This window comes from Pinus tabuliformis, chromosome 8, assembly GCF_031772625.1.
Source record: "Pinus tabuliformis cultivar Carrire ecotype Pingquan chromosome 8, CPIR1, whole genome shotgun sequence".
Classification (NCBI taxonomy): Eukaryota; Viridiplantae; Streptophyta; class Pinopsida; order Pinales; family Pinaceae; genus Pinus; species Pinus tabuliformis.
The window spans coordinates 2,062,537,712-2,062,609,800 of record NC_142294.1 but is presented as its reverse complement, the minus strand read 5'-3'; positions in this window follow the sequence as shown (position 1 = coordinate 2,062,609,800).

Genomic DNA, 72,089 nt, shown 5'->3' with positions numbered 1-72,089 from the left:
AACGCTGCACAATACATGTACGTACACTTGGCATACAACACAACACAATACATTTACTACACATAGTACAAAACAACGAGTACACATGTCACGATACCACAACTACACAATGCACATACATAGTACTACATACCCGCAACATCATGTATGACATGCACACAATATCACATGTACACCATTATCATATGTACAACATGTACATAGTACCACCTATACAAAGCACCACCTGCAAAACGTGTGAACAACACCACATGAACATGACACCACTTACACAATGTGTACACAACACCACATGTACATCGTATCACTTGTACAATGTGTACACAATGCCAAACATACACAACACCACATGCACAACATGTACATGAAATCACATGTACACAACACCATATACACGACATGTACACAACACCACCTACACGTAGCACCACATGTACAACATGTGCACAACATCACATGTACACAACACCACTTGTACAATCATGCACACAAAACCATATGTACATAGCACCACATGTACAACATGCACACAACACCATATTTAATTAGAACTGCATATACAACATGTACATAGCACTCTATGTACACAACACTGCATATCCAACATGTGCACATCTCCATATGCACACAACACCACATATCCATCATGCGCACAATACAATATGTACACAACACCGCATATCCGACATGTACATAGCACCATCTATATCCAGCACTACATATGCAATGTACACACAACACCATACATACAACATGCACACAACATCATATGTACACAATACTACAAATATTACATGTACACAACACCATAGATATAATCACTGAATATACAACATGCATAAAATATACACAACAATAGTACCGCACATCGAAAACTACATTGTCTCTACCAAGCAACCTTGCTTCTAGTGTCTCTCTACCGTCCATACTTATCCTAGCATGCCTCAGATCTCACTACTTTCTTTCAGCTGATGTATCCTTCATAGTTACCTGTCATAACATACACATATGCATAATACAAGCATACAATATCAATTCATATCCACACGATACTAACCTTGTATATTTGTCATGACTACTCTCTCCACTTGATTCCCCATAAGACCGGGAACCTCGTCATTCCATTCACTTGCATAAGCAATCATTCCTCCACGAGAATGATCCTTGACAACCCTGTCAGAAAGTGACATAGGTACATGGATACACACATACATATACATAAACATTAGCATAAAACAATCATGATCTTGCTATACAACGACATACATACACACATATATACATATAAACATTAGCATCAAACAACCATGATCCATGAAGACCCTGTCAAACACGACATACATACATACATACATACATACATACATACATACATACATGTATACATATATAAACATCAGCATAATCATGATCATAACATTACTTCCAGATAGCATAAGGTGAAGGTTAAGAGAACTCCCTTTATCTGTGCACACCATGCACAACATTGAGAAGAATCGTTCCAAACATAGCCAAGGTATCTGATGCCAAAGATCCATTTACTTCACCTTGCTTGTTACCTTTCTCATGATTGTCCTCCCATTTTCCATTTACCCCAATGGACCCAACCAATCCAATTGATTGTCATACTCTTGCCTTCAATTTCCCTTATACATGCACAAATATTCATTACATGTTGGGTTTCATTCATCTCTTCTTGAGCTCCATTAACTTTCCTCTTTTCCCAACTAGTTCCCAAGAATCAAAAAATAAAAGGCAAGGACAAGAAGCAAACAAGAGAAAACCATGAAAAACAATAGCAATACAACATCACAAACAAAGTGGCAAGACCTTGCACCAAATGCAATAAAAACCCATAAATCAAACTCAAACAAATAAAAAAATATTGAAGGCACAAAACTCCCAACAAACACCATGACTCAACCCCATGGGTTCCCAACATCTCCAAGGGAAATTCAACATAACAAATGCATATACAACCAACATGCATTCATGACAAACACGTCCCAACAACAACATCATCAACTCCTACATGGAAACACAACTTTAAAAATGACCACTACCATCCATACATCACAAGCACATATGCACCATACATGCATGAATGACAAACACATTCCGCCCATCCAATTTGCTTTGAACCATTCTTTGATACCACTCTGTAACATCCTCCTCCCACATCTACCCAAGTAACCAACCAATCGAGGGAAACATGTGATGACAAGTTACTATGATATTATTTGACTCCCTATGTCTCAGTTAAGGAAGTGGAATAGGTGTAACACAATTCTCAGAACTTCCACATCAGCAATAGAACTCTCAAGATCCATCCCAACCACTCAAGTAACCATCTCCAGAGTCCCACTGAAGTTTTAAACCATTAAACCTCCAGAATCTTCCTTGATATGGACAAGCATGCGGTGAGGAGGCTCCAAATGCTCCCACAACATGGGTATGCATGTGTCTAGGGACTTTTCTCCTCATACTTGTGCCTACGACTCTAGGATTTGTGCCACATTTTAAGGCCCAAAGCCCAGGTCACTACCCATAACTCAATGGCATCCTCAAAAACAAATTTTCACAACAGAAAAATGATATATATGCAACAATATTGACAAGGACTAAACTAGACCCCTACAAGCCATGACAAGCATTTCGTCAAACATGTCACAAATATGTAACCTACAGGTTTAAAAAACTAATCTGAGCATAGGGGTCTCATACTTATCTGAGAATCACTAAGAAGCATTGATGCCTCAACACATTAGTTGCAATTTCATCTATTAGGCCATAGATACATTGTTCTTTCATTTACAAGTAAAAACATTATGAGAGCCATACATTGCCATTGTCATAATACATGTTCATAACCAGCATAATAACAACAAAAATTCCAAGGAAACAACAACCATATAATCCACATATAAACCAGTACAATACTCGTGAAATAACAAGGAGAAATAGCCTCATATTAATGATGTAAAGTCCAACTAGGTTCAGGACTACCATGAACCACCCGACCATAGACATGGCTAAGCCAAATCTCTCTTCATCCAGTCACCCCAGTGCCATATTCCAAGCATGAATGTGGGATCTCATGGAATAACCCATTAAAATTGAACCAGGGCTTCCACAAGTCAACCGACCTCAACCCATCAAACAACGATTCCACCTCACTGTCTAACATCACAAACCATCACCAGATTGGTCTCTACCCAAGCCTTCCAGCGCTTCAGAGCGTTTGTTCCAACCCGGCTTCTAGGACTAGTAACTAAACCCACGACTGTTGTCGGGCTCCAGAGCGTTTTTCCAGCCAAGGCTCAAGGACTAGTAATTCAACCCACAACTGTTGTTGGTCTCTAGAGCATTTTTCCAACCAAGGCTCCAGGACTAGCGTTAAAATTGGAAACTAGGGCCAACTCCATGTGGGTCATCTTATCTATGGTAGTTGATAATTTTATTGGATCCCTCTCATCGAGAGGCATAGGATTGATCTAAAGATCATCTGATTCCGATAAGTATTTATGGAGATATGAATTTATTTTGATTATGGAATTATTATCAAGCCGACCAGCAACTTGAGTAGGCTCAGAAGCCCAATAGACGTGTCTATTCATCATCCATGTTTTAATATAAATTGGTGATGACTTGAAGTCATTTTGGACATGTATTCTTGAGGTGATCTCCTCCTCTCCACGTCTTGGGTTTTTGGTAAAGGAGAGAGACACCAAGGGTAATACGTTGGCCTACAAATGAAGCCCTAAATCACAGTCATTAAGACGTAGATGAAGGGAGATCCCAGCCGCAGTTAAGGGAGATACCATACCCTAACACACTATCTAAGAAGCCCTTATGCAGTCAAAGATGGAGACATTCATACGCAGTCTTGTAGACTCCTTATCCATAGTGAAAGGCAACTGGTGTAATAAAGAAAAGGCCACAATCAGGCAGCAGTTAGCCGCAGTCAAAAGAGGAAGAGCAATCGTAGTAAATCGTAGTCAATGTAGGTTAAGGAGCCGCAGATCAGTGGGCCGTAGTAGGGTTAAGGAGCCGCAAATCAGTGGGCCATAGAGAGCCAAGGTATATGAAGTTGCAGGGTATTTGGAACTGTTGTAAAGACAAGTAGCCAATGTTATCTGTTGTCATGAAGAGGAACCGAAGTTACACGCAGCCAATAAAGACATTCATACACAACCATGGAATCATTTATATGTTGGTCATATACTGTCATGATATGCATACGTAGTGATGGAAACTATACGCATAGTGTGGAAAGTCTATATGCTGTCACCTTATGCGCAACCTTATATGCATACGCAGTTATGTATGCACAGCACCTATACGCTGTCATGAAGACACGTTATACATATTCATGTAGATACGTTGTCATGAATTCATATCAGTCTCAGGCATAATTGTGAAGAAAAGAGTCTAGTGATACTCTTTGTCTCGGCCTACTCACTAGATACAGTCATAGTCCTGTCATAATTATGATGAGAAGGATTCCAGTGATCCCATAGAAATGTGCTTTCATGACCTCGACATAGTGATAAAGAATGACAAGAATGAACGGTCTCATATCATGATGCTACATAATCTATAGTAGGTGCAGCTGCAAGGCTTGAAGAATATGTAGAGACCATCTCTATAATGAACAACATGCTGATGTATGAGACAACATGATGATGCATGATGGGCACATTAGCAAGGGTAGCATGATGATGAATGAGACAGTGGGCATAATAAATAATGATCAGCATGATGATAAGAGTAGGAGCAGCTCAGTCATCAAGGTTCAACACATGTGACAGTACAACATGGTGTTATGTGCAGCAAATGGATGAAAGGCAGCACTATGATAAGTGAAGTCGTCACCTTGGAGAATCAGTTGAAGCAGAATGTCTTCAACTGATCTCATCATTATAAGATAAGTCAAAGTGTTGACTTCTATTGTAAAAGCAATATCTCTCTCACTTTCTCTGCTGAAATTTGAAGAACATAAAAGAAGACTTGATCAAGGGTTTCCCCACATTGGGGTTTGTCCCTGGGTAGCGCCACATCTTGTGTCCTGTTGTCTTGGCTTGTCTTCTGCGATTTATATTTATGATCTATTTGCAGTTTACTTTAATGTTGATGTGATTGTTAATATGGAAAAGATATTGAGCTCATTGTGAAAAATTAAATAAATTGCTCTAGCATAGAACATACCTAAAATTAACATGGTATCGGAGCTGAGGTGAAGACAATGCCCAAGCAAGAGTGAAAGAGCAATCACCAAAGACAGTCGGGATAGGACAAAAGGATCAATGGGATCATCTTCCTTCTTCTCATTCACTAAGGGTGAAATCAAAGCAGAGAATATTATCAGAATGGCTCAACGGAATATGGCCTACCTCAAGATCACTTCATTGGGAAGACCAGATCTCAAGGTGGAAGGAAAGGCAGATAACTAGTTCGGCCATTATGCGAAGGAGTGTCTGAATGACAGGGACACGTCACTTGCTAATGATAACAATCATTCCAGGGACATCTTCAATGTTCAAAGGAATGACAGGTAATGCAAGTCATCAAGGAAACAACCAAATCTTCAGAGAAAGCAAGGAACCCCAGTGCTTCAAGGCACTCCATTGAATAGATGGGTACACTCTTTAATTTGGTAGAGATGGAAACAATCATGGGATGATACTTGGAGCCGATACCACCTATCCTAAAAAGGGTGTAGGGAATGTTACCTCTCAATTGAATGAGGGTAACTCGATTCAATTACAAAATCTCTTTTTAGTACCTGATCGCAAGAAGAACCTGGTGTCCATTTCAGCAATGGAAGTCGAAGGTTTCAAGGTGGCACTTGTCGATGGAAAGGTACGTGTTTGAAAATAGAATTTTCAAAGATATTTTTGAGTTCAGGGTTGTATCAAGTTATAGGAAGTCCACTGGGAACCATGTCCATTGACACATAGCACAGGAGGTCTGTGAGTCATATGGTGACAAGGAAGCCCAAATTCAAAAAGAGCATGAAAGTACATGTCTGAGATGTACCGAAGGAAAATATTACAAGGGGAACATTCCACTCATGTAGCAGGTCCACAGTTGTGGAACAACCCTAGGGGTTTGGGATTGATAATCAGGAATCTTGGATATGCAGGTGGAAGAAATCCCTCTATGGCTTGAAGAAAATCACCCCCGAGCGTAGGATCGATAGCCGTCTGATGAAGCTGAGATTCACTAGGAGTGAAATCGATCCAAACCATCCGAAGGTTGTGGATGATAGACCTCTCATACCAACACCTTATGAGGACGACCTATTTCTAACAGGTGCTGACCCTCTCATTTGCAGAATTAAGAGGCAGTTGGATTCTGAATGTGGAATGATAAACTGCAAGCCTGTGACTACCTCGAGAATCTTAAGTTTCAGAAGTTATATGGTAGAAATGTCAAACCAGATTTGGGAAATGCCTCTGAGTTTCATAAACTCATTCGTGTTGATGTTCATGGTGAACTTCCGTCCAGACATATGTTTTACAGTTAGCATGATGAGCTCATATCTGGTTGAGCCTCACAGGATTGGTGCCAAGAATCTTCTGAGATATCTTCAGGGCACAATCTCTCATGGATTGAGATACACTGCCGGAAATATGAAACTACATGATTATTCAAATGCTAAATGGGCAGGCAGTGTGGAGGATCACTATAGCACTTCTCAGTGCTAGTTCTCTTTGGATTTTGCTTCGATATCCTGGATGAGCAAGAAGCAGAAGTCGGTGGCTCTCAGCACCACCAAGGCAGAATACATTGCTGCTAGCATGGCCTCCTGTGAGGCAGTCTGGTTGTGGAAGCTCCTCAGTGAACTGTTTGTACACATGATGAATACCACTGTGATTCTCTGTGACAACCAGAGGTGGGATTCGATTATAGAGGAATCTCGCATTCGATGATTGCTCCAGTCGATAAACATCAGATGCTACCTTATCTAGGATATGGTAAGTCGGTGAGCAAGGAGGCTCCATCACATTGAGACTGGTGTACAGGTCGCTGACATTTTGACAAAGCCCCGGGGAAAGATCAAATCTATGGTTTTCTGTACGACTTAGAGTTGTCGGGAGACCCTTGTAAAAGGGTCCTGCATGTTTCATACATTGAGCTCTAGGAGCTCTAGGGGCTTGTGATTCTTACTAGAACAACATATGACCACAGGGTGACTCACCCTCCCCTGGTGGTGCACACTGGGATAGGATGATTCGCTCTGCTGTGGATAGGATGATTCGCTCTCCTGTGGACAAGATGATTCACTCTCTTATGTAGCAGGATGATTAGTTCTCCTATGAGGTCTGGATGATGTGTTCTCCATGATGATTGTGTAGCGGGATGATTAGTTCTCCTGTGAGGACAGGATTGATTAGTTCTCCTGTCGAGGCATCCTACCCATGTAGTTTGGGACTCATGGGAAGTACCTCTCATCTGATTAATGAGCAGGGAAATGAGGATAGGTACCATAGTAGTATCAATGGATGCATCACTGCATCTACTGTACTCCCTATGCTAGGATGACCTTCATTGATCTGGGATCAATGATACTAGTCTGGGACTAGTGGTAGGAGTTGTACCCACTATGACGCTGACTTGGGGTCGGTTGAGACTGGTCTAGGACTAGTTGTACATACTCTGAGACTGACTTCGGGTCAGTCAAGGATTGGTCTGGGACCAGTTGTAGGAGTTGTACCCACTATGACACTGACTTTAGGTCGGTTGAGACTGGTCTGGGACCAATGGTACATACTTTGAGACTGACTTCAAGTCATTGGAGGACTGGTCTGGGACCAGTGAGAGTGGTACATACTATGACGCTAACTTCAGGTCGGTTGAGACTGGTCAAGGGACCAGTGGTACACCCTCTGAGATTGATGATATTGGTTTGGGACCAGTAGTAGGAGTGGTACCCACTATGACGCTGACTTTGGGTCGGTTGAGACTGGTCTAGGACTAGTGGTACACACTCTGAGACTGACTTCGAGTCAGTGGAGAATGGTATGACACATTCTCGATCAATTCTTCTTCTTCATGGTCCAGCAGAGCCGAGCCAGCAGAGTTGAGAAAAGCTGAGCAGAGTAGAGCAGAGCCAGCAGAGCTAAGCAAAGTAGAGCTAGCAGTGCTGAGAAAAGCAGAGCAGAGCCAATAGAGCTTAGAAGAGCAAAGCAGATCCAATAGATTTGAGCAAAGACTGAGCAGAGCAGATCAGAGCCAGCAGAGTTGAGCAGAGCTGAGCAAAGCAGTGCAGGGCACTGATGGCACAGATAGTACAGTCAGACAAATGGATCAGCGGATGGAGTTCTCCCTAGTTGAGAGGGAGTGTTAAAATTGGAAAATAGGGCCAAACTCCATGTGGGTCATCTTATTTATGGCAGCTGATATTTTTATTGGATCCCTCTCATCGAGAGGTGTAGGATTGATCTAAAGATCATCTGATTCCGATAAGTATTTATGGAGATATGCATTTATTTTAATTATGGAATTATTATCAAGTCGACCAGCAACTTGAGTAGGCTCAGAAGCCCAATAGACGTGTCTATTCATCATCCACATTTTAGTATAAATTGGTGAGGACTTGAAGTCACTTTGGACATGTATTCTTGAGGTGATCTCCTCCTCTCCACGTCTTGGTTTCTTGGTAAAGGAGAGAGACACCAAGGGTAATACGTTGGCCTACAAATGAAGCCCTAAATCATAGTCATTAAGACGCAGATGAAGGGATATCCCAGCTACAATTAAGGGAGATACCATACTGTAAAACGTTGTCTAAGAAGCCCTTATGCAGTCAAAGATGGAGACATTCATATGCAGTCTTGTAGACTCCTTATACACAGTGAAAGGCAGCCGCAGATGGTAGCCGCAGTAATAAAGAAAAGGTTGCAGTCAAGCCACAGTCAGCCGCAGTCATAAGAGGAAGAGCAGCCGCAATAAGCCGCAGTCAATGGAGGTTAAGGAGCCGCAGATCAGTGGGCCGCAGTAGGGTTAAGGAGCCGCAGATCAGTGGGCCGTAGAGAGCCAAGGTATATGAAGCCGTAGGGTATATGGAACCACTGTAAAGACAAGTAGCCACAGTTATCTGCTGTCATGAAGAGGAACCGAAGTTACACATAGTCAATAAAGACATTCATACGCAGCCATGGAAACATTTATAAGTTGGTCATATACTGTCATGATATGCATACACAGTTATGGAAACTATACGCACAGCGTGGACAGTCTATACGTTGTCACCTTATACGCAGCCTTATATGCATACGCAGTTATGTATGCACAACACCTATACGTTGTCATGAAGACACCTTATACACAGTCATGTAGATACGCTGTCATGAAGTCATATCAGTCTCAGGCATACTTGTGAAGACAAGAGTCTAGTAATACTCTTTGTCTCGACCTACTCACTAGATACAGTCATAGTCCCGTCATAATTATGATGAGAAGGATTCTAGTGATCCCACAGAAACGTGACATAGTGATAAAGAATGACAAGAATGAATAGTCTCATATCATGATGCTACATAATCTACAACAAGTGCAACTAAAAGGCTTGAAGAATATGTAGAGACCATCTCTGTAATGAATAGCATGCTGATGTATGAGATAGCATGATGATGCATGATGGGCACATTAGTAAGGGCAACATGATGATGAATGAGACAATGGGCATGATAAATAATGAGTAGCATGATGATAAGAGAAGGAGCAGCTCAGTCATCAAGGTTCAACACATGTGACAATACAGCATGGTGTTATGTGCAGCAAATGGATGAAAGACAACACCACAATAACTGAAGTCGTCACCTTGGAGAATCAGTTGAAGCATAATGTCTTCAACTGATATCATCATTATAAGATAAGTCAAAGTGTTGACTTCTGTTGTAAAAGTAATATCTCTCTCACTTTCTCTGCTGAACTTTGAAGAACATAAAAGAAGAATTGATCAAGGGTTTCCCCACATTGGGGTTTGTCCCTGGCTAGCACCACATCTTGTGTCCTCTTGTCTTGTCTTGTCTTCTACAATTTATATTTATGTTCTATCTGCAATTTACTTTAATGCTGATGTGATTGCTAATCTAGAAAAGGTATTGAGCTGATTGTGAAAATTTAAATAAATTGTTCTAACATAGAACATACCTAAAATTAACAACTAGTAACATAACCCACAAAGGGCTCCAGAGCATTTGTCCAACCAAGGCTTCCAGGACCAGTAACTCAACCCAAGTTGTTATAGAGCTTCTAGAGAATTTGTCCAACCAAGGCTCCAGGACTAGTAACTCAACCCAAGTTGTTACAGGCTTCGAGAGTGTTTTTCCAACCAAGACTCCAAGAACTAATAACTCATCCCAAGCTAAAGGAAACATGATAACCAACCAAAAAAACAAAGAAATAAACCCACAACAACATGGCTATTCTAATAATGGCAAGGCTAGGAAAATCAACTATCAATCTAGGCAATCCTCCATGCCAATGATAGATCATGACCAATAAACCACATGCATATGCCATGCATGCCAAAACTAGTGAGGAAAACATACATGCAACTCAGTACCTGCAAGAAAAACTTGTTGTAGATGTTGATCCTGATGTCCCCTTATGTTTTCCTCCTCTTTCTTTGCCTTGTTTCTCCAAACATACAAGTATGCCACACTCTCCAAGAGTTCTCCAAGAAAAATCTAAGTGTCCAAGAGTATGAGAGAAAAAGAGAATAGAAGAGATCTCCACCAAAACCTATCAAAAGCTTGCTAACTAATCCTAAGAAGCCTTTTTATCAATGAGGCCTCTATTTTCTTTATTTTTCCATTATTTTCCTTGATTTTCCTCCTCACATGCAACCAATGACCTTTCACCTCCCTTTTCTCCTAATTTCCATTATTTTCATAAATAAAATGCCAATTAATGCCTCTTGCCTTTCCAAAGCCTTTGCCATTGTCGTTGCCAATTTGATTAGCCATAATAAACTGAATGAACACCCACTAGGATGTTTTTCCCACCATTCAACTTGGAATATGTGTCCCATGACCGTGGTCTTAAATATTTTTACATGGATTTTTAACCAGGGTTGTTACATTCACCATCCCCACGAATATGCTCTTGCTCTACTTCACACATAGAGGCTTCACTGTTTTTCTCTGCAATCTTTGTTGTGCCTTCTTCATCCATATTCATGTATGCATAATGATTTTTACTTTTATAATCTTCTTGACCATCATCCACCTTTGAGTGAGATTCTCCAAGCTATGTTGTCCTCCCAAAGTCTTTCTCATCTACTCTCAGATATGCGGTCGAATTCTCTATTGATTCTTCAATAGATGTGGCATAACTTGTTGTTGCATGTCACTTTCCTTTGTACCAAATTCTACTTCTAGGATTTTCCATGCTTCCTTGCAAGATGTAGCTTTTGCTACCTTGCCCAAAAATTTCTCATCTAATACATGTTTTATAAAATCGAACCAAGGCATCACATACTCCATCATATGAGTTATTACATTGATACTCAATTAACTTTTTACCTCAAAGAAAAGTCTGCATTTTGACAACCCAAAAATCAAAATTTTTACTAGTAAACATATGATGTGGTAGCAGATCCATGCTATAATAATCAACCTCAATTTCTCTTGCATTTTCTGCTAGACTTCTTGGTTCCTCAACTGCAGCCTAAACCTCTCTAAACATGGGAATGATCTCTGCCTCTTCTTTTCGATTTTTTGTATTCTTGATTTGCATTGAGGCTTCCTTCCATATCCCCCCCCCAAAAAAATATTATTTTCAATATGTGCCCCTGTAAGACACAGTCTTCACCGGATTCATGTACCCTTAACACATAGAGAGATTTTTCCAAACCCAAAATATTGTCATACTTGAAAAAACAAGAAAATAAATTAGGAACCGAATTACCCTTTCAAGTCTCTAAACTCTCTTGCTAGTAAAACCACTTTCCTTTTTTTAACATAATGGAAAAAAAACAAACAAACAAACAAAAACTTATCTCCAAACATCTCAAACAAATCTCCCCACACAAAAAACTTTAATAATAATTTAAAAAACAACCTTTTCGAATAAATTCTTTCAAAAGCATTTAAAACATGATAACCCAACCTTTTACTTTTCAAACCACTTTTTTTTTTTTAATTCCACTTTGACCTTTTTAAAGCACCATCTCAATATATGACTTTATTTTCAAAGCTTTAAAAACTTTTGCAACACTTGAATAATTCTTTAACAAAACTCCTTTTCAAATAAAGTTATAAAACCTTTGACTCTGCACACTGTCTTTTTTTTTTGTGAGATGCATTGTTTCTTTCTGTTTATGCTTCAAACCTTCGAACCATCAATTTCATCCTACTTCGAAACCCTTCATCAAACTCTTCTAATGTGGTCCATGGACCAAACAAGGTCGGGTATGGTGGTTCGATCTGATTTCTTACTTTGGTGGCTCTCTTTGAATACGATGATGGTGGTTGAATACAGCTATGGTTGCTCCTTAGTCTTACGGCGACTTCCTTAGAACAGATGACCCTCAACTAATTTTATTTAAACTATATGCAGACCAACCGAGCTTGGCTGCAAAGACTCAAGATTTTGCAGTTCTTAATTTTCTTAGGTTTTCTAGTTCTGATACTAATTTGATGGAAAGGCAGAGGAGGAAAACACACAATTCACATAGACACTAATAAAATTATATTCATTAAACTTTCTCACATACATTCATAATTATTGAGTTACCTCTTTGGGTTCTTCTAGCCCTTATACATCTCACAATGACCCAACCACAGGTATATAAAGTCCTTACTTACCAAATAAAGAATCTTGCAAACTTCAACTAGACTTGACTCAATTCCTACTAACTTGTTCATGCAAACACACCCTAAATTAGACCTTTCCAAATATCGACCAAACTGAAACTAACTCGAACTCACTCAAATTAACTCACTCTTGATCTGAATGCGAGAGTAATTTACTATTTACAACACTTAGCTTTCCCTTTAGCAAGTTGCTTAACCCTGTTATAGACATATTTGGGCACTGCAACCCCAATCACATATGTCCATAAACCAAGGGCTTCTAAGTCCCTAAAATTTTGTTTCATACCCTAAAGGAGCAAGGTCAGCTGATTACATCATCTCCCAGAAGTTCTCCCTGAAAAACTACTCAGAACTGGTCAAAACTGGACCATACAGATTGCTCAATGCTAAGGGTGCGATGCATCTCACCTACCACATGCAAAAAGTGTGATGCATATTGAAAAGCCCTTATGTAGGGTGCGATGAGTGAGAGCAATCAAATGGCAGAGGCAGTTAGCTAGGTGGAAACCCAGAGAATCTTCTAGAAACTACCCATTTGACACTTGCCTCTCTGAATTCTCCCAGGGATGAGTAAGAGATCACGAATCTCCAAATGGAACCAAGAACTATCAGAGAGAGGACACTAATCAAAATCCCAGAAGCTGACTCACCCACCTGCAAACATCTATATATGGATCCCTCATCCTAGAGATCCAAAGGCTGGAATTTTGTAATTTTGTAAGGAAGTGTTGTTGGTTTCTCTGTGCAACATTGTTGGATGATCTAAGCTTTTCATGAGGTGAAGAGGGCTTTCATGCTGGGAGGATGGCGTTGGGTCAGACCAATGGGTTGTAATCCTCTCTTCTACTACTTCTATCAATAAAGCTATTTGAGTTTTCCTACATATGTTTGTGTATCTCTGAATCTTGTCTTGATATATGCATTTGTATGGTTAATATATATCTAATCCTATATTGTTTATGGTTATATATCTCTATGCTTTGATGGTATCATGCTGCATTGACTCCACAGGTGTCCTTTGAAGCGGGACAAGCGAGGAAAGAGTGGTGAATTTTTGTCAAAGGGGAAAGGAAACAAGCAAGGAGCCAAGCGAAAGACTGAGGTTGGTACTCTCTGCTTCTTTCTCATCTACCTCATAAAGGAAAACACAAGTGACTTTAGTTTGTTTGTTTCTAAGATAGCTACCCGTCTTAGTGGGACTAGCAGTTCTGAATGGACACTAGTTTTTCCGATAACAAAATGGCGACTCCACCGGGGAGTGAATAGCTTGTTTGCGTGCTTATATTTGTTTCCTTTATAAACTACAGACGAAGCCTGAAGTTAAGCCAGCTAGCCTTCGAACTACATTTGCTATGCAAGTGCAAAGTAGATCAATTCTTCTTCAGTCTATCTCCGGGTTTTGTTTATAAAATGAACAACCAACTTGAAAACATCCTAAGTGCCCTGGTGGTAGCTCAAGTAACCTCATTAGATCAGCCCCTATACTTTGCATTTACTGACTATCATTAGCTCAGCTTAAATCCCTGAACTAAGCTGCAAGCTGTGAGCAAAAAACCAAGCCCTGTCTCATCCCTAGACCATTGCACTGTCTCCTTTTGAAATTATGGATGCATCGCATCTCCCATGTGTTGTAGGTGAGATGCATCCCTGTTTCCCTGTGTTACAGGTGCGATGATCAGATAAGACTGTTTCTGCCTCCAGATTTTGGTTTTTTCTTCATTGTCTTCAGCTTTATTCAGGAGTTTTGTTGTCTGTGATCAGTATACCACTATGGAAACTCTCTTCCTTTGCATTATTCAGTCTCCATTTTACAAAGAATTGTGTATGTTTTTATGTATTTTTTGCCATTTACAGTTCTCCTTTACAAAAAAAGTAGCTTAATCGAATTGTCGTCTTTTGATTTGGAAGTGTCGCAAGTGTCATTTTAAGTCAAAGAAAAGAATCCTACTCTTTTTGATGGCCTATTACACTGTTACTCTTGTATTTGATTTGAATTAATAAGTATTTCAAGTTTCGAAAGCAGTTTTCAAATTGAAGTTGAAAGTGTCACTCTTAGCCTTCCTTTTGTTTTTTTAATTCAAAATCGCAAAGTGTCGTCTTAGCCTTCCTTTCGTTTTTTGAATTCGAAATGGCAAAGTAGTCTTCCTTTCATTTTTTGAATTCGAAATCGCAAGGTATCATCTTAGTCCTCCTTTCGTTTTTTGAATTTAAAATTGCAAAGTGTCGTCTTCGACTTCCTTTCGCCTTTTGAAGAGAAAATTGTTAGTACTGTCACTTTGAGAGAAAAGATAGTTCAAATTTGTACTTAGCATTCTTTTTGTCACTCACACATTAAGAAAGCGGAAAACAAATACATGCATGTGCATTTTCATTTACGCTGCTTGTTGATTTTGATTTAGGACAGTGCATCTAGCGTGTGCTCTCTGCTCTATGTTGAAAGAATTTCACTCCTCTTTCCTTAGCAGCTAGGATTTTCATTGCAAAAGAAGAGTAAACGACTGTTTATCATCTTAGATTGCCTATTTAGGAATTGTATATCTACATCACGCGGTGAACCTTAAATAAAAACTTCTTAAGAAAGATCAACTGTAAAATAAATTTAATGAACATAAAAACGCTTTGGAACCTAACACACAACATTTATAAGTCTAGGCTAGAGACGTATTCTGGCGTCGTAAAGCCTGGTAACTATCGCTTTCATCTTAGGTTGGGTGATTCCTCCTCTTTGAGATGACAAGTGCCAGTATGGACTTGTGCTCCCACGTACCATCGAGTATATATTGGGAGACCACAATAGGTTATATCCTTTATCCTTAGGAAGCCATGTCTACCGCCCTATCGATCGCAATGCACTGAACACAACATTCGGGAAGATTGACTGCCGTACTGTAAAAAGTATTCTGCAGTTTTGTGATTGGTTTGGTAATCCCTCTGTCTAGATTTCCAGAGTAGTCTCTTTCGTTCCTTTTCAGACTCCTTAAAAGAAAAGGTCCATCTGAGCACTTGTCACTTCAAGCTCATTAAAAATCGAAGGCGACTAGAGTCATTTTTAGCTTTTTCTCGACTCTTAAAAATTTAAAAAGCAAGTTGTGTCAAAGAGTCATAAAATTCATTTTAATTGGAATAACATCACTGTTCCCTCGTTGGTATTAGGTTGAGAAAAATGGAGTCCACCAATCAAGGGATTCCCCTTGGAGGGAATCCTAGCCCTTTCTTCTCTTGGGGAGATGTTGATGCACCTCATATGGCCACATTGTCCCTTCCAGGACTGACAATTGGCCTACCAATATGGCTCTTCTTGACTTCTGTCATTCAAAACACCATGATTCTTGAGCAATCAAATCAGCAACTGGATGATACTAGAGTTATCCCCCAACCTTCTACTTCGTTTGTTTCTCCCTCTCCTTGTTATGAAACGAGCTCAAGAAAAGATAGAAAAGATAGATCAATGCCTTAGAATTCAGCCTCTTCGAGGGGGCAACCTCCTTTACATTACATAAATGAACAATTCTTGGATGATACAAATGAAAAGACCTCCTTTCTATATATAGGAGTCTAAGGGGTCATAACATAATCAGAGCCGACATAACAATAATAATGTAAGGGCACAATAATAACAATAGTGGGCTTCTATGTGGCACAATAGTAACAATATGGGCACTACATGGGTACATCAATATAATAAGTGGGTTGTACTAATAACAATAAGGGGTTACACTAGTAGTATAGGGGCCTAACACTCCTTCTTCCTCTTTGCTTGGTGAAGCTAGAAAAACTAAAAACCAAGTTGAGAAGAAGAAGAAAGAGGAGGAGAAGAAGAAGAAGAAGCCAACGGCGAAAGGGGGCAACCAGGCATCGTCTAGCGAAAATCCACACATTGCACCGTCCAAACCTAAATCTCCATGTGTTATTTTCAAAGGGGACCACTATCATCGAGATTGTCCTTGCATCCCACGGATCTTAAGAGACTGGTCTCCCTACTTGCACAATCTGGTGTCCTCAACCTCTGACGATCATGTTGAAAGTACACCGTCAACTAGTGGAAACGAAGTCACTGGACAAAAAGGAATATCTAAAATTCCTTGTAGACTGTGTGAAGGCGATCATGCCATCCACTGTTGTCCCTTCCTAGACGAAGCTAAAAGAGTCTTGGATAACCGTCCTGCTTCACCGCTGCGGCTTCCTCCTGGATACAAGAAACTCTTGCCGAGTCCATCACTAGTTGAAAATCTGACTAACACACCTTTGTGGTCATTCGAAGCATATATCATTGAAGGTAAACCCTCTGAGTCCACATCGGACCAAAGTCAACAGGTCGAGACAGCAGTCGACCCCATCTTGTCTTCAGAGGATCCACCTTCAGATGATACCGTCACCAAAGAGAATGAGAACGACACCGTTCAAATTCTTTTCATAAACACAGACTCCGATGAACATGGGGGCAATCTACCCGTTCCTTTACTGCAGGAAGGAAGTTCGTCAGAGATTTATCCGGCCGTTTATTCGGTCCCACCTCCAAGCAACCTAGTCGTTTCCTTCGATTGGAATCTACTAGGCAGACCCCATCTACCATCTAATGTACCATTCCAAATCATAGTGCAAGCTTACATAATGATCATGGTTAGTACTATCATAGATGAAGGGGCTTCTATAAGTATCCTTTCCTCAACTACTTGGAAAGCGCTTGGTTCGACATTGCTTCTGCCTAAGATTCGAAATCTGACAAGCTTCGACAAAGGAACCAGTCGACCATTAGGGATCCTTCCAAATTTTCTTATAACTTTGAGAAGGAAAATCATTCATCTAAACGTGATGGTAGTCCAAGGACATTTAGATTACAATCTACTCCTTGGGCATGGCTATATTTATAGCATGGGAGCTATTGTTTCCTCACTCTTCCGAGTGATGTGTTTTCCACATGAGGCAGAGTGGTCCAGCTCATAGACCAGCTTTCATTCCCCGGTTCACACATAGATAATAGTCAAATGCCATCCCTAACTGGTCCTTTTGCACAAGGAATGTCTCATCAATATCCAGTCCGTCCACCTGATGAGCACAAGTGATTCGGTGATTGTGACTGAAACCCAGGGGGCATGCGCCCTAGTCTGCTTCAGCAGGAAAACCTCGGATATAAGGTAGGTTTCCGCGTAGGAATATTACTAGTCTGACTATCCTGTCCATTTAGGAAAATGGATCAAACTGGAAAAGGATTCCTCCGTTAGTAGGTATGTCTGTTCCCAACAGAGCCAAGGAAGTGTTTTGTCTGCAAATTGAATGATAACCTGGAAACTCTACTTCATTATACCTGGGGGCATGCAAACCTTTTGTATGTAAGTGAAAAGCAATTAGCATAACTTTAACCCCGTATTTTCTACTAACTTCAACTGCTTAAGTTAGGTGATTGGTCTGATCAACCATTCAACTTTACCGGGACCAACGGAAACGGCAAAGTAAAGGAGATGTTTCTCACCAGGAAGCTATCCTACCTAACCTTAGTATTTCTTTAACCATTGGGGCAGTAGTTGGTCATTCCTAGCTTGCATGCAAAAGGCTCCGGAGCAAAGTTTCGAATGGGCAAGCTCCCTAAAAAATGAAGCTATCGATGAGACATCCTTATTATACGACTGGCACGAGCAATTTTACGCGAAGTTCAAGCTCGTTAAAAAATAAACCTAGCAATGAGCATACGTTCCACCAGAGTTTAAGCTCATTAAAAAATGAACCCGCGTCTGGTAAATAACCATTGCAATTGCATTATTATCAGCTTTTGAGCCTTGGTCGTGTTCTTACCTCATCTCCACTCTTTTTTAGCCGATCATACGCCTCCATATGATTGTTTACCCCTTTTGAGAAACAGCTACGACGAGTGATCCTATTAGCCACCTTCTTTACACTGCCGTGATTGAAAAAGTTCCAAACATTACCTGGAACCAGCTGCTATCCGAAAAAATCACTCGTTCCTCAAAAAACGAGTCTCCTTTAAGCTCTTTTCATCTGACTCGTAAAATATGAAAAGATTGCCGAGAAATTGGCCTCTCTAGCTCGTTAAAGCGATCAGAAGTGCTATCCCTCCTCTAGATTTTAATCTTTTTGGACCTGAGGGATCATTACACAAAAAGATCGAGCGCTTGTCTTGTTCGGCTCATTAAAACTATCGAAACTTCATCCCTTTCGTATTATTTTACACTTTTTCAAACTTAAGGGATTACATTACAAAAAAGGAACACTGGAGTTTCCTTTCCGTCCTTTTTTAGACTCTCTAAAAATGAAAAGGATCGAGTTATCTTTGTCGTTAAACTCGTTAAAACAATAGCGACAAACTTGTCCATGCAGGCAAGGGCGAGTTTCACTGTCGCCAGGCTCGTTAAAACATAGCGACAGGTTTGCCCGAAGGGAAAATTATAGAACAAGCATATGTTATCCTCCTCAAACTTGACAAAAATAAAGAGGTACTGGTTAGAAATGACTGGGGAAAAATTGGGAAGAAAACTTGAAGAAACTTTATTGGTAGCAGGTCGCTCTTGAACATGACACTTTCACTCCATCACCCCTATTGAGTTAAGTTGGGTTATTCCGTTCACCGGTCATATCACCATTGGTCCACCGTACCATCCTTTTTTGGGGTTAATGCTACTAATCCATTTCAATGTTGCCAATATGTTCAAGAGAAGTTGCTCAGAGAATTCACCGACCCAGCTTGTGTCTCATCCACTGCAATACCTTTACGCTTCATTCATTCATGACCGCCACCCTGAACCTTGTATCATCAGATCGTTTTCACCTCCACAAAATCATTTTCTCTGTTCCGTGTTGTAGATGTGGGATTAATTAATGCCCTCCTACGACGGGTCACTTCTTGTCGACATCAGCTCATTATCCAAGAAGTTGACCTAGGAACAACCCTTTCAGTACTTTGAAGCTTGCATGCCTCAATGGAAATTTTCCCACTTCTGGCGACAGGTTTACATTAATGGCCTTTGACTGAAAGATTTTGAGTGGTGTTCGACATCGACTCATGTATTCACACCACGTGAATTGTACTGCAGTACCTTGAGGGTCATTATCATTATCGATGATTCCTCTCGCCCGTGTTAACAACTTACATCATTGGCTGGTGATCAGGCAATGTCTTTCCATGTTCGACAACAGAACATCTTTTCACATGGATCGACTTGTACTTCGGGCGAAGATTGAATGAGTTTTAAAGACCCCGGATCTAGTTTCATCCATCCGGGCTGCAATACATTCAGGAAAATAAAAACATCAAATGTACATCATTGCTACACAGATAATCATCCAAGCCAAAGGATGATGGCTCTACTAGAATCATCTATCTGCCACACAGACGATTGTCTATCCTATGTACATGAAAATGAATTTATAAAGCTGAGTATGGGAATGCCCGCCTCAGCTATATCATGAAAATATTATGAAGATAATGTATTGTATTGTATCTTATTACAGGTCACCTTCCAGTTCGAAAAACCTCAGATCCTCATGGTAAGGCATTTCACCCGACATCTGAAGATTTACGATCTCATGATTTAGGGGGCAACTGTTATAGACATATTTGGGCACTGCAACCCCAATCACATATGTCCATAAACCAAGGGCTTCTAAGCCCCTAAAAGTGTTGTTTCATACCCTAAAAGAGCAAGGTCAGCTGATTACATCATCTCCCAGAAGTTCTCCCTGAAAAACTACTCAGAACTGGTCAAAACTGGACCATACAGACTGCTCAGTGCTAAGGGTGCGATGCATCTCACCTGCCACATGCAAAAAGTGTGATGCATACTGAAAATCCCTTTTGTAGGGTGCGATGAGCGAGAGCAGACAAATGGCAGAGGCAGTTGGCTAGGTGGAAACCCAGAGAATCTTCTAGAAACTACCCATTTGACACTTGCCTCCCTAAATTCACCCAAGGATGAGTAAGAGATCATGAATCTCCAAGTGGAACCAAGAACTATCAGAGAGAGGACACTAATCAAAATCCCAGAAGTTGACTCACCCACCTGCAAACATCTATATATGGATCCCTCATCCTAGAGATCCAAAGGCTGGAATTCTGTATTTTTGTAAGAAGTGTTGTTGGTTTCTCTGTGCAACATTGTTGGGTGATCTAAGATTTTCATGAGGTGAAGAGGGCTTTCATGCTGGGAGGATGGCGCTGGGTCAAACCAATAGGTTGTAATCCTCTCTTCTACTACTATCAATAAAGCTATTTGAGTTTTCCTCCATATGTTTGTGTATCTCTGAATCTTGTCTTGATATATGCATTTGTATGGTTAATATATATCTGATCCTATATTGTTTATGGTTATAGATCTCTATGCTTTGATGGTATCATGCTGCTTTGACTCCACAGGTGTCCTTTGAAGCGGGACAAGCGAGGAAAGAGTGGTGAATTTCTGTCAAAGTGGAAAGGAAACAAGCAAGGAGCCAAGCGAAAGACTGAGGTTGGTACTCTCTGCTTCTTTCTCACCTATCTCTCATAAAGGAAAACACAAGTGATTTTAGTTTGTTTGTTTCTAAGATAGCTACCCGTCTTAGTGGGACTAGCAATTCTAAATGGACACTAGTTTTCCCGATAACAAACCCCAAACTCTATGTCTTCCAATGAAAAGATATCCTACTCCATAGAAGCATTCAAAATGGTGCCCATGGCATTAGGGGCTTCATGGAGTTTTTAAAGATAAATATTTCATTTCTTCAAAAGAATCAAATAATTTCCTTTAATCTTTTCTCCATAACATTCTAGAGTCAAACTTATGTAATAACTACTCTTTCTTTCTACTTATTTAGTATTACACTTATTTATTTTATTTAATTTTAAAGTTTAGTTTAAAACATCTTAATAGAATTTTATTTAGTAATTTTACTCTTATTATCTTACAAGAAAAAAAAAAAGAAATTTATTATTATTGTTTTTCAATTAGCCAATAGATTTATATAGCTCATATAACAATTTAAATGTCCAGAACAAATCTGTTATGTATTACTAGGGTTTGCAAATCATGAAAATTATTATTGCTTTTTTTATTGAAAAGTAAAGTGGGTCATCTTTATGTTGAAGATAGATATGATAAAACAAAGTTGGTGTAAAAATTATCTAGAGTATTTTAATTATTTGCATAAATTTAATTACCGCATAGCTGTAAAGTAAATGTGAAAAATTATTTTAAAACAAATTTTAACATAAAATATAGTTAAAATCAGTATACAACTACATTAGATTTCAGTTTCAAAATCTTTGTTGCAATACTAACTTTCATAGTCTTTTACATTGTCAAAATTACATTGAGCTCAGGAGGCTTCTCTCTAAGCTTTTTGAGAATAAGAATAAAATCTTAAATCAAACTAAATAATTCATTTCTTTAGTTCGATAGACCAAAGTTTGGTCTCAATGAACGTCCAATTTATATTAGAAAAAACACTAATTTCTTGCCTTTTTGGTGATGATATTGCTTCTCGTGGTTTCGGAAATTCTAGTGCTTTTTAAAAGGCCCGTAGCGCTGGTATTGGTATCTATGTATGGATATTAAGATATTTAAAAATGTCTACAACTTTTTCTCCCTAAATTTTAAGAGAATGATTTTTGAATTTTACATTCAGTTTGAATAACAAGAAAGAAAAATGCGTTAAAGACATTTTAACGGCATGGAAAGTGTATTGAATATCAATGCATGATAATATTGTGACACTTAAATATTTTCTTTTCGGAATTGAGGTAACAGAGGGTAGGTTTTTAATGAAAAGTTGACCTAGGTAGATTATTTTTGTGATTATTTTAAAATCTAAAATTTAGATTATAAGTAATGTGAATTTAAATATATAATTATTATTTAAAATATAAATATTGTATTTAACAAAATATTTTTTAATTTATTTGATTTTTAAAATTATATATTTAAATTAATAAAATCATGATGATGATAATTAACTTCACTTATTTAAATTAATAATAAGTGAAGTTGGAAGGTTAATATTCATGATATAGTGGAAGTGTGTAGTTTATATTTATCAATTTTTTTATTTTTTTTCACATATATATTTCAGTAAATTCCATCTAAAATAAAAAGAATTTGGGAGGATTTTAATATTTGAGTTATGGAGTTTATAGAATAAAAAGATTTTAGAAATTTTTCAGTTTATTTATTTAATTTTTATATTCAAAAATATATATTAAATAATAAAAAAGTTACAATCTCATTAGATCTTACCAAATTTTTATATTTAAAAAAATATATTAAATAATAAAAAATTACAATCTCACTAAACTTTACCAAATTTTAATAATAATAAAAAAACATAAAACAACTAAACTGCATCCTAATAAATATACGGTATTCAAAACTAATACTAAATAATCACACAATTAACTATATAAAAATAAAAATAAAAATAAAATATTTTAATCTCCGACTTGTATTGTAATTAATAATTATAATTACATATTAACCTTTGTTAAACAAGTGTTAAGTACGAGTTAAATAGCTGCCCTGGTTATGTGTCATATTCAACCAATTTAAGGGAAAATGCCATTCCGACGGAGTTGCAAAGCCCGTAATAACCCAGAGATCAATTAAACAAATCTGATCAATCCTTATTTTCTTGAAAAATATTACTATAAGATAACATTTACTCTTATTCAGAATTATTATAAAATATGCCACTTTACTCTGTGAAGGTTGACTTTGCCGAGATTGTACCGATAATACTTGAACGCCCTTGATGACTTGATGATGGGCAACTATCCCATAGCAATTTTTCTTAGTTAAAATGTGCAAAACGTTTAAATCCGTTATAAGCCAGATTTGAATATTAAAACATGTTTTTAGGTTAATCTTTTCATTTATTTAAAATTAAATATTAATAATTAAAATTATTATAAATTTAATTTTTTAATATATTTAATTTATAATGATGATGATGATAATGGCGGTGGTTAACGTCCGTTGAGACCAAACATTGGTTTATTGGACCTAAAGAAACAAATTATCCATTTTGATTTAAGATTTTATTCCTATGCTCAAAAAGTTTGGAGAAAAGCCTCCCGAGCTCGCTATAATTTTGACATTGTAAAAGGCTAGGAAGGTCAGTGTTGTAACAAAGATTGTGAAATTGAGATCTAATGTGGTTGTACGTGGGGCAGTCTAAGAGGAAGTGGTTTTCATCCTCGATGTTCCTATTCTCACATAGATCGTAGATCCTTTCCATCCATGGTGTTTTAGGAACTGCCCAACGACTTGTTTCACTATGGAGCTCATGAGAATTCATTCTAATCTTTGCTATATTAATTTTCTTCTTTGAGCTAGTTAAAATAGAGAGATACTTTTGATCTTCTAGGGTGGGGTTGATGACCTTCTTATAATAACTTAATTTTCTTTTAGCTGCTAAATCTTTCTCACACCACATTTTTTCTTTGAACTTAGAAGTAACAATATCTTTAATGTTATTAATGTTTTGCAACGCATCATTGTCATTGATCTCCCAATAGTTTAACCAGGCCCTTGTGTCTTTATGCCACCCCCGTTTGAGCCTTAGGTGGTTTTGGCTGGAATTTAATGCTAGCTTAGGAACTCTATGATCGCCTATGTTATTAAGTTTGTGCTTGTACAGTAGAAACCGATTCATAGCTAGGCTCTCAATAGGGGAAAGACCTGCTTCTATAAGGAGAATACGATAGGGTGTATTACTTTTAATTTTCAGGTTATACGTTATAAACCGCTTCTGGATTTGCTCAATCTTTCTCCATGATTCTCTAGAGATGCTGCAACCCCAAACCTCACAACCATATAAGATAACAGGAGTGACTAAAGTTTCGAAGAGGAACTTCTTTTTATCCCACATTACTAAGTTTGCAGTTTTATAATTATTTTCAAGACCAAAATAAGCTTTCCCCCCCCCATTAATCCTTTTCTCAATGCTATGGTTCCAGTTGAGCTTGTGATGAATATCAATTCCTAGGTACTTGTAAGAATACACTTCCTCCAAGTTATTATTGTCATACATAAAATTAGCGTAAGTGTCCTTCTTGGATTTGATAATTATAACTTTTGTTTTGTCAGTATTAATAGTCATACCCATGGTAGAGCAGAAATCCTTAAGAAGCCTGAGGTGCTTATCAAGATCAGATGGGCACCTTGCAAGAAGAAAAATATCGTCAACATAGAGAAGATGGATGATGACTATCCCAGCTAAGATTGTGTCATCACAGCCTGCTTCCTCTAGATAGCCTTCAAGCTTGTTGATGTAGATGCCAAATAGGGTAGGGGAGAGGGGGCAACCTTATTTAACTCCGATGTTACACTTAATATCTTTCGACCACCCCTCATTTCTCTTTAGCTTGGCAATTACATTCTCGTATAGCCTTATAGCAGCAGCTCTCAACTCGAGAGGAACCTTTAACTCTTCTAATCTATTCCAAAGGTTGTATCTAGGGACCGTATCGAAAACCTTTCTAAAGTCCACAAAGCAGCAAAATAAATTGGATTTATCATTACGACATTCCTCCACAATGATCCTAAGTGTAATGAGGTGGTCTATTGTTGAGTGATGCCTTCTGAAACTTGCTTGGCCTTTAGCCCGCTAACCTTCGCTTTCAAGCCATATGCTTAACTTCTTTTCGAGAATACTACCATATAACTTTGCTAAGAGAGGGTTAATCATAATTGTCCGATAATTAGAGGGGTTATTTGTATCCCCACTTTTCAAAATAGGGATAATGAGGCTCTCAGTCCAAGGTTTAGGGAACCTTTGCTTGACAGCTTGATTGAAAAGCTTGTGGATGTGGGGGATGAGGACAGGGCCACCAATTTTTAAGATTTCCACCTGGTAACCTTCAATGTCCTTAGCTTTCCCATTAGCCAGGCGATTAAACCCAAACTTAATGTCTTCTAAAGAGAAAACTTCTTTCGTTGTTGTTGTTGGGAAAAGTATCTATTCAGAATGCCCCTATCCCACTCTAAGGTGTGATAGTGCCTTAGCAACAAACAAGGAAACCTACTTGAGTATTCTTCTTTATGAAATGTAAATGAGGAGAAAGGATGTAACTAACCTGTGTCTTTCGCTAGTTTGTTGATCCAATCGCTCCTCTCTTCAATAGCTCCCAGCTCCCTGCTCCCTTACCGGCCCAGCTTCACCGAATTCCTGCAAGATCACAAGAGAGAGAAACTACACGAAGATATAGATATACATTCATAAAAAGCTCAGGATCAGATTAAGCTAAACATGCAAATATAACAAAACATCATTGATACACAGCATGTAGGAGAAACTCAAATAATCTTATTGATATGATAAGAAAGTCTAAGAGGAGATACAACCAAGTGAGTCCCGATCCAATATCTACCTCCCAGCAAAGGAATCCCTTCCTCTCCTCCAACAAAGCATAAATCACCCAATGTACTAATCTCAATCTCAAACCAACAGCAATTCTCTGCAAAGTACAAAATTCCAGCCTCCTGGATCTCTGGGATGAGGGATCCATATATAGATGTAAGCAGAGAGGATGAGTCAGCTTATGTTTTGACTTGTGGCTTCTCTCTGTCAGTTCTTGCTTCCACTTGGAGACTGAGAGCCTCTTACTCATCACTTGGTCGAATTCAGTGAGGCAAGTGTCATTGGAGAAGATTCTGGAAGCTTCCATGGTCTTTCCACCTCGTTGAATGACTCTGCCACTTGTCATTTCCCGCTCAATGCACCTGGGTAGTGCATTCAAGTGCGTTGCAACGCACCTAGCCAGTGTATTTGGGTGCTTTGCAACGCAGGCAGCTAGTGGAGCACTTGAATTGATCCTGAATTGACTGTTTCTGAGTGGTTTTTGGTGGAGAACTTCTGGGAGAAGCTGTTATTGGTTGACCTTGTTCCTTCAGGAGCTGTAACAACATCTTTAGGGACTTTGGATCCCTTGGATTATGGACATTTCATGCTCAAAGCTGTAAGGCACAAAAATGTCTATAACAGTTGCCCCCTAAAGTATGAGGCCGTTTATCGGGTGAAATGCTTTATTAGGAGGATCCGAAGTTCATTCAATGCTGGGAGGAGACCTGTAATAAGATACAATACAATACATTATTTTTCATACTGTTTTCATGATCTAGCTGAGGCGGGCATTCCCATGCTCAGCTTCATAAATTCATTTTATGTACGTAGGACAGACAATCGTCTGATGGTAAACTGATGATTTTGATGAAATCATCATCCTTTTGGTAGGATGATTATCTGTTCTGCAGTGCTGTACATGTCAATGTCTTTATTTTTCCTGAATATATATCGCAGCCCGGATGGATGAAACTAGATCCGGGGTCTTCAATCTCGTCCGATCTTCACTCTAAGTACGAGTCGATCCATGTGAGAAATGTTTTGGAGTCGAACATGGAAAGACATCGCTTGATTACCAGTCAATGATGTAAACTGTTAACAAGCGCGAGAGGAATCACCGATAATGATAATGACCCTCAAGGTACTGCAGTACAATTCACGTGGTGTGAATAAAGGACTTGGCGTCGAACACCACGCAAAATCTTTCGGTCGAAGGTCATTGTTGTATACCTGTCGCCGGAAGTAAGAAACTTGCCATTGAGGCATGCAAGCTTCAAAGTAGTGAAGGGGGTGTTCCTAGATCAACTTCTTGGATAATGAGCTGATGTCGACAAGAAGCGATCCGTCAAAGGAGGGCCTTAATGTATCCCACATCAGTGACACGGAACGGTGCAAATGATTTTGATGGAGGTGAAAACGATCTGATGATATATGGTTCAGGGTGGCGGTCATGAAAGAATGAAGTATAATGTATGGTAGTGGATGGGACACGGTTGACTTCTCTGGATGACTTCTCTGGAACATGTCGGCGACACTTATGTGATGGATTGGTAGCATTTACCCCAAAGGTGGATGGTATGGCGAGACCATGGTGATGTGACCGGTGAATGAAACAACCCAACCCGACTCAGGCACGGAGTGGAAGTGTCATGTTCAAGAGCGACTTGCTACCAATAAAGGTTGTTTGAGTTTCTTCCCAATTTTTCCCCAGTCATTGCTAACCAGTACCTCTTTATTTTTGTCAAGCTTGAGGAGGATAACATATGCTTGTTCTATAATTTGCCCTTCGGGCAAACCCATCGCTATGTTTTAACGAGCCTAGCGATAGTGAAACTCGTTCTCGTCTAAAGACAAGTTTGTCGCTATTAATCTTTTTAACGAGTCTAACGACAAAGATAACTCGGTCCTTTTCATTTTTAGAGAGTCTGAAAAGGTACGTAAATTTAACTCCAGAGTTCCTTTTTCGTCATCTAATCCCTTAAGTCCGAAAAAGTATAAAACAATACAGAAGGGATGAATTTTCGATAGTTTTAACGAGCCGAACAAAACAAGCGCTCGATCTTTTTGTGCAATAATCCCTCAGGTCCAAAAAGATTAAAATCTAGAGGAGGGATAGCTCTTCCTGTCGCTTTAACGAGCTGGAAGGCCAAAACTCGGCAATCTTTTCATATTTTACGAGTCAAATGAAAAGAGCTTAAAGAAGACTCGTCTTTTGAGGAACGAGTGATAAAATGGGTAGCAGCTGATTCCAGGTAAGGGTTGGAATTTTCCAAGCACGGCAGTGTCACAAAGATGGCTAGTGAAATCACTCTTCGCAGCTGTTCCTCAAAATGGGTAAACAATCATACGGAGGTGAATGATCGGCCAATGGAAAAGTGGAGGTGACGGTGCAAATACGACCAAGGCTTTAATGGCTGATAATGTTACATTCACGGTGGTTATTTACCGGAGGATAGTTCATTTTTTAACGAGCTTAAACGCGGGTTGAAACACTTGCTCGATCTTATGTTTATTTTTTAACGAGCATGAACTATGTGCTAAAACTGCTCGATAAGATGGTCTTGTTTTGATTTTTACCATAAATAGCTTTGCTTTTCAAAGATAGTACTGTATCTTCAATTGCTACATCAAACTAGTTAGAAATGGACAACATTTGCTTGGAAATGAGATTAAAATGCTAATATTTTACTTTGAACTATGTAAAAAGCAATTTAAAAAGTGTTTTTACCTCTCATTTTACCATTTCATTTGAACTTGGTTTGTTGGAGCTTTGGAGGTGCCTCTTCCCCCTTGATTTTCATCAGTTGATTTCGGGAGATTCTGTGGACGATTCTTGGCGCCGTCTGGACCAGGTAGGAGCTAAACCTGAGCTCTTTCATTTCATGGTTTCTTTTCTGCATTTTGTGCTTCAGTTCCTGCTTTTCTAAGCCCCTGGGGTTTGATGGGTGCGTTCTGCCATCAACGCACCCTAGGCCTATCGAAACCTGCGCTGATTGTGGGTCAGCATGAAGGTGACTTGACATTCAACGCACCCATAACACATGTGTAGGTGCGTTGGGTGCATAAAGGAAAGATGTAGCACAGTTTTTAATGAAATTTTTCCCTGTTTGTCATCAAAATTAGGATTTAATCTCCTCTCTTGTTTGTTTTTGCAGAGATATTGGAGCAAAATGACCCTTACATGGCGAGAACGAGAACATGAAGAAGAGGACATGATTGCCCTACATGATCCTGTTACAGTGAACGCGCTGCGGAACTGTGGTTTGCTGAAGTTCTTCCGCATCTCTAGCATGAGACAGCAGATCAACCTACTACAGTATTTGCTCGATGCTTGGGATCCTATCAACCAAGTTTTCCAGATTAGGGGCAAATCCATCCCCTTGACTGCAGTAGACATTTACTTCTTGACTGGCTTGTCGCGGCAGGGTGCCCCCATTTCTTTGTCAGGTTCGGCCCGAGGGAGTGACTCTGTGAGAGATTATGTCCTCCAGTATTGCAGGGAAGGATCTCAGCCGAGTAAAGACGGCAAGATCATCATCCGAGACGTCGCTGAAAGGTCCCTCAGGTCTATCCTGTTCACTTTTGGTAGGATGGCCGGGAGTGCATCTCTTCATGTAGCCAACAGGTCCTATATGCAGTATGCCTTGGAATTCCTTCAACCGAAAGTATTCAACTGGTGTGATGCAGTACTTCTAGTGATGAAGAGTCAGTTGACCAAGATAAAGGATGGGAGGCTGAAGAACTTTGGGTTTGGTTCTATTTTGACCGCCTTTGCCTTGGAGAAAATACCACTGATGCAGCCGCAGTACATTGCACTCGACATACCTCCTCCTACCGAACCACGTATGCAGAGATGGGTTGACCATATGTCTAGGCATGCTGGTCAATCTCAGATTTTGTTTTCCAATACCTTCTTCAGGTGGTTTGATCGGCAGGAGATGGCTTATGCCGAGTATCCATATGCTGGCATGGATTTTCGGGGTGATCCGGATCTAGTACTACCGGATGGCGAGCAGTGGGGCGCTATTGGTAAAATATTTGACCATATCACTGTTTACTGTTCTTATTTATAATGTCCTTGTGCTTTATTCTATCAAGACTTTTAATCAAACTCTTGTGTTCATGCAGATGTTGGTCCTGTTCGTCCAGTAGTCCGTTTGAGAGTGCCAGCCGCTGCCCCAGCAGGAGAGGCTGCCGGGAGGGTTATCCTTCGTGACCTTGATGTGGCCGAGACTCTCACAGCTGTGCAGGAGCAGGTTGAGAGCCTTACTCTCGGTATTCCCGATGTGAGGATCGACGAGCTACCTTTGCAGTTACAGCGACATACTACTGGTGTGCCTAGACGATGGACTCGTCTCTTACGCATGATCGCACAGGCTGTGACTTGCTATCACGAGCATCATTAGACTAGGGTGCCCCCTAGAATTTTGAGTTTTTGGGTCATGCGACCGATTTTGTCTTGGTTACAGAACATTATATGTAAACCGTAAACAGCTATATATATATTTTGATTTTCGGGTTTTATTCTGGTTGAGTTATATGATCCACATGTAAAACATTGATGATGTGTTTCTTTTTACAAATGTCGCAAATGCCTATCTAACACATAGTTTGCTAATGAGTCGGTTAATGTGTTTAAGTTTCTGGAAATATGTTGGTATTGAATAAAATCAAATTGTCTTTCCAAAATCTTAACCCTTAGGAACATGCAATAAATAGCTGGGTCTCGGACGGAATATATACCATTGAGTTGTAGTATTACGAGTTGTGAGTCTAGCCTGACAATTAGTCGGCGTATACCATGGGTGATGGCATCAGAGAGAAGTTCTATCAACGCGCTATACTCAGCGATATTATTCGTTGATTGACCGATACATACACCTCTGAAACTTACTAACTCGCCGCTTGGATCAAAAATGGCCCAGGCTGCGGAGGACAGGTTCCGCGAACTACGACTCGCTCCGTCGGCATATCCAACACATGTCTCCAAAAGGTTTGACATCTGCAATAAATGTAAAAAGGTGGATTACTCAACCAAAACGAACACTTTAGCGAAAACAAAATACAACAAAAGCATATTGGTTACTATTTAAGCATAGTAACGCTTGAGGTACAACCCATTACGAGGTTGCGCCAGTGGAATTCCGTCATAATCCATTAACTCGTAGGCTCCTTTTGCTAACACTCGTTTAACAATATAGGGGCCCATCCATAAAGAATTAAATTTACCTGCTCCCAATTTATCGGATTCTTGGTCATAAAGCAAGACCAAGTCACCTTCTGAGAAGACACGGGGTTTGACATTTTTGTCGAACTGCGCCTTGACTCTTTTCTTATGGGCTTCGTTAGCCAAAGCGGCATCACGACGGGTTTCATCCAATTGGATTAATTCCAAGAAACGGGCCTCTTCTTCTGAAGTTCCGGGGAGGAGATCGATTGCGAGTTTAAGAGACGAGATTTCACACTGGACTGGTAAGACTGCTTCCAGGCCATATACCAGTTGGAAGGGTGTGAACCCGGTCGCATTCCTTACCGATGTTCGGTAAGCCCACAAGGCTGAGTACAGGATTAGGTGCCATCTTCTTTTGTGAACTCCGATCATCCTTTGCAACATACGCTTCAGGACCTTGTTGATCGCTTCAACTTCTCCGTTGGCTTGCGGATAATACGGAGTAGAGCTGTCGTGAGACAATCCTAGCTTGGCAGCTAATTCAAGCATCATGTGATTGCGAAAGTGCGGTCCATGATCCGTGACTATAGCCTGTGGTACGCTGAATCTGGCGACTACATGATTGAAAAAGAAAAGGGCCGTTGTTTCACTAGTATTATCTAATGTAGGCATCGCCTCGGCCCATTTGGTAAAATAGTCAACTGCGACTATGATATACCCATGCCCCCGGGTCGAGGTGGGGTTACATGTCATGAAATCGATGCCCCATTTGGCGAACGGCCCAACAACAACTATTGGTTGTAGAGGTGCGGGTGGTCTTCTGGTTTTGCTATCAAAAATTTGACAAGCATGGCAACTTCTGACTGCGGTTATGCAATCTTTGAACATTGTTGGCCAGAGGTATCCTGCTCGTAAGATTTTTTGTGCTTTAGCATAACCAGATTGATGCCCCCCCACAAGCTCCTGAATGACACTCATTCAGGGCTTTCTCGGCCTCCTCATGGCTGAGGCACCTTCTCAGAACTGTATCGATACCACAACGGTAAAGTGTATCACCGACGATCATGTAGTCCTTTGCTTGGTATCGTATACGTTTCTGTTCGAAGTGAGAGGTGTTAGACCTAAACTTTTGGGTTTGGAGATAAATTATTATATCTCCATACCACTCATTGCTTGTAGATATCAGAAACAGATTCTCATCCACGATTGATTCTTCGGATGTTTCATCGTTGGACGACGATGGGAGATCGCATAATAATTCTGCAAAAACTAGAGCTTTCTTTGATTTGGATTTTACAAATTCCAGATCGAACTCTTGAAGGATCGCTATCCATTTTGAATATTTTCCCCCCAGTAACTGTCGCGACAATATATAAGTCATGGGGTTGCAATCAGACAGAATGGTAGTTTTCTGAAAGAGGACATAGTGTCGAAATCTTTGTATCGCTTGAACAGCTGCAAGCGCTAGTTTTTCAACATAAGAATATTTAATTTCTGTATCATTTAAGTTTTTACTTAAATAATATATAGGGTGTTCAATTCCATCGACTTCTTGAACTAAAACCATTGTGATGGTCGTATCTGCTGTAGCCAGATACAGGTTAAAATCTCTTTGATAATCGGGGGCGTACATTAATGATGCTTTCATCAAGGAATCTTTTAAAGCATCAAAGGAAGCTTGTGCGACCTGATCCCAGACGAAGGGTACCTCCTTTTTCAAAAGACGTGTATAACCTTTAGCAAGTTCGGCGTAATTTGGAATGAACCTCCTCAGAAAGTTTGCTTTCCCTTGGAGTTTCTGAATCTGAAGCAAATTTGAAGGTGGAGGCAAATTTATGATTGCCTGTACCTTACATGGGTCGAGACGAATCCCATCCTTGGAGACTACAAAGCCAAGTAAACGACCAGAACTGACGCAAAATACACATTTGTGTGGATTGAGTCGTATCTTGTAGTGTCGACAACGTAGAAATATCGCTCTTAAATGCTGCGGATGATCAGTCCGCTTTCGCGAATGAGCCGGAAGGTCGTCAAGATATTGTTGAACGATGTTTTTGATGTCATGGAAGGCATAATTCATTGCCCTCTGAAACGTCGCCCCTGCGTTCTTTAAACCAAAGGGTAATTTTTGATATGCGAATGTGCCCCACGGACAAATGAATGCAGTCTTTGACTGGTCCTGTGGGCGGATATTTATTTGATTATACCCGGAAAATCCTTCCATGAATGAAAAGATTTCGCATCCGGCGCATTCATCAATTATCTGGTCGATGAAGGGTGTAGGGTAGTTGTCTTTTGGACAAGCTTGATTTACATCCCTATAATCGACACACACTCTAATTGTCCCTTGTTTCTTCATAACAGGAACAATATTCGATACCCAATCGGTTAGAGGAACCGGGTAGATGAAACCAGCATGGAGAAGTTTTTCAACTTCTGCCTTAATGGCAGCGGCTTTCTTGGGGTGCACCTGCCTGAGCCGTTGTCGTACCGGTTTGACATCTGGATACATCTTAATCTCGTGTTCAACGATACTCGAGTCGATGCCTGGAATTTCACCATATGACCAAGCAAAGACATCTCTGAATTCGCAAAAAAGAGCGTTATATATTTCCAGTTCTGAAGGAGAACAACATTTGCCAACATAAATATTCTCTACAACATCTGTTTTAGTCGAGATATTTATGGCTATAGTCTCTTCAATGTTGGATAAGTTTCGCTCGGAATCCACCGTATTTACAGTATTTGAAAGGAATTCAAATACTGAAGGATGATACAGGTCATTTTGAGTATCTTCTTCACAATCTGGAAGAAGGGAACGATGGTGGCAATCATTCCATGGTGCCCCTTCAATCAACATTGATTGTACAATTCCTTCGTCGGTTCCATGCACTCGCGACCAAGGATCTGAAGGGGTACCATATTCTCTAGACCTATCTACCCAAACGCTTGATGAGCGTTGATTTGGGTTTGCCTCCCATGCTAGAAACATTGATTGCTACAATATTTCTATTGGGCTTGGGGGCAAAACCATTGCATGATCCATGTTGATATCGTTTTCTGAAATCTTTGTGGAAGATATCATATTGCAGGTTCCTATCGACGCTACTTCCTCCAGATTGATTGGAGGTGGAAGAGCGAAAGTTCCCATTAGTATAGGATCTTTTAATATGCCTACTCTGATATTCTAAAGCGAATGGGGGCTTCCATGGATCATGGGAATGCTTCCTGTAACTTGAGAACCATTAGGGAGGAAGTTTTGTTGATCGACGATTGTAATCCCTCCTTGGAAGGGGAATGCAATCTTTCTAAAATAGGTCGACACAACAGCTGCCATGGCATATATCCACGGTCTCCCTAGTAGGATGTTGTAATCAAGATTTCCATCGATGACTTCAACATCTATTTCTACTGTTTTTCCCTCTAGTTCAACCTTCAAGTTATTTAGGATACCATATGGGGTATATGACCTTCCGTCGAATGCTTTTAATGTCATCGAAGATCGCGACAAGGTTGGAGATCCTAAAGTTTTCCAGCAACTCATCGACATAATACATGTAGATGCCCCCTCATCAATAATTGTTTGATGAACAGTTTTGTTGAGGGCTTTCACTTGAATAAGGAAAGCTAGTTGAGCTGGTAACTGAGGATTGTATCCTTTGTGGTCGAAGGATACAAGATTGGAATCCTTAGGATCAACCCCACCAATGGCTGATAACAAAGCCTGCCTTTGGGATGGGCAATTTTGTAGCACCTCAAGAGTCGACATAGCGGATGGCGATTGGGCCAAATCTTCCACTATGTTATAATGCTGCGCTGCTCTAGTGCGAGGATTAAACGTCGACTTGTGTACTACTCCCTTTGGCGGTTTTATTGTTAATTCAGGAATGATGGGTGGTACAACTTCTGTCGAAGTTCTTGTCGAACTACTTGGTTGATCTTTTTCCTTGTCGTTCGACAGCTGCGGATTCCCGTAATCTTTGTTCCTTGTCGAAATCAAAGCATCATTTTGCTGCTTCGAAATCGACAACATTAGCACTTGAGACGGGGAAGCATTTCCACTATCAACCAGATTTGCTCCTGGATCTGGAAACGGATCAGTTAAGACAGCTGAGGTTTTCGAACTCTTAAAGAATCTTTTAAGCTCAGCTTTGTATGGACATTCTTTTGTCCAGTGATTCTCATCACATATCTGACACCCAAAGGGGGGTTTCCTATTTCCAGGAGGGTCTGAAGAAGTTTTTTCAGGAGATGACTCACCCTGTTTCTTCTTCTTCCCTTTACCTTGTTTCTTCTTGCTTCCTGGTTGTTTGGTTTCTTTGCCTTTATCTGCTGATACGGCATTTACTTCCGAAGCAAGAATTTCGTCTTTTGCATTTTGATCTGAAATCTTACGGGCTTTCTTGGACGTAGCCTTTGTCGATTTCGCGTTTGTCGTGCCAATCACGCCATCGCCGGCGTGAGAGTCATTGTTTGATTTAGGAGGAGGAGGAATTGAGAATTCCGGTCTAGGGGCGTCAGGTATTTTGTCGTAGAGCGCGCCAGACTGAGTGTAGACCAAGTCTAGATATTGCGCACGAGCGATAACTTTCTCTTCCGTTATGACTCCCCCCTTTGCCACATCTTCCGTTATGGCAGGAAGTAACGACTTGATAAACCATTCAGCTAATAGCTGATCGGGAACGTACGTTTTTACCATCCTACGATGACGTCGCCACTCATGTATATGATCAGATATGTGAGTGGTCGTTGTCTGTTTGAAGTTGGTTAGGATTTCTGTTCCCGTTCCATACCTTATTGGTAATTGAAAATGGGTTAAGAAAGTCGTGGCTAAGGTACTAAAGTTGTCGAACGAAGCTCTAGGTAATTCAATATACCATTTTGTCGCTGGACCCGTTAACGTCCTCTGAAAAAGGCGAAGCCTTATCGAATCATCGTTTAGGGTGTTTGATGAACACCATAGATGAAATGTCATCACGTGATCCAATGGATCTTCACCTGGATTTCCATTAAATTTAGGAATACCTGATGGAAGTTTGTGTGGAATCGCTGGCCACCAAGGGGCGTAAGCAATTGGATCATTTGTTAACCGGTGTAAATCAGGTAACTCTAAAGTTGCCACGAATGGTAACTGTTGATTCAGGTTGGGTGAAGCATACCCAGGATACGATGGAATCGCCTGAGCAGTCGGCCTTTGCATACCAGCATAATGTAGTTGATGCTGGTATGACTGATACAGTTGGTGGACATGACCATTGTAAAGTGGTTGATTTTGACCGTTTTGAATGTACGGCCTCCACTGTTCGCAAAGATCTGCTGCTCAGAACCTTGGTATACTTGCTGGAATTGTGGTTGTTGGTATTGCACCAGCCACGGTTGTGAAGCCATGTTCTGTTGCGCTATACTAACTGTTGGACCAAGGTGTGGGGTAATTGTACCCGTTTGGACCTACGTCGCCCCACCAGTCGGCGATTGTGGTTGAGTCACAGAGTCAAGGGGCTGTTGCAATACAACCTGAGAAATCTGAGGTTGACATACAACAGGCAACGTTTGAACTTGTGACACTGTCACAATAGCTGGCGTAGTCGGGATGTTCGACATAGGTACACATTGTTGCATAGAATACACAACTCTTGGTTGTTGGGGTAGTATAGGTACCCAACCACTTGATGTAACTCCAGTATAACCTGAATACTGTTGTGAACTCCCGTATGGATATCCTCCCGGAGGGGGTAATGAAAGGGCATACTGCCCCCCATACGGTGGCAATCCGGAACTCAAAGGGATTGTCTGCCCTTGGGGACTCGATTGCCCAAATTGACTCCAAATGGATCAATTTGGCGAGTCTCAACATAAGAGTTGCCAGATATTATTCCGGAGGAACAAACAGGAACGGACCATACTGTCGAAATAGCCCCTGGATGGACTCCTTCTAGCGGTTGTGAGCTAGTCGGGACAGATGGTACGCCGGCAAACGTTGTCGGAGTGACGCCAGGGAGTTCCGCTGTCGCTGTGTCAGCCGACACAGTCCTAGATGTTGACGGTTGTTCAGACATTTTGAGTCTATCCAAAAGATTACCTAGCGATTCTACAGGAACTTCCACTAGTGGTAGACTAACTTCTGATGTCGAAGGAAATAGAGTGACCTCGACTCCAAAATGTGTTGGAGTACTTGCTTGCGGATCTTCTACAATTTCCTCTATCACAATCAAACCAGGTGGAAGGGGAAGACCATCAGGTCCGTAAAATATTTCTGGTGCCGAAGAAGGGGTTGAATCGACAGCGACAGATGTTTGAAGAGCAAGACTCTCCGAACCGATTGCGGATGGAACTGGTTCAGTAACACAAGTGTTTGCTCTCAGACTAGGATCAGTATCACTGTCCCTCTGTGGCTGTTGAACTTCTTCTGTAGAAGCAGGGTTTCCAGAAATGTTTGGAGTAACCGGAATCTCGGATGTTGTTGGAACACTTGTTCTAACTTTAATAGGAGATTTCGAACCGGTTAAACGAGTTCGCTTTGTCCGTACTGTTTTCGATTCCGGAGACATAGACGGTTGACTCGTAAGCCTCCGCGAACGACGGAGTTTCAATTGACTTTCTTCCACTATTGCGGATTACTCGATCAACTAAAATACAAAAAGGGAAATGTGTTTCCAAATTAAATGAATTTTAGACGCTTTAGACACAACTTGCTTTTTCAATTTTAAAGAGTCGAGAAAAAGCAAAAGATGACTCTAGTCTCCTTCGATTTTTAATGAGCCTGAAGTGACAAGTGCTCAGATGGACCTTTTCCGTTAAGGAGTCTGAAAAGGAACGAAAGGGACTGCTCTGGAGTTCTAGGTAGAGGGTGTGCCAAACTTTTCGCAAAACCGCAGAATACTTTTTAAGGTACGGGCGGTCAATCTTCCCGAATGCTGTGTTCAGTGCATTGCGATCAGTAGGGCGGTCGACACGGCTTCCTATGGATAAAGGTTTTATGCCTATAGGGGTCTCCCAATATATACTCGACGGTATGTGGGAGCACAATCCGTACTGGCACTTGTTGTCTCTCATGAGGAATCACCCAACCATCAGTGAGGCAACAGTTACCAGGTTTTACGATGCCGGAACACGTCTCTAGCCTATACCTCTATGTTGTGCGTTAAGTTACAAAGCGTTGTTAAGTTCATTAAATTTATTTTAGGTTGATCTTTCTTAGAAGTTTTCCTTTTCGGATCACCACGAGATGTAGATACAATTCCTAAATGCAGTCTAAAGATGATAAGCAAGCTTTTATCTCTTTTCAACAATGAAAATCCTAGCTACAAGGGGAAAAGAAAGACACAATCTTTTCTCAAAGAGCAAAGAGCACACTGTAAATGCACTTTTCCTAAATCAAACCATACAAACTATCAAAATGCAAATGCACAAATGCATGTATTTGTTTTCACTTTCTTAATATTGATGCCTAAAAAGAAAGTTGTTGTACAAAATTTGAATTCGATTTCAAGTGAAAACACAAACAAGTTTCTTTTTGAAATAAAAAAGACGATTACGACACTTTATGATTTTGAAGTAAACACTTGTTTCGACACTTAGAAATTCATAAATCCAAACCAAAAGACAGAAGTAAAAGCGCAATCAACTGTCAACAGTAAACAAATTTACTCCTAAGATCAAAACGACGCTTACGACAGGTCTAGATCTAAAGGCGACAGTATGACTAGTTTACTTTTGTAATGGGAAACTGCAAATGATGTAACAAATACACAAAAACAAATACAGTTTCTTGTATACAACTGAGGCGGAATTAAGGCAGAGAAAAGGGGTTTTTCAGATAGGTACACACACTGATAACAAGCTGCAAAAAACAGAGATAAAACTGAACACAAGGATGCAAAGAACCACAGCTGCACAGGGCAAAGGCTGATCAACGCACCTGTTGCACAAAGAAACTGAATTGCAGCGCAGGTAGCCCTCTCGAGACCTGCGTTGAAATGCAGAGTCTCTTCACAGAGCCTGCGCTGAAGCAGAAACGAGAATTGTCTCTGGGTTCTGGGTCACGGTTTGCAGTTTGATCTGAGGTTTTTGGTCGGATAAAAGCTATCAATAAGGCACAATTAGAAGGATGATTTAAAGGAGGACTAAGAGCTATCACAAAGGGTAGTTAGAGCATTTGTGGATCAGCTTGTTCAGATCATAAACAAGCCCAGTGAGTGGACTAGAGTGGCAGATCTCTACTTTGCATTTGTAAATGGCAAATGCAGTTCGATTCTCCACTCCTAAGTTTATGAGAAGAACAACAATAGAAACACAAATGAACTAACTAGATATGATCCCCAGCGGAGTCGCCAATTTGTTGTTGGGAAAAGTATCTATTCAGAATGCCCCTATCCCACTCTAAGGTGTGTTAGTGCCTTAGCAACAAACAAGGAAAACTACTTGAGTATTCTTCTTTATGAAATGTAAATGAGGAGAAAGGATGTAACTAACCTGTGTCTTTTGCTAGTTTGTTGATCCAATCGCTCCTCTCTTCAATAGCTCCCAGCTCCCTGCTCCCTTACCGGCCCAGCTTCACCAAATTCCTGCAAGATAACAAGAGAGAGAAACTACACGAAGATATAGATATACATTCATAAAAAGCTCAGGATCAGATTAAGCTAAACATGCAAATATAACAAAACATCATTGATACACATCATGTAGGAGAAACTCAAATAATTTTATTGATATGATAAGAAAGTCTAAGAGGAGATACAACCAAGTGAGTCCCGATCCAGCATCTACCTCCCAGCAAAGGAATCCCTTCCTCTCCTCCAACAAAGCATAAATCACCCAATGTACTAATCTCAATCTCAAACCAACAGCAATTCTCTGCAAAGTACAAAATTCCAGCCTCCTGGATCTCTGGGATGAGAGATCCATATATAGATGTAAGCAGAGAGGATGAGTCAGCTTATGTTTTGACTTGTGGCTTCTCTCTGTCAGTTCTTGCTTCCACTTGGAGACTGAGAGCCTCTTACTCATCACTTGGTCGAATTCAGTGAGGCAAGTGTCATTGGAGAAGATTCTGGAAGCTTCCATGGTCTTTCCACCTCGTTGAATGACTTTGCCACTTGTCATTTCCCGTTCAACGCACCTGGGTAGTGCATTCAAGTGCGTTGCAACGCACCTAGCCAGTGTATTTGGGTGCTTTGCAACGCAGGCAGCTAGTGGAGCACTTGAATTGATCCTGAATTGACTGTTTCTGAGTGGTTTTTGGTGGAGAAATTCTGGGAGAAGCTGTCATTGGTTGACCTTGTTCCTTCAGGAGTTGTAACAACATCTTTAGGGACTTTAGATCCCTTGGATTATGGACATTTCATGCTCAAAGTTGTAAGGCACAAAAATGTCTATAACAGTTGTGAGCAGGATTTCCAAGTTATCCATGACATTTGGAGATTCATAAAACTTTTTAAGATAGGAATTCTAACCGTGAAGAGCAATTTTATTATTATCTTTAGTCTTCCTAGTTAGAATCTGCCTCCAAAATTTCTTAGGAGCTACTTTAGAGAGGCGTAGGAGATTCTCCTGTCTTTGATGAATGTACTACCTCTATTTTCTTTTAGTTAGGGCTTTGTATATTTTTATCTTGTCCATTTTAAGAGATTCATCAACAACTTCCTTAATTTCTCTCCTCACACTTTTACAATCTTTGTCATACCAAGGGTTGGTTTTGCTATTTCTTTTATTATTTGAAACATAATTTATATTTATAAAATATATTAGATTTTTTTCATATATATATAATTAAAGAAATTCTTACATATTAAAACATTATTCAAATATAAAATTCTAAGACATAATTATTATCGATATTTTAATTAATAATAATTATATTAAAAATAATTAATTCCTCCATTTAATAAATAATAATTATATTAATAATAAATAATTCATTCATATAATAAAAATTAATTAAAAATAAATAATAATTTATAAATACATTATATTATAAATTTATATACATTAAAATTCAGATGATAATATATAATAAGTGCATATAGAAAATAATTATTTTAAATAGAAATGATTTCATTTAAAATTTATTGACATTCATTTTATAAATATTAATAAAATTAGCATATAAAATATATGGTTCAACGTCGCATTGTGACAAAGATTGTTCAAATATGAAAATCAACCATGGTCTCCATCGTTGTTATGCAACCAACTCACAAAATAGAAGAAGAGATAAATCAATGACTTCAAAATTAGCTTCTTCGAGTGGGCAACCTCCTTTACATTACACAAATCAACAATTCTTGGATGATACAAATGACATGACCTCCTTTCTATATATAGGAGTCTAAGGGGTTACAATATAATCATAGCATACATAATAATAATATTGTAAGGGCACAATAATAACAATAGTGGGCTTCTATGGGGCACAATAATAATAATATGGGGACTACATCGGCACAACAATACAATAAGGGGGTTGCACTAATAACAATAAGGGGCTACACTAGTAGTATAGGGACCTAAATATCATCCAACGTCGCATTGTGACAAAGATGATTTCAATATGAAAATCAACCCTGGAAAACCATGGTCAACCATGTTTAATTAAGGGTTTACGATATCTATCTTAGGGTTTATATACCTTGGGTTTATATTATTCCTTTGAGTTTAATATTATTCTCTTGGGTTTATAATATCAATCATGGTCATCCATGGTCAACCATGGTCCAACGTCACATTGTGGTAAAGATTGTCTCAATATGAAAGTCAACCATGGTCAATCGTGGTCAACCATGTTCAATCATGTTCAACCATTGTTAACAATGTTCAACCATGGTCAACCATGGTCCAACATCGCATTGTGGCAAAAATTGTCTCAATATGAAAATCAATCATGGTCAATATGAAAATCAACCATGGTCAATCATGGTCAACCATGATCAACCATGGTCAATCATGGTCAATCATGGTTAATCATGGTCCACCATGGTCCACCATGGTCCAACATCGCATTGTGACAAACATTGTCTCAATATGAAATCAACCATGGTCATCTATAGTCAATCATCATCAGCCATGGTCAATAACCATAGTCACATTGTGACAAAAATTGTCTCATGATCCAATGTCATATTGTGACAACCATAATCATGCATGGTCAACCATGGTCCAAGGTCACATTGTGACAAAGATTGTCTCAGCATAAAAATCATCCATGGTCCAATGTCACACTGTGACAAAGATTCCCTCAATATGAAAATGAATCATGATCTACTGATTCGAATTGGATCCATGGAAATTATCGGAGTTCTATGACTGTATCAAATCATGACAGACTTCAAGAAACTTGTGGACAATGAGCTATCAGGAAGGACCTTTGGACAGTGACAGTTGGTAGCCAGCAAGGAACGACAAGGACCTTGGTCAAAGCACACTGACTGAGGCCCATGGAAATTGCGCAGGACGCAAACTAGAAGTTAGGAAGTCTGGATCAGAAAATGAAGGTTGTTTCTAATGCGTGATTAGTGCTAATCGCGCATCGCTGGGAGAAACCCCTCAAAATGGAAAGGCCCTGAGCGCTCGGTCACAAGGAAAGCTGAAAACCGTGGGAAAAGCGCTAAAGCGAAAGGCGGGTCCTGTGCGCCAAAACCAGCAGAATATTAGAGGCGTTTTGGGTGGTAAGCATAATTGTCAAGAGACCCAGTGATGCCATACAACGAACGATGCGTGTCCGGTAGATGAGAGATAAAACCGCCTCTCATCACGGGCTAACGTCCGAGCAAGTCAACTGCGTGATAAGAGCGAACACCGTAGGATCTGGGGGCTCCAGATCTAACGACGGAGATTGCACCCGATGGGAAACTGGATTCGGAAGGAGGAAATAAGCCATGGCGTATAAAGTTTGAAGTCCGATTTGACCAATGAGTTGGCGGATGAGTCATTTCACAACGTAACCAAAAATACTGAACCGTTTGAGGAAGAGCTAGTGCAATTCATAAGAGGACAAGTGACCACTTCCCTGTGAGACGTTACATAGTGGTGATCACGCAAAGGCAAGGAATTCCAAGCGAACAACAGTAGGCAATCCGAAGAGGCGGAAGAGGAAGCGAATAGTCATGAGACGTATTGGCTTTAAGCCATGAACGCACAAACGAAGAAAGGAAGGCAAGCAATGTAAGAAAGAAGAGGACAGTGAGAAAGGAAGAAGGATACGGAAGAGACAGAAGTAGACGCAGAGAGCCGAGCTGACCTGCAGAGCTAAGGCAGCATCGAGCAGACAGAAGGCTTGAGAGGTTCAAGCAATCCCTGTGAGGATATCTGTCGGGAACTGAGTACCAATTTGGACTCATCCCATCAAGACCAGTTGAGGTCGAGACTTGGTAAGGAAGAGTCTGTGCACTCTAGTGGCTTGGGGAATCCAAGTACCACCCTACTAAGCATTATCTATTTCAGGAGACTCAAATTGAACTCCCCATTGTAAAACTCTACTTTAAAGACACAATAAAAAGAAGGCCACCATTGAAAGCTATGCCGGAGACGTAGCCCAGGAGGATTGGGTGAACTCCTTATTAATTTGTTGTGTTCTTGCATTTTTCTTACTGTGTTTCTCTTACTGTTTTCCATTTTCCAGTGTCTGTGTATTTTGCAATCTTATCGATCTGTTGCCTAAGATAACATAGACACACACCAGCACATGAGTCTGTAATACCTTCATTCATTAATTCATTAACTGAGATCACACATAAGTGATTTTCAGATCAAGTGGTATCAGAGCTCTAGGCTATTAAGGTTAGACAAGCTTGTGTTGGATTTAGCTGTTGAATGCTAACTAGATCAAAGCTCAAATTAGGAGAAGGATAGTTCGTCGAAACTAATCCTGAAATTAGGAGAGTTTATCCTCAGAAGACAATGTCAGAGGAAGGTTCTATGGGGCTAGACCCTCAATTCATAGATAGTTTCCTAGCCATAAGGTCCATGGTAGAGGAAATGTATAAGGATTTTAGAAAACATAAGGATGAAGATTCATCAAGCTCCAAACAAGACAAAGGAGAAGATGAGTCTCTCTTTCATGACCACTCAAAAGGCAAAGGGAAAGAAGAAATCTTCCTCACACCTCCTAATAGCCTTGAACATAAAAAGAAGACATCTTTGATTAAACTAGATGTTAAATTTGATATGATGGAGAGTTGAATGCAAAAAAGCTAGACAATTGGATTAGACAAAGTGATGTTTATTGCAGAGTGCAGAGTATTGATTCAGAAAAGAGTAAGATTCAGCTGGCAAGCCTATGCCTTGGAGGCACTGCCTTGGTTTGGTGGGAAGGCAGGACCCAAGCTAACATGAAGAGACATGGTAAGACCATTTCTGTCTGGAGTGAATTTGTTTCTGCAATCAAAAATTAGTTCTATCCATTGGCCTACATTTAGCAATCCATGATGAGCTGGCAAACTCTTCGACAGTTGAAAGGGAAAAGTGTACAAGTATACACCCAAGAATTTAGGAAGAGAGCATTGATTCTAGGAATCTCATTAGACTCACCTGAGACTCTATTGAAGTACATTGGTGGTCTACACAGCTACATGAGGCACACTATCCTCATGTTTAATCCCACCAGTATAGATGAGGTATATGTACAAGCTACTCATCTAGAATCTAGAGGAAAGAATGGAAGTCCAAAAGTTGGGGGATCATCCCAACCCACTGCAAGCAAGAATAAGGAGAAAAGAAAACAGAAATAGAAAGCAAGGAAGGCTAACACTGCATAGAAGAGCAAGTCTTCATGCACTCACTGTAAGAAGGATGGGCATGATGATTAGCACTGTTGGATTCTGCATCCGGAGCTGAGACCTAAGAAGTTCGAGGACAAGAAGAAGAAGACTAATGCAACTGTTCAGAAAGATTTGGGGTCAGACTCAGGAGATGAAACAACTATTGCAGCCACAAGTATAAAAGGTAAGAATTCTGAAGCATCTACTAGTAATTCTGCACAATCTACTATTGATGAATAAAATGAGAGAAAAATACATGAGCTTTTCCATATTCGAGTTATTTCCAAACATCAAAATATTGATACTTTGTTTAATAGTGGCTCACAAGTAAATTTAATTTCTGAAGAAATTGTAAAGAAGTTGGGATTAGTGACTACAACTCACAAGAAACCATACCCATTAGGATGGTTAAATGATAAAGAACAACTACAAGTGACTAGACAGCGCAAACTCAAGTTTTCTTTTGGGTCAGCATTTGTAGATGAGGTTGAGTTAGACATAATTCCTTTGGATATATGTGGAATTGTTTTAGGAAGTCCTTACTTGTATGATAGAAAAGCTATCTTCTATAGAGCTGAGAACAAGTATCTACTTGTTAAAGATGGAATCGAATACTTTGTAAGAGCTCATAAGCTCAAGAATAATTATACTCTCATAAACTCAGGGCAGATGAAACGAATGATAAATTCATGCAAACAATTCTTACTGATGGTTGTAAAGGAAAAGAAACCTAATAAAACCAATGTATTTGAGGGTTGTAATGTTAAACAGCAAACCGATTTAGAAAAGGTTGTTTCAAAGTATGATATATTGTTTCAAGAACCTAAAGGTCTGCCACCTAAAAAGGCAATAGTGCATGATATTATTTTGCAGCAAGATGCTCCATTGCCTAACATTGGAATGTACAGGTTGTCCGCTTTAGAGAACGCAGAAAGCAAGAAGTAGGTGCAGGAGTTGCTCGAGAAAGGGTTCATTAGACCTAGCACATCACCATGTGGGTCACCAATCGTTTTGGCGATAAAGAAAGATGGCTCATGGAGAATGTGCATTGATTACCAAGCACTGAATAAGATAAAAATCAAGAATCGTTATCCCCTTACTCGCATAGATGATCTTTTAGATCAATTGAAAGAAGCTGTTTATTTTTCCAAGTTAGACTTGCATAGTGGATATCATTAGGTCAGAGTGGAAGAACAAGATGCATGGAAGACTGCTTTCAAAAAAAAGCAAGGATTGTATGAGTGGCTAGTTATGCCTTTTGGCTTAACTAATGCTCCTGCTACTTTCATGAGATTAATGAATGATGTACTTAGACCTTTTCTTGATGATTTTGTTATTGTGTATCTAGATGACATTCTGATCTTTAGCAAAACATGGGAAGAACATTTAAAGCATGTCAAGTAGACACTAGATGTTTTGAAAAGAGAAAAAATTTATGTTAAACTCTCAAAATGTGAATTTGGCAAAACATCTCTGAATTATTTGGGACATATAGTTGGGGGTGGTGAATTGAAGATAGATCCCTCTAAAGTGGAAGTCATTGTGAATAGGCCTAACCCCAAATCTGCTACAAAAGTTATAAGCTTCTTAGGAGCAGCACAATATTGGAGAAAGTTCATTTCTAACTTTTCCTTAATTTTATCTCCCCTACATGTTTTAACAGGATTGAACAAGGTGTTTTAGTGGGGAGGAAAATAGCAGAAGGCCTTCGACACCTTGAAAGAAAAGATTAGTACAGCACCTGTACTAGCACTGCCTGATCTTCAAAGACCATTTGAGATCCAAACCGATGTCAGTGACTATGCCATGGGAGAAGTGCTGACACAGCACGGTAAACCCATATGTTATCATTTTGAGACGTTTAATTCTGCAGTAGTTAACTATCCTACATATGATAAAGAATTGTATGCATTAGTACAGAGTGTGAAAAAGTGGAAACATTACTTAATGGGAAAAGAAACAAGAATACATACTGATCATCAACCACTTCAATATCTACACTCCCAAACTAAGTTGTAGCAATCAAGACACTATAGATGGATGGGTTTTCTACAACAGTTTCATTTAGTCATCAAATATAAAAAGGGCATACACAATAAAGTTGCAGATATGTTATCTAGACCCATTATAAATGCATCTACTTTACTTAAGCATAATTCTGTGTTACATGAGAGCTACATTGAACAATATGCTCAAGATATGGATTTCAAAGATGTATATGCAACTTTAAGTCAAGGCAAACAAGTAGTAGAATTGGATCAGGGAAAATTTTAAGAACCCCCCCTAAATTTATAAATATAATAAATGGGCGAATCTCCATGGTATATAGGAAAAATGGAAGGCGATTTTATCTGGCGAATCTCTCACCAGGCATGGCGAATATTTTAATCAAATATAAAATCTTGTAAGATCTTGGCGAGTCTTTCACTAAATAATAAAACTTTGTAAAGTCCTAGTGAATCTTAGCATAGGCTACATGATGGTTTAATTCCCCCATTTAAATAGGCTACATTCCAGGTGAATACCATGGGTCAATACCATGTGCCATTTTGGTGAATACCATGGGTCAATACCATGTGCCATTTTTATTTTTATTAATTCTAATATTAGGTTTAATAATGGTTTTTTGCATGGTATTAATAACAATCTAGTCCATGGTATTTGTCCCATAGTATTTTGGCCATAGGTTTCACCTAAATATAACCCATTTTTTGGTGTTTGTAAATATAAGGTGACTTATGGAGTAAATATAAAAAAATGTTTTATTTGTTTACCATACCTCTCGTTTATTTATATTTTTATTAATTTACCATACCTCTTTTACAAATATGGTTTTTGGCCCATAGGATTCACTTAAATAAAACCTCTTTCTTGAGCCTTCATAAATAGAACGAGGGTTATGGACATTTACGATACGTCTAGTTTATTTATATTTTTATTTATTTACCATACCTTTTGAGTAAGTATAAAAAGACATTTTATTTATTTACCATACCTCCACTTTACCTATATTTTTATTTGTTTACACCCTTACATGTATATAAGTTGACTTATGGAGTAAATATAAAAAATGTGTTATTTATTTACCATACCTCTCATTTATTTATATTTTTATTAATTTACCATGCCTCTTTTATAAATATGGTATTTGGCCCATAGGTGAAAATGGGCGAATGGATTCACTTAAATAAAACCTATTCTTGAAAATGGGCGAATGGAAGATTGTAAGTCATAATTTCAAGGGCTAAATTTACCTTTTTTAAAGGTGGGCTATTTGAGGTGATTTGTAAAAATGTACTATGATACAAAATATTTGCCCACTAAAAATTTAAAACCCCTTAATTTCGCCAAAGGGCGACCATTCGCCCCTAAAATTATCCTTGAATTGGATTATCATGTAAAGGATCGACTCCTATATCATTGTGGGAAGCTATGCATTCCACAAACTGAAAGAGTAAAGATAACTCTAGAAGCACACACTTCTCTAATATCAGGTCACTTTGGGGTAAGTAAAACAGTTGCATAGCTGAAAAGATTTTGTTATTGGCCAAAAATGAATGAGACAGTTTCTAGATATGTAAGAGGGTGTACTACGTGTGCTAAAAGTAAGCCCAGCAATAGAAAACTAGGCTTGTACACTCCATTACCAGTTCCTTCTCACCCTTGGGAAAGTGTTTCCATGGATTTTGTTGGAGGACTGCCTAAATCTAGGAAAGGTCATGATTATTTGTATGTTGTTGTGGATAGGTTCAGCAAAATGTGTATTTTGATACCTTGTAGTAAACAGATTACAGCTGAACAAACTGCAAAATTGTTCTTTCAACATGTATGGCTTCATTTTGGATTACCCACTTCCATTGTATCCAATCGAGACACCCGATTTATGGGGAAGTTTTGGTTAAGTTTGTGGGAACTGATGGACACCAAACTGAAGAAAAGCACAGCTTTTCATCCACAAACTGATGGCCATATAGAAGTAGTCAATAGGACAGTGATCCAGTTGCTCAGGGGATATTGCAACAAGCATCCTAAGCTTTGGGATGAACATTTATGTTACGTGCAGCATGCTTACAACATAGCAAAACATTCTTCTACACAGAGATCTCCTTTTGAGATCTGTTTTGGTTTCACACCAAGGTCTCCTTTGGATTTTGTCTTTGGTAAAGACACCATAGTTGAGGGACACAGTGATGTGGACAGGGCAACTAGGTTCATTGAACAAATCCAGGAGATCCACCAGGCAGTACAGGAACAACTGGAAAAGAGTTAGGCCAAATACAAGGCAAGGCATGACAAGCATTGGATGGAGCATAGTTTCCAAGTTGGAGACCAAGTCTGGCTATACATTAGCAAGGACAGAATGCAAGGCGAAGGTAAAAAGCTAAAGCCTATCAGTTATGGACCTTTCAAGATACTTGAGAAAATTGGTGAGAATCATTTTCGCCTTGATCTACCAGCTTACATGCACATCTACTCAGTTGTAAATGCAGATTGCTTGAGGTTATTTGAACCTTCACTAATTGGCGATCCCGAAGAGCAGAGTCAATTGCCTTCTATTGATGACCTGTTACCTGAATATCTTAATGAATTGCAGGAAGACACAGTTCTGGACAAGAAGGTGACGACAACACACAGGGGACATGTTAAGTACCTCAGAATTGGGCTCAAGGGTTCAAAGCTAAGCAGTGCAAAGTGGATAGAGATTGGACAAGTGAGACAATTGTACCCTCACTTAGTCGATGCTTGAAAACCAACTTTTGGTGGTCCAAAAGCTTTTTCAGTGGGAAGGCAATCATCCAAATTGGATCCATGGAAATTATCAGAGTTATATGACTGTATCAAATCATGACAGATTTCAAGAAACTTGTGGACAATGAGCTATCATGAAGGACCTCTGGACAATGGCAGTTTGTAGCCAGCAAGGAACGACGAGGACCTCGATCAAAGCGCACTGACCGAGGCCCATGGAGATTGTGCAGGACACAAACTAGTAGTTAGGAAGTCCGGATCAGAAAACGGAGGTTGTTTCTGATGCGCGATTAGCGTGCATCATTGGGAAAAACCCCTCGAAATGGAGAGGCCCTGAGCGCTCAGTCACAAGGAAAGCCGAAAACCGTGGGAAAGCGCTAAAGTGAATGGTGGGTCCCGCACTCCAAAACTGGTGGAATATCAAAGGCCTTTTGGGCACTAAGAGCAATTGTCAGGAGACCCAGCAATGCCATACAAAGAACGATGCATGTCAGGTGGATGAGAGAGAAAATCGCCTCTCAGCACGAGCTAACGTCCGAGCAAGTCAACCGCGCAATAAGAGCGAACATCGTAGGATCTAGGGGCTCCAGATCTAACAGCGAAGATTGCACCCGATGGGAAACCGGATTCAGAAGGAGGAAATAAGCCACAACGTATAAATTTTGAAGTCTAATTTGACTGCTGAGTTGGCGGATGAGTCATTTCACAACATAACCGAAAATACCGAACCGTTTGAGGAAGAGCTGGCGTAGTTCGTAAGAGGACAAGTGGCCACTTCCCTGTGAGATGTTACATAGTGGTGATGACGCAAAGGCAGGGAATTCCAAGGAACAACAACAGGCGATCCGAAGAGGTGGAAGAGGAAGCGAACAGTCATGAGACGTATTGGCTTTAATCCATGAACGCACAGACGGAGAAAGGAAGGCAAGCACTGTAAGAAAGAAGAGGATAGTGAGAAAGGAAGAAGGAGATGGAAGAGATAGAAGCAAACGCAGAGAGCCAAGCTAACCTACAGAGCTAAGGCAGCATCGAGCAGACAGAAGGCTTGAGAGGTTCAAGCAATCCCTGTGAGGATATCCGTCGGGAACCGAGTACCAATTTGGACTCATCCCATCAATACCAGTTGAGGTCGAGACTTGGTAAGGAAGCGTCTGTGCACTCTAGTGGCTTGGGGAATCCAAGTACCACCCTACTAAGAATTATCTATTTCAGGAGACTCAAATTGAACTCCCTATTGTAAAACTCTACTTTAAAGACACAATAAAAAGAAGGCCACCACTGAAAGCTAGGCCGGAGACATAGCCCAAGAGGATTGGATGAGCTCCTTATTAATTTATTGTGTTCTTGCATTTTGCTTACTGTGTTTCTCTTACTGTTTTCCATTTTCTAGTGTCTGTGTATTTTGCAATCTTATCGAACAGTTGCCTAAGAAAACATATACACACACCAGCACATGAGTCTGTAATACCTTCATTCATTAATTCATTAACTGAGATCACACACAAGTGATTTTCAGATCATTGACCATGGTCAATCATGGTCCAATGTTGCATTATGACAAAGATTGTCTCAATATGAAAATCGACCATGGTGAACCATGTTTGTTTTAGGGCTTATAATATTTATCTTAGGGATTATATATCTTGGGTTTATAATATTAATCCCTAGGGTTTAATATTATTCCCTTAGGTTTTTAGTATTAATCCCTTGGGTTTATTGATCCCTTTAGTTTATAATATCTATCCCTTGGGTTTAGTAATGTAAGGGTTCAAAATCAGAGGGTATAATATTATTGATAGTGTTTGTAATATTAATTGTTGGGTTTAATATAAATCCCTTGCATTTAATTAATTGACAATAATTAATATAAATTATGAAAAAAACACATCTACAATAAAAAAAATTCGGTCAAAAGTTCAAAAGTTATATTACCTTTAGAAAAGTATTACATACATCTTTTTTTTCTACTACTCTTCCTACCTCACTCTGACCGAATTTGTTGGCAAGGAGAATTGGCCTATGGGACACAAAATTAAACAATTTACCCTTTATTTTTGGAGGGATACGTAGCCAGATAAGCCAAAATACAGATAAAAAGAGAGAACAGCCTATCAATTTCATATCAAGGTGGTTGATGAGGAGATGTTGTGGCAGACCAGCAAGAGGATCTTGTCACTCATGCATGTGGAATTTTATGTGCTCCAGGTGGACCTCTATTGCTTGCATATGTTCATTTGTGTGATGTAGGCTTTAGCGAATATTTTCTAGTTGTTCCAGAATTTCTGCCTGGTTGGAATGAATTTCATTTAAGTACACCATTGTTTCATTGTGGTCCTCATAGTGGTGGTTGCGCATGATGTCCCTATTCACCTTAATATTCCTCAATTTCTCAATACATGAGTCCACAAAGGCTGAATGGTTAACATGTCCTGTAGAGAGGGATAGGTCCTGAGTGATTCCCTCCTCTCTGTCTATGATTGTTGAGTGCTCTTCATTGGTGGAGGTGCCTCCTCCTGCACAGTCCCTAGGGTGGTCCTGTTGTCGACCCCCTTTACGTGGTCTACCCCTTTGTCATTCCATGTCTACAATAAGGAGGGCATGCCCAAATTGAGCTAGCGCACACACATAATTATCCACCAACTCTTGTGTCGTCTATCACACGTGGAAGGGATTCAACCAATTATCCTTGTAGAAAAATAACTTTCTATAAGCACCACGATACTAGAAACCCCCTCCCCCCCCCACACTTTGAAGTCAACACACAGAAGACAAGAGCCCAAACAAGAGATACTAAGGGTACCCTTGCCCTGACCCAACAAATGAAATGGCTAAATAGAAGGGGTCAACAAAAATACCCCAAGGCGACATTTGTTGAAACTGGGGCAGCCATGATCAGATGAATTAATCCCACTAGATGCCCAAAATTCCCACAAGGCACCCAATGAAGGTACAAAGAGTCCCCCAGGGGAGGCTGGACGTCCCAACCAAGGATGACCACTGCATTGCACCACCCGAGGGTTAACAGACCAACCCAAACACACGCAACCTCGAGGCTAGAACATGATTCCCACAAAAATTAAAGACCCCTTATATCGGAGAAGCAATTACCTCACCCAGATAGACGAAGGGTGAATATCAAGCGTTCCACCTTCGGCCCAATTAGAGTTGATAGGGAGCCCAAAGTCGATATACCAGACCACGCCTCCCACCCAATGATATATCATTCATCGGAAGCTCATTCTTCCAAGTAGCCTACGTCGCTTTGTGAGGCTTGCTCCACCCAAATTTTTGCGCTCGGGTTCCACAAGAAACTCAATGAAATAACCCAAGCTTCTGAGCCCACTTCCTCATTTAAGCCTCGGCCACCCTGAGCTACTTCTCCCGTAGGAGTGAAATAGCTGCCGAAATCAATACCACATTGTTATAGACATTTTTGTGCCTTGCAGCTCCAAGCATGAAATGTCCATAAACCAAGGGCTCCTAAGTCCCTAAAAGTGTTGTTCCAACCCCTAAAGGAACAAGGTCAACAAATTACAGCTTCTCCTAGAAGTTCTCCACCAGAAACTGCTCAGGATAAGTCAAAACAAGATCATTTCAGCTGCTCCACTGGCTAGCTGCGTTGCATAGCACCTAAAAACACTAGCTAGGTGCGTTGCAACGCACCTAAATGTACTATCAGGGTGCGTTGAGAGGGAAATGACAAATGGCAGTGTCATTCCGCGAGGTGGAGAGACAATGGAAGCTTCCAGAATCTTCTCCTATGACACTTGCCTCACTTAATTCGACCAAGGATGAGTAAGAGGCCTTCAGTCTCCAAGTGGAAGCAAGAACTGACAGAGAGAAGCCACTAATCAAATCACAAGCTGACTCATCCTCCTTGCATACATCTATATATGGATCCCTCAACCTATAGATCCAGAGGCTGGAATTTTGCACATTGTAAGGAATTGTTGTTGGTTTTGAGATAGAGATCAGAGTATTGGGTGATTTATGCTTTGTTGGAGGTGAAGAGGGGCTTCTTTGCTGGGAGGTTGATGCTGGGTCAGGAATCATCGGTTGTAACTCCTCCTGGATCTTCTTGTTATATCAATAAAAACTATTTGAGTTTTTCCTCCATTCTTGTGTATCATTGATGCTTGTTACATTTGTATGGTTAGCTTAAATCTGATCCTAAGTTGTTTATGAATATAGATCCATGTCTTTGTATAGTTTTCTTCTTCTGTGATCTTACAGGTACTTGGTGAAGCTAGGCAATTAAGAGAACAAGTAGCTGGAAGCTGTCAAAGAAGAGAGGGATTGAATCAAAGGATTAGCGCAAGACACAGGTCGGTTCTTTCTATCCCTCTCTATCTTTAATTCATAAAGGAAATACAAAAGTAGTTTTCTCTATTTGTTTCTAAGGCAGCTGTCACACCTTAGTGGGATAGAGCAGTTCTAAATAGACACTTTTCCTGGTAACAAAATGGCGACTCCGCTGGGGAGGATTGTCTAATTAGTTTGTTTGTGTATCTTTTTGTTGTTTGTTTCATAAACTTATAAGTAGCATTCGAACTGCATTTGCCATAACAAATTCAAAGTAGACATCTGCTGCTTCAATCCATTCATTGGATCTGTTTATGATTTGAACAGCTGATTCACAAATGATCTGATTGCCCTTTGTGATAGCTCTTAGACCCTCCATAGATCTACCCCTGATTGTGCATTACTGATTGCTTTTACTCGGCCAAAAACCAAAGACTAAACTGCAAACTGTGACCCAGAACCCAGATAGAATTCTCATTTCTGCCCCAGCGCAGGTACTGTTAAGAGTTCCTGCATTTCAGCGCACTTCCCGAAAGGGAAACCTGCACTGCAATCCAGTTTCTCTGTGTTACAGGTGCGCTGATCAGCCTAGCCCTGTGCAGCTGAGGTTCTTGTGCTTCATTCTTTCCAGTTTTTTCTCTGAATTTTGCAGCCTGTGATCAGTATATGACTGTTTCAAACCCCTTTTCCTTACAGTTATTCCGCCTCCTTTGTACAAAAGAACTGTAGATGTTTTTGTGTGTTTGTTGAGTCGTTTACAGTTTTCCATTGCAAAAGTATAATAATCGTACTGTTGTCCTTTGATTTAGATCTGTCGCAAGTGTCGATTTCGATCATAGGAGAAAGTTTATTTGTTGTTGATAGTCGGTTATGCTTTTACTATTGCCTTTGGTTTGAATTTGTGACTTTCTAGTGTCAAAACGAGTATTTATTTCAAAATCATAAAGTGTTGTAATCATCTCTACCTTTTGATTTCGAAAAGAAGCTTGTTTTTGTTTGTCGCTTGAAAGCAAATTCAGATTTGTACATCAACTTTCTTTTTAGCATCAATACTAAAAAAGTGAAAAACAAATACATGCACATGTGCATTTGCATATTGACAGTTTGTTTGGCTTGATTTAGGAAAGTGCATTTACAGTGTGCTCTTTGCTCTTTGTGAAGAGATTGTGTCTTTCTTTTCCCCTAGTAGCTAGGATTTTCATTGCTGAAAAGAGATAAAAGTTTGTTTATCATCTTTAGATTGCATTTTAGGAATTACATCTACATCTCGTGGTGAACCCAAAAGGCAAACTTCATAAGAAAGATCAACTTAAAATAAATTCAATGAATCTAACAACGCTTTGGAACTTAACGCACAACATTTAAAGGTCTAGGCTAGAGACGTATTCGGGCGTCGTAAAGCCTGGTAACTGTTGTCCTCACTGATGGTTGGGTGATTCCTCCACTTTGAGACGATAAGTGCCAGTACGGACTTGTGCTCCCACGTATCGTCGAGTATATTTTGGGAGACCCCTATAGGCTTAAATCCTTTATCCATAGGAAGCCGTGTCGGCCGCCCTACTGATCGCAATGCACTGAACACAACATTCGGGAAGATTGACTGCCGTACCGTAAAAAGTATTCTGCAGTTTTGCGATTGGTTTGGTACTCCCTCTACCTAGATCTCCAGAGCAGTCCCTTTCGTTCCTTTTCAGACTCCTTAACGGAAAAGGTCCATCTGAGCACTTGTCACTTCAAGCTCATTAAAAATCGAAGGAGACTAGAGTCATCTTTTGTTTTTTCTCGACTCTTAAAAACTAAAAAAACAAGTTGTGTCAAAGCGTCTAAAAAATTATTTTAAACGGAATATTCATTACCCTTTGCTACATTGATCTTGGGTTGAGAAAATGGAGTCTACCAACCAAGGAATTCCCCTTGGAGGAAATCCTAGTCCCTTCTCCTCTTGGGGAGATGTTGGTGCACCCCATATGGCCACATTGTCACTTCCAGGACTGACAATTGGTTTGCCTGTATGGCTCTTCTCAACCTCTGTCGTTCAGAACACCACTATTCCTGAATAATCGAATCAGCAATTAGACGAGTCCAGAGTTGCCCACCAACCTTCTACTTCCTCTAATTCTTCCTCTCCTCCTTCCTCTTCGCTTGATGGGGCTGGTAAAGCCAAAAGTCAAGTTCCTAAGGAGAAGAAGGAAAAGAAGAAGAAAGAGAAGAAGAAGAAGGAGCCAAAGGCGAATGGGGGAAAACGAGTGTCGTCTAACGAAAATCCACACACTGCACCGACCAGGCCTAAATCACCATGTGTCATTTGCAAAGGAGACCACTTTCACAGAGATTTTCCTTGCATCCCTCGGATATTAAGGGATTGGTCTCCTAGATTGCACAACCCGGTGTCATCAACCTCTGGTAATCATGTTGAAAGCACACCGTCGACTAGTGAAAGTGAAGTCCCAGGACAAAAAGGAAAATATAGATTTCCTTGTAAACTGTGTGAAGGCGATCATGCCATCCACCGTTGTCCCTTCTTAGATGAAGCTAAAAGAGTTTTGGATGATCGTCCGGTTTCACCGTTACGACTTCCTCCTGGATATAAAAAACTCTTGCCGAGTCCGTCACTAGTTGAAAATCCGGCTGGCCCGCTCAGGTGGTCGGCTGAAGCACCTATCATTGAAGATAGACCATCTGGATCCATACCAGACGAAAGTCAAAAGGTCGAGGCGGCAGTTGAGTCGGTCTTGCCTTCAGAGGTTTCATCTTCAGATGATACACTCACTGAGGAGAACAAGGATGACACCGTCCAAATTCTCTTCATAAACACAGACTCCGATGAACATGGGGGAAATTTACCCGTTCCTTTACCGCAGGAAGGAAGTTCGTTAGAGTCGTACCCGGCCGTCTATTCGGTCCCACTTCCAAGCAACCTAGTTGTCTCCTTTGACTCGAATCAACTAGGCAGACCCCGTTTACCAGCAAGCACACCATTCCGAATTATCGTTCAAATATATAGAATGGTTATGGCTGGTACCATCATAGATGAGGGGGCTTCTGTGAGTATCCTTTCCTCAACTGCTTGGAAAGCGCTTGGTTCGCCATCGCTTTTGCCTGAGATGAGAAATCTGACAGGCTTTGATAAAGGAACCAGTCGACCTTTAAGGATCCTTCCCGATGTGCCCATAACATTGAGAAGGAAGACGGTTCGCATGAACGTAATGGTAGTTCAAGGACCCCTAGATTACAATCTACTCCTTGGACGAGACTATATTTATTGCATGGGAGCCATTGTCTCCTCACTCTTTAGAGTAATGTGTTTTCCGCACGAAGGAAGAGTGGTCAAGCTCGTGGACCAGCTTTCATTTCCCGGATCATACAGAGCAAATAGTCATATACCATCCCTGAATGGTCTTTTCACGCAAGAAATGTCTCAATCTCCAGTCCGTCCTCCCGATGAGCGCGAGTAATTCGGAGGGATATGACTGAAACCCAGGGGGCATGCATCCTGGTCTGCTTCGGCAGGAAAACTTCGGGTATAGGGTAGGTTTCCACGGGAGAATATGACTAGTCTGTACCCCCGTCCGTGATTGGAAGAGGGGGTTATTCTGGAACAAGATTCTCTTGTCAAAGTTATGTGAGTTGGCGGGCATCGTCGCTCACCTTTGTTTGTTTCGATAGACATCGCCGAAGAAGTGTTTTGTTTGCAGTGTGAATAGAACAATCTTTGGGTAACCTGTAAGAGGTAGGCCTCTCTCGGTAAAACAAATGTTTTGGCGGATAGAAGTAGAGGTAACCTTGAAACTCTGTTTTATACCTGGGGGCATGTAAACCTTTTGGAGTGCAAGCAAAGAGCGATTATTTATCTATTTTTTAGATTAGTCGTTACCTAACTTGCATAAAGAAAGGATGTGGGGCAAAACTCTAAAATTGTTGTTTTATATGAGACATTCTTATCATACGACTGGATTAATCGAGCAGTGTTATCGCGAGGTTCAAGCTCGTTAAAAAATAAACCCGGACCGAGCAAATGTTTCCACCCGCGTTTAAGCTCGTTAAAAAATGAACTATTCCCCAGTAAATAACCACCGTGAATGTAGTACTTCAGCCATTAAAGCCTTGGTCGTGTTTGCACTGTCACCTCCACTTTTACATTGGCCGATCATTCACCTCCATTTGATTGTTTACCCATTTTGAGGAACAGCTGCAAAGAGTGATTTCACTAGCCATCCTTGTGACACTGCCGTGATTGGAAAATTCCAAACCTTACCTGGAATCAGCTGCTACCCATTTTATCACTCGTTCCTCAAAAGACGAGTCTCCTTTAAGCTCTTTTCAACTAACTTGTAAAATATGAAAAGATTTCCGAGCCATTGGCCTCTCCAGCTCGTTAAAGGGACAGGAAGTGCTATCCCTCCTCTAGATTTTAATCTTTTTGGACCTGAGGGATTATTGCACAAAAAGATCGAGCGCTTGTTTTGTTCGGCTCGTTAAAACTATCGAAAATTCATCCCTTCTGTATTGTTTTATACTTTTTCGGACTTAAGGGATTAGATGACGAAAAAGGAATTTTGGAGTTACCTTTACGTACCTTTTCAGACTCTCTAAAAATGAAAAGGACCGAGTTATCTTTGTCATTAAACTCGTTAAAAAGATTAATAGCGACAAACTTGTCTTTAGACGAGAACGAGTTTCACAATCGCTAGGCTCGTTAAAACATAGCGATGGGTTTGCCCGAAGGGCAAATTATAGAACAAGCATATGTTATCCTCCTCAAGCTTGACAAAAATAAAGAGGTACTGGTCAGCAATGACTGGGGAAAATTGGGAAGAAAACTCAAAGAATCTTTATTGGTAGCAAGTCGCTCTTGAACATGACACTTCCACTCCGTGTCCGAGTCGGGTTGGGTTGTTTCATTCACCGGTCACATCACCATGGTCACGCCATACCATCCACATTTGGGTTAATGCTACCAATCCATCACATAAGTGTCGCCGACATGTTCAAGAGAAGTCATCCAGAGAAGTCACTTGTGTCCCACCCACTACCATACATTATACTCCATTCTTTCATGACCACCATCTTGAACTGTATATCATCAGATTGTTTTCACCTCCATCAAAATCATTTGCTCCATTCCGTTTCATTGATGTGGGATTCATTAAGGCCCTCCTTTGACGGATCACTTCTTGTCGACATCAGCTCATTATCCAAGAAGTTGGTCTAGGAACACCCCATTCAGTACTTTGAAGCTTGCATGCCTTAATGGCAAGTTTCTCACTTCCGGCGACAGGTTTACATCAATGGCCTTCGATAGAAAGATTTTGCGTGGTGTTCGACGCCAAGTCCTTTATTCACACCACGTGAATTGTACTATAGTACCTTGAGGGTCATTATCATTATTGGTGATTCCTCTCGCGCTTGTTAACAGTTTACATCATTGACTGGTAATCAAGCGATGTCTTTCCATGTTCGACTTCAAAACATTTCTCACATGGATCGACTTGTACTTCGAGTGAAGATCAGACGAGATTGAAGACCCAGATCTAGTTTCATCCATCCAGGCTGCGATATATATTCAGGAAAATAAAGACATTAAATGTACAGCATTGGAGCACAGATAATCATCCTACTCAAAGGATGGTGGCTCTATCAGAATCATCAGTCTACCTCAGACGATTGTCTGTCCTATGTACATGAAAATGAATTTATAAAGCTGAGCATGGGGATGCCCGCCTCAGCTAGATCATGAAAACAGTATGAAGATAATGTATTGTATTGTATCTCATTACAGGTCTCCTCCCAGCATTGAAAGAACTTCGGATCCTCATAATAAAGCATTTCACCTGATTAACAGCCTCATACTTTAGGGGGCAACTGTTATAGACATTTTTGTGCCTTGCAGCTCCAAGCATGAAATGTCCATAAACCAAGGGCTCCTAAGTCCCTAAAAGTTTTGTTCCAACCCCTAAAGGAACAAGGTCAACAAATTACAGCTTCTCCCAGAAGTTCTCCACCAGAAACTGCTCAGAATAAGTCAAAACAGGATCATTTTAGCTGCTCCACTGGCTAGCTGCGTTGCATAGCACCTAAACACACTAGCTAGGTGCGTTTCAACGCACCTAAATGCACTATCAGGGTGCGTTGAGCGGGAAATGACAAATGGCAGTGTCATTCCGCGAAGAGGAGAGACAATGGAAGCTTCCAGAATCTTCTCCTATGACACTTGCCTCACTGAATTCGACCAAGGATGAGTAAGAGGCCTTCAGTCTCCAAGTGGAAGCAAGAACTGACAGAGAGAAGCCACTAATCAAATCACAAGCTGACTCATCCTCCTTGCATACATCTATATATGGATCCCTCATCCTAGAGATCCAGAGGCTGGAATTTTGCACATTGTAAGGAATTCATGTTGGTTTTGAGATAGAGATCAGAGTATTGGGTGATTTATGCTTTGTTGGAGGTGAAGAGGGGCTTCTTTGCTGGGAGGTTGATGCTGGGTCAGGAATCATCGGTTGTAACTCCTCCTGGATCTTCTTGTTATATCAATAAAAACTATTTGAGTTTTTCCTCCATTCTTGTGTATCATTGATGCTTGTTACATTTGTATGGTTAGCTTAAATCTGATCCTAAGCTGTTTATGAATATATATCCATGTCTTTGTATAGTTTTCTTCTTCTGTGATCTTACAGGTACTTGGTGAAGCTGGGCAAGTAAGAGAGCAAGTAGCTGGAAGCTGTCAAAGAAGAGAGGGATTGAATCAAAGGATTAGCGCAAGACACAGGTCGGTTCTTTCTATCCCCCTCTATCTTTAATTCATAAAGGAAATACAAAAGTAGTTTTCTCTGTTTGTTTCTAAGGCAGTTGTCACATCTTAGTGGGATAGAGCAGTTCTAAATAGACACTTTTCTCGGTAACACACACTTCTATGTTTCTTTTCTGATCACCTGGTCTGCATAATCGATTATCCTCCTAGGCCAGCTTAAGACTTTAATACATGAACACTCCTAGTGCATCCTCGACCAATGAGAAGCCCAGTCGTGTCCCATTTGTTGCTTGGCATGAATGACATGTCGTCAATGGGTGAGGATCCCAAGACCCCCTCATCTAAGGGATGGTCACCCCCATTGGGGGGACATATCTATAATTTTGAATAAATAATAATAATTCATTTTTAATTAATTTACTGTAAATTAATCATGTTGTTAATTAACAATTAATATGTTTTATCAATTATTTATCTATTTAGTTAATCAATTATTATTATTAAATAATATTACCAATTAATTATTATTAAAAAATTATTAACTAATTATTATTATTATTATTTGCAATAATTAATAATAATAATAATAACCAATATCTATATTTTTTTTGTAATCTTAGTAAGACCTTTCATTGAATCATTTTCAAAGCAGGTTACTACCAAAACAGAAATTTTGTGTCCTCAACCTACCCATTGATAAACCAGGTCTGTTGGCCATCGGAATGCATTATAAGCCAACCAAAATATGAGTTTCTTCAGTCTATTAAAAGTAGCCTTATAGGCCAAAATATCTAAAAACCAGTTCACACTTAACATACTAACAGATGTACTGCTATTCGACATATACATATTCAAAATGTAACAGAAGGAAATAACTAAAACTATTCATCAGAGGAATCCACAGGAGCTGGGTCCTTTTCACCGAAACCTGGTAGTTCGAAATGAGGAAGGCACGGAATGTGCTTCTCAATACGACCTAGACAGATGTTTTGCTGCTGAATTTGGAGTTGAACAAGTTGGAATTATTTCTAAATTTCTTGGAGACTAGGATGAACTTTCATAGACCCAATTGCATGTGTAATTAATATCTCTAGCTAATATGCTCTTCATCATCCAATAAAGATAAATTGTCTTCTTGTACTGGCTGAGATGACCTCGGGTGTGGCCAGGATTTGGTACCAGTAGGCGCCAATCTTCCACCTAGATTTCCTGCTCAGCTCTTTGGTTAAGGTCTGCCACCCAACCTACTATCAATTTTCTGACTTGTTCAAGGGTGCCCACTACATATGCATGGGTCGCATCAGTGATGTGTTTAGTATCTGATTTCCTTTCGCTTCTCCTCGACTACCTCAACAAGGATGCTCCTCATTCTCCTCGAGCCTCTCTTTTTTGGCTGCGTATGTGGTCCCGATTTCCAGACTGACTAGTGCCTATGGATGGCCTTTCCATCTCCATCAACTATCTCTGAGTTGAACAGTAATCAACTACCCAAGCCACCGAATGAGAAAATTCCCTCGACTCTTCGACTAGGCGATCACTCCAATTAAAAACTCCTGGAATAATTGCAAATGACAGAAGAAAAAAAAGAAACATTAAACCCAAGAAAAGTGAAAGCAGAACAAGATGTGTCGACCATCCTCTAGCTTTTTATTTTTCTCTTTACCCATAGTCTTTGCTCAGATAGCTCATAGAATAAGTTAAAGCCAAAGATGGTTTGTCTCTGCCAAACAACATAATCACCCACCAATGCCTCAAACCATTACCCATGTATACAAACACCAATAAAATCAATGACCAGCACTGGCGACAAGAAGAAAGTAATCACTAACTAATACAACCAAGCATGGAAACCATAGCAGTACATTCTTTCCACATAGACATGAAGCCAAAAACAAACCATACATTCCCATATGTAACAATAAGATACCACAGGAAACATATATCAACTTGGAAACAACAGTTTCAAATTATAATTGAACCACACAAATATGATTCATAGGCGAACAAACATTTTCAAAACCCGCAGCCTCCCATTCGCAAGGAGGGGCGAAAATCCAATAGGCATTCGGAGAACTAGTATGTCGCGAACAAGGATGTGTGGAGAGAAACAATACATACTCTATTTCCCTCACCATCGAGCTAACCCAAGTGACCTTCTATATCTACTGCCTCCCTGCCAAGCTTTCTCTCAGACGAGAACCACCCGACTCTCTCTCAAATCTCGAAGCCTCTTTGTACCACCGTGAAAATGTATGTAATACAATACCCACTACAACCACCTAGAAGGTAAAATCATTGCAAAATTTAACGTTTGTCGTAATACCTCCCATGCTTCTCATCTCATCCATCCAATCACACCTGCCATTACTCTTCTGTAGTTGTCCCTCCTTCATGCCTTCCATCTAATCTCTATTATGCGAGTCCCGAGTGGGATGATAATTTGGCTCGCACCCCGATCGAGGGTTTTTATTATTTTGTTCCACATGATCCTTGTTCTGGTCACAATCCTTATCCATAATTTGAATCAATGGTTCTAAATCATCAGGATGTTCAACCATCCAAGGGGCGTCAAGAGTTCTACCCATATGTGAACATCCCCAATTGGCCATGAATTCGGTTGCCTTATTTCATTTTCTAAGCACATGCATTGGAATAATATATTCAAAACATGGAAGGAGAGAACCAATCTCTTCCACAAGGCTGACCGTCCTCTAACTCTAGCTAAGATTATCCCACTTGGAGCCCTGGGTAAATTTTTTTAGTGTCTCAATGACCAAATTTGAGTCACCTTCCACCACCAGCTTTTTGAATCCTCCACGTCTTGCAATGAGTAGGCCATGCTTTACCGCATTAAATTCAACCTCATTATTTCTTTCATAACCATATTCAGTTGCATACACATGAAGAGTCTTTCCCTTGGAGTCATGGAAGAGGCCGCCAAAAGCTGCATCCCTAGGGTTTCCCTTAAACGCCCCATCACAATTGAGTTTTAGGAAGACGGATGGGGGGACTAAACATTTTGATGGAGAAAATCAGGGGGAAACTAGGAGCTTCCAGGATGATGGAGCTAGCATCTAAAGGGCCAGATTCATAGCAGTGAGAATTTGGGCTTCGCTAGGCACCACGTGCCAGTCGTTGGTATGCCATTTCTTTGCTATACTAGTTTCTCATATGTTATGGACAATACCAGCCCATACCTCCATTTGGGATAGACGTTGGTTCCTAAATACCCTCTCCTTCCAAAGCACCTAGAGTAGGAATGCAAGGGCAAGGTTCCAAGCTTGGTTCACGACAGGGCTAGAGAAGAGCTCATTTCACCACATTTATAAGAAGGATTTTATCCTTCTTATATCTTGATCCAGATATCAAAATAGGTAAGCCATTTCATTCCATAAATGATCTGCAAAGGGACATAAGTTTAGGAGGTGTTCTAATTATTCAATATTTTATTTGCACACTATATAGAATGGGGGACCCTGAACTCCTTATTTCTGGAGTTGATCCCATATAAGGATCCTTCACTGGCACACCAACCAGAGGAAGTAGGCAACTTTCGCCCAGAGATCTCTAGTCTAATTTTTCCTCCATATGGGTTTACCCTAATGTATTAGCTCTGTGGTGGCTAGCTTGTAGGCTTCCTTAATGGTAAACATACCTTTAGTTGTGTAGCCCCACTGCAGAATATTCAGGCCTTCAAGGATGTCTACCTTTATGGATTGGAGTTATTTATCCAGTATCATCCATTGATCAATATTCAGGGAGTGATTCCAATCCTGCTTCTCCTTCCATTACCTCCATGATGAGTTTTGAGAGGGTTTCCAGTAGTGCTCCATTTTTTTTCCATTTTGACTCTTTGTATATAGAAAGAGGTCAGCCAGATCCTGACGACTGAATAGCCTGGCCCTTTGCTTCCTAGGGTCTTGATAGAAAGGACCTCGACGCCCATAAAAACTTTCCCAAAAGGTATGGGATCGTATAAGATCTCTATTGGTTGAAGCTAGGTTCTATATTGAGGACCCTTTCGGGATTTGTTGAGTTCTTATAATGTCTTCAGGTGATCCTGGTATTTAATATTTTCTTGTCCAGATGGTCTTCCACAGATCTTGCCCACCCTGTATCCATATCCACTAGATATTTTTCCCCACAACTTGATTCAGAATGTGCAGGTCACGGAACTCAAGGCCCCCAGCAAGTTTGGGTTGGGTGATGCGATCCCAAGAGGCAAGAGCCTATTTTTTTTTGCTTCCTAGGTCCCTTGCCACAAAAACATTTTAAAGATATATGACATGCTTGCACATGAGGATTTAGGCACAACCAAACCAGACAACTGATATATCAACATGGATTGGAGCACAACCTTGAGGAGAACCACTCTTCCAACGATGTTCATAGCCCATAATGACCAAGAAAGAAGACGAGTTTGGATACGGTCCAGAAGGTATTTCTAGCAAGAAGTCCTGAGGGAGTTCAAGACAAGGGGGATGTCAAGGTATTTGGATGGTAGAGAACCCATGCTAAATCCTAAAATCCTAGCAAGAAAGACCGGACATGAGTTGGGGTGTTAAAGAAGAAGATATTACATTTGTCATTGTTGATGAGGGCACCAAATGCGAGCATAAAATCTGAGATAATTTCTTTAATAATTATGGCTTCTCAGAGGGATACGTGGAAAAAAATCATAATATCATCCATGAATTGTTGATGATTGAGAGGGAGGTAATTACCCCAAAGACGGATGCCTCTAAGATAGCCCGAGAGGACAACAAATTTGATATAATGAACCAGCCCTTTTGCGGCCAGAATGAAGAGGAATGGGGATAGGGGTCACCTTGTCGAAGACCTCTAGAGGGGTTGAAATTTTAGGACGGGGATCCATTTATAAGGATTTGATACACTAGGGATGAGATGAGAGAGGAAATCTAGGATATCCATCAAGACTCAAATCCAAAGGCTTTCAGAGCACTTAAAAGGTAAGGCCTCTAAGACGGTCATAAGCTTTGGAGAGATCCAGTTTGATAAGCATGCCTTTAGGTCTAAGTTGTTTAAGAGAGTGAACCACTTCTTGAGAGGTGACCTTGAACCAAACCAGTTTGTTCCGGAGATATCAAGGTTGGTAGGAGATGTTTCAAACACTTAACTATGATCTTAGCAATTATTTTATAAATGGTATTACAAAGGGAAATCAGCCTTCCTGAGGTTTCTCCTACTTGGAGGATTTAGGAATAAGAGGAATAAAGGTGGAATTAAGGGTTGGATTTACCTGTTGTGAGTGTATGGAATCGTCCACTACCTTGAAGATATCAGGGCCCATAAAGTGCTAGGTTTCCTAAAAGAACTCCAATGTGAATTAGTCCAGTCTCAACACTTTGTTTCGAGCCATCCCATTAACTATTTCTTCAACTTTTTCTATGGTAATGGCCCGCATGAGTTCCATGTTTTGATCTCAGCTCACCTGATGGGCGATATGCCTGGTGATCCTTTGTACGATTGTCGATATTTCTCAGTGTGGTTCCATGAGGAGAGTATGAAAATGACTTACCATGAGGTTTTCCATCTCCTCATTCTGGATTAATTGATTCCCCATGAGATCCTTCAATGAGAATATTATGTTGTGTTGACGATTTTGGATCATGTCTTTGTGAAAGAATCTAGTATTTATCTCTCCTTCACAAAGCCACTGAATCCAATATTTTTGTCTCCATAGTATTTCCTCTTGGTTGCTACGTTTTTCAATCTAGGTAAGGGTCTGACCTTCCTCCGTTACCAGGGATTCAGTTCTTCCTTCTATGATGTTTCTCTTTCATAATGTTCCTAGAACCCATTTTGTTCCATCTTTTAATTTGATGTTTGAGCTCCTTCATCCTTAGTTGGAAAGTATGCATACAGTTTCTACCTTATACCTACCATGATTTCCACTAACTTTCAAGTTTTCCCATGAAGGAGGGATCCTGGACCTAAAAGGACTCAAACCGAAAGGGATGATTTATGGGATCTAGCTTAAAGTCCATTTCCAGCTGGATTGGCTAATGATCCGACCCCCACCTTGGAAGAATTGAAGCTTCAAAGAAGATATCTCTACTAATAAGTCCTTTTGTCACCAAAAATCAATCCAAAATGGAGCCAACCTGGTGTTGGCCTCCCCGTCGGTTATTCCATGGAAAGATGCCATTGTTGGTGGGAATATCTATCGGTTTCAGAGCAGAGATAAGATCTCAGAATCCCTCCATCTCCAAATCTTGGTTCTGAATCCCTCCTCTTTTTTCCTCCAGTGATGTAATGAGGTTGAATTCCCCCACACTGATCCATAACTAATCAGGGAAGTTATATCTAAGATTTCCTATACTTTGGAGGAAAGCTTCTTTCTCTCCTGGAATATAAGGCCCATAAACATTTTTCAGCAACACCCAATCCCTAGTTCCTATGTGTCGGAAGTGCCCTCCTAGAGGAAAAAAAATACTCACCCAATTATCAAATATGATTTCTGAGGGGTTCCATAGACAGTTAAGCCTCCTGTATGGGTCGAGCATCTTCTGTTATCACTTCATACCGTAGCCACATTGACATAATGATTGATTTGAGTCATTCTTCAGATATATTATTTTCTTGGAGCATCATTATACTGTGGTCCTTCTTCAATCTATCCTTCAAGTATCGTTGTTTTCCTTGGCTATTGAGGCCTCTTATATTCCAAGAGAGCACAATCATTGTGACGATTTGTTGAGTTGGTGGAATACTGCTGAGAGCAGTGCCACCCTTCCTGAGTTCACCAACAAATTTCCAACCATCTGTATTGATTCTTGTAGGTTCTTTCTCCCCCTTTTCTTTTCCCCTTTTCTCAGCCCTCCCTGCTCCTGGTTATTCCCAATTTGAGAACCTAGTGGATCAGGCAGATCTAGTGGTTTTTTGGTTTTGTTAGTTTGATATTGTTTTAAGGTCTCCCGATATGGATTTTTTTTCTCCTCAGGGATGAATCACTCGTCCAAATTCCACCATTCATTCAACAACCACTTCAGGACTTGTTCTTCAAAGGTAAAGTCTTCCTTTGCCCCATCAATCTCCATATTGATTTGTTCGATGGTAGGTTTAGACACTTCTTTGTGATTTGGCTCTGCCTGTGCCTTTCGTTTTGGCTTAGGGTTTGTTTTGGGGATAGCCCTCGTCTCCTCATCCTTTCCTTTCATTACATCTTTTGAACTTTCTGCCATTCCCTATAAAACCCCAATTTTTTCTAAGTTTCAAGGTTGTTTCATGGGTGAGCTGCTTGATTTTCTTGAGGAGGTTTTGTAGATTGCCTTCTGTAAGAAACTTCCTAGAAGCCATCATTTCCCCCCTACAATTATGAGGGTACTTTTGGCCCTGTTTCCTCTGATTCCACTTGATTAAGAGGACATGCTTTGTACAAATATCAATATTCATGACAACGCCTGCAGCGAAAAGGGATTTGCTTGTAATTAAGCAGTTTTTGCCAAACCTCATCATGGTACTCAAGTTCAACGGTCTTTGGAAGTGGCTCTGTGATATTCATATACAAAGATTCTAGCGTATGATGTATATCTGCGTTGCCATGTTGAATCAGCTATCTTGACGAAACTAGCTATGGAATTGTCAATCCCTTCCAGAATTTCTGGATCCCAAAAGTCGACTGGTAAGGTGAAGAGATGAACCCATACCAGGGCAGACATGAATTTCTCTTGGTCTAGCTTGTAGTATTATTTTTTGAGAATATCATAAACAGGTCGACATTATAATAGAAATAAGGTCCATTCTCAAAGACCCTCCCTTTATCCTCCAAACTGGTGAAGATGACTGTAAAGAAACCCCTGGCACCCAGTTTTAGATCAATATGGCCTTTTGGTTGCCATTTCAATTAGATCCATCTAATCAGATCCCTTTCCGATGGAAAAATGCCTATGAACTTACAAATCAACGCATGGTCTTTCATGTACTTTTTTTAGTTCTCCAATTTATTGGTTGGGATTAAAAATCATGATTTGTTCACTACTATGGGTAGGCACTACCCTCTGATTTGGTTTTTCCACTATGCTCCCATAACTACACCACCATTAGGGCCAGCTCCCTGAGGCGTTGTTGTGTTTTCATTATTTTTTCTGCTTGATTCACCTGTGGATACACTAGAGTAGGAGGGGATCTCACCCCCCCCCCCCCACTACGAGGATGCTCATGCATGTTGTCAGTGGCTCATGAAGTCGTGGAGGAGCCCCAGTCCTCACAATCTGACGTTGAGCAGTCTGCAGAAACAGTTTTTGGAAACCCTAGCAGAGCAATGCTTCATTTCATACCATCTCCAAGCTTCATTTTTACCATACGCGATATAATTTAATATCTATATTTTTTAATAAATAATTGATCCAAATGGATCCTAAAAACCTCTAAGTCTTCAAAAATTCAAAACTATCGCAAAAGAAGAAACCGTTAAAAAGTCGGATTACACTATCAGGAGGCAAAAACATGAAGAAATAGTGGAAAAATAGAGTATCAAAGGCTTAAACCAACTTTGCATCGGAGCCGTTGGATCTAGCCGATCAACGGTCCAGATCCGATCGACAAATCGTAATCGGCAGTGGCAAAGGGAGGCTATCGACGGGGACCACATGGAAAACACAACAGCGATCAGCGAGGTCAACGAGGACCGTCGATCAAGCATGCAGATTGACGGCCCAAGTTGAATCGCGATATCACAATCGGTAATTACAGAGGAACACTTACAAATGGCCCAGGGATATGTGTGATATGCAATTGCGATCAATCGCATCGCATCGAAGCATTTCAATGGAGTGTGGCCAATAATAACTTGGACTACGATAGCCGGACCCGATAAAGTTATGAATGATATTTGATAATATTTCAAGTCTGAAAAAGGGCTTTTTCAATGTAAATCATATTTTTGTTAAATAAACAAAAAACAAAAGAAAATGTGCCGATGCGATGAAACTGGACCCGAAAGGGTTTGTTAATGCAAATATATATTATTTCAAGTCTAATATAAGCAGGATTTTCATGTTTAATGTATTTTTAAATATAAAAGGAAACCATGAAACCAGCGGGATTTCAGGAGGACTGAAGGCGATAAGAAGTTTTGGTCGGGCTCCACCCGAGCCCATACATTGGCTGCCACGTGTCCAGGCCCTGAAGAGAGAAAACCACCCATTTCCGGCGGTTAACCCTCATACAAAAGAGCCGCCCAAAATGAACCACAGCTGTTAGATCTATATCTCCTAGATCAACGGGGGAGATATGATAAGCGACATAAAGGCGGACCCGATAGGAGTTATAAGGCAGGATTTATATTATTTTAAATCCGATAAATGGTTGTTTGGTGATTTTCATAGTTTTTAGTGTATTTCTCTGTGAAAATAGAGAACGTTGTTACTGGGGATTTCAAAGGCTCGATGACCATTCTGTTACAGAACAGGTGGCCACCATCCTTGAAAGCGTTTAGCAATGATTGCTAATGCTCAGAGGGGGATCTGAACGGACAGAGGCCGGGAAGCCAGAGAACCCGAGAAGGAGAAATGAACAGACAGTGTCGATTTTCTTTAAAACCATAGACTGACAGAGACAGAGACAAGCAGTGCTGAAACAAAGAGAAAACAGAGACAGAGAGTCAGTGAGGAGAGTCTGTGTACTCAGAAAGACTTGGGGGATCCAAGTGAAGCCTTGTTGTTTGTATTTGTGTGTGAGACTCAAATTGAGCTCACTTTTGTAAAAATCTATTTTTTTAAGACATAATAGAGAGGTCACCACTAAAGGCTGGACCAGAAGATGTAGCCCAGGAGTGTTGGGTGAACTCCTTATTAAACTTGTTGTGTTTATGTGTGTTTGTCTATTATGTTCTTTAACTACTTCATTGTCTATGTATTTCGCAATATTATCGATCCATTGCACAAAGTAACATAGGCAAATCCATGCACATGAGTTTGTGATACCTTAATAATTGTCTAAGATCTCATCATCAGATCAAGTGGTATCAGAGCTTTAGGTTTGCTAAGGTTAAACAAGCTTGTGCTGGATTGTTGAATACTAACTAGATCAAAGCTCAAACTAGGAGAAGGAGAACTTGTTGAGACTAATCCAGAAATTGGAAGAGTCTATCCTAGAAGTAGGATGGCAGAAAAAACCTCATCAGAATCAGACTCTCAATTCATGGATAGTTTCATGACCATGAGAGCCATGGTGGAAGAAATGTATAGAGACTTTAAGAAAGGCAAAGGTGAAAGCACTTCAGCATCTTAAACAGAAAAAGGAGCAGAGGAACCTCTTCTAGATGGCCATCCAGAAGGCAAAGGGAAAGAAGAGAGAGCCTCTCCACCATCTACTCCATCATCACCATCCTCATCATCTTCTTCACATAAAACTAGCCCTAAAAAGAAAAGTAAGAAAATTGATGTGATTAAATTAGATGTGAAATTTGATTTACCAATTTATGATGGTGAATTAAATGCAGAAAAGCTAGATAATTGGATTAGACAGATTGATGTATATTGCAGGGTGCAGAACATCAACTCAGAAAGGAGAAATATTCAGCTAGCTAACCTTCGCCTTGGAGGAACTGCCCTAGTGTGGTGGGAAGGCAGGACACAAGCTGATTTGAAGAAGCATGGTAAAATTCTTTCTACATGGAGTGAATTTGTTTCTTCCATTAAAAAACAATTATATCCACTAGCTTACATGCAACAAGCAATGATGAGATGGCAAACTCTTCAGTAGCTAAAGGGCCAAAGTGTACAAAGCTATACCCAGGAATTTAGAAAAAAGAGCTTTAATTCTAGGCATTTCTCTAGACTAACCTGAAACTTTGTTGAAGTATATAGGTGGTCTGCATAACTATTTGAGGCACACCATTCTCATGTTTAACCCCACAAGCATAGATGAGGTATCCATTCAGGCTACACATCTAGAGGTCAGAGGCAAGAATGTGAACCCAGAGATTGGGGGATCATCAAAACCCATTGCAAGCAAGAACAAGGAAAAGAAGAAGCAGAAATGGAAGGAGAGGAAGACAAACACTGTACAGAAAAACAAACCTTCATGCACTCACTGCAAGAAGGATGGGCATGATGATGAACACTGCTGGTCTTTGCATCCAAAGATGAAACCCAAGAAATTCGGTGGTAAGAAGAGGAAGACTGCTACTTCTATTCAGAAATATTTGGGGTCAAACTCAGGTGATGAAACAACAGTCACAACGA